General features: G+C 36.5%; 1 protein-coding gene across 3 annotated transcripts; it reads left to right on the top strand.

The window, feature by feature from the left end:
- The first annotated feature begins 15,441 nt into the window (after window positions 1-15,441).
- On the top strand, window positions 15,442-41,502 carry LOC103010374 (sterile alpha motif domain-containing protein 9). 3 transcript variants are annotated; one of them, XM_007195769.3, is made up of 3 exons: window positions 15,442-15,912; window positions 24,456-24,666; window positions 33,198-41,502. In XM_007195769.3, exons 2-3 carry the CDS (start codon window positions 24,645-24,647, stop codon window positions 37,955-37,957), a joined length of 4,782 nt encoding a protein of 1,593 aa, XP_007195831.2. In that variant the 5' UTR covers window positions 15,442-15,912; window positions 24,456-24,644; the 3' UTR covers window positions 37,958-41,502. The 3 variants fall into 3 exon arrangements, with proteins under 3 accessions (XP_007195831.2, XP_007195832.2, XP_007195833.2); XM_007195770.3 differs by having other exon boundaries at window positions 24,456-24,712; XM_007195771.3 differs by lacking the exon at window positions 24,456-24,666.
- The last annotated feature ends 30,587 nt before the right edge of the window (window positions 41,503-72,089 follow it).

The following is a 72,089-nucleotide window of genomic DNA, read 5'->3' as shown; positions in this document are numbered from 1 at the left end:
GCATTTCATATAAAGGAGTAAAAATAATTCTTTGGCATTTAACTAACGTTATTCTTTGTAATCTATGAACCACAATACACCTGAACAATTTCAGAACTTCAAAGCAGAACAAAGCATTTTCTTCCACTAGCAGATGTAGCAGTTTGTTTCTTTAAAAAAAATTAACAAAAACTGTACACACAACCCCAAAACAAAAGTTGGCATATTCCAGTGGTCCTGAATTTTGATGTTCATATCATATTAATTCAAGAACTAAAATGTAAATAAATGTAAATAAAATTCAGCTTTTACCAGGCACTGTTCACTACCTATTTGAAGTTATCTGTTTCAAGGTTTGGTAAAATTTCCCAAATATTAAATTTATATTTTTTTAATGTATGAATAGAGAAAAATACAATGGAAAATAGAGATTGCATTTGGATAATATGGTTCTCCCTGCTTCTTTCCATATTCTGTATTTCTTAAGTTTGAAAATGAATTTTAGTCATATTCATAATGAAAAGACTAATGTTTTTTTTTGTTTTGTTTTGTTTTGTTTGTTTTGTTTTGGTTTTTTTTAAACATCTTTATTGAAGTATAATTGCCTTACAATAGTGTGTTAGCTTCTGCTTTATAACAAAGTGAATCAGTTATACATATACAATATGTTCCCATTTCTCTTCCCTCTTGCATCTCCCTCCCTCCCACCCTCCCCATCCCACCCCTCTAGGTGGTCACAAAGCACCGAGCTGATCTCCCTGTGCTATGCGGCTGCTTCCCACTAGTTATCTATTTTACATTTGGTAGTGTATATATGTCCATGACACTCTCTTACCCTGTCACGTCTCACCCCACCCCCTCCCCATATCCTCAAGTCCATTCTCTAGTAGGTCTGTGTCACTAATGTTTTAATTTTCAAAAAATAATGAAATTAATGACGACCCAGCGCACAGAAGTATTAGTTTGCTGGAGCTGCCATAATAAAGTACCACAGACTAGGTGGCTGAAAAATCAGAAATTTATTTGCTCACAGAGGCTAGAAGTCCAAGATCAAGGATTTGGCAGAGTTGGTTTCTTTTGAGGCCTTCTCCTTGATTTATAGATGACTGTCTTCTCCCTGTGTCTTCACCCAGTCTTGTGTGTGTGTGTGTGTGTGAGAGAGAGAGAGAGAGAGCATGCAAGTGCCAATCTCTTCTTACAAGGAAACCAGTCATATCTGGATTAGGGTCCACCCTAGTGACCTCATTTTAACTTAATTAACTCTTTAAAGACATTATCTCCAAATACAGCCACATTCTGAGATACCGAGGGTTAGGGCTTCAACATGTGAATTTGGGGGCGGGGCGCAATTCAGTCCATAACAGGCACTTGGATCACACTGAGTTTTTAATATTTTCCCAGTGTTTTTTTTCTATAGGTGTTTTTTCACCTTGATTTCTTAACTCTTGTAACTTGAAACTCTGGTGAATAGTTTCTCAGCAATGGTTCAACTTTATTGGTAATTTTTTGTGATGTTAATCTTTTAATATTTTATAACCATTAAAATATATTTACATATATTATAAATATATTTAATATTTTATAAACCTAAATAAATACATTCTGAAGCAAAACTGAAACTGTTTGCATTTCTACTTCCTCATTCTGCATCAGCACAGGGGCAGGGCATCAGGAGACCAGTAAATTTCACAACTTAAAGGCTTATTTTTTAAAAAGAATCCTTACAATCATACATCTCCTACCCATTAGAAGAGGAATAAGAAAGCAAAGATTAAAAACCAACTGTTTCAAGTTTCTGACATAAGAAGAGGAAGTTTTCAGAAAATTCCTGGTAAGTTTCTGAATCATTACACTTTTATTTTTTATGCTTATGAGGAGACAGCTATTTTCATAAACTCCAGCTGTACTTCTTTTATAATAAAACATGTGTTTGTGCATAAGCCAATTACTCGTAAAACTAATGAAAGTAATTAGAAATTTCAATGGGTTAAATACCTATCAGTATATCTAACTGAAGCTAACTTTGTAAATGCTCTTCTGCAAAGAAATGGCTCATCAAGTATACGTTAAGGTGGCGAGAGTGTTTCTGGTCATGTAGGGCAGTGGGAAAAATGATACAGAAACAATGCAAAGAAGTTCAGGAAGTTAAGCATAAAAGACTGTAAAGGAACCTGTGGTTGTGTGCAATTATGCAAAATTCTGTCTTCCAGAACTTGAGATGTTACTAGAAGTTTTACATTTAATCAAAGATAACGTCCTCCAGAGGCTATTTTTCAATGTAAGTGCTTCCTTAACATCCATGTCATACAGCAATCTGGTTTAAAAATTAAAATAAAAACTTATCCTCAGGAAAATAAAGCCTAACTTGGCTTATGTGTGGTTTCAGCTCATCAGACCATCGTGGGAGTGTGTGTGTAGCCGTCCTGGGCAAGAGCCACGATTCTGAATTGTCTCTCCCCACTATCAGCTCTACGTTCTGTGGAGCAGAACAACTCTTCAGGGCATGGATATCTGGGGTGCTACTGAGGACACTCCTGAGACGACGGTGGGTGGACTTAGCCCTAAGAGGACTTGTCCCTAAGAGCTCTGCTGATTTGTTATTTCTTGTTTAATACCTCAAGAGAGAAAACTGGAGGAGTCACTTGAGAATGGCATCCTATAGCTCCTTTGCCAATAATTAATGTTACTACTAATAAGAAGATCTGTGTTCATGATTATTTCAAAACAGGAAGATGAGGGCCCCTAGGAAGCCAAGAGTTATATCAAGGCATTCTCAAAATTTGTCCACACCAGTCATTTTAATCTTTATGTATCTCCAACAATATATATACATATGCTCTTAAAACTAATAAAGTATAAACTAATTTAAAAGCATTCCTCATAGGACTTCCCTGGCAGTGCAGTGATTAAGAATCCTCCTGCCAATGCGGGGGACATGGGTTCGATCCCTGGTCCAGGAAGATCCCACATGCTGTGGAGCAACTAAGCCCATGCGCCACAACTACTGAGCCTGTGCTCTAGAGCCCGTGAGCCACAACTACTGAGCCCACGTGCCACACCTACTGAAGCCTGTGCACCTAGAGCCCGTTCTCCACAAGAGAAGCCACCGCAATGAGAAGCCCGCGCACAGCAACAAAGACCCAACGCAGTCAAAAATAAATAAATAAATAAATAAATTGTAAAAAGCATTACTGATAGAATAGGTTCAAATCATTATACGTTCACAACAGCTCTCATGTGGGGAGAGGGGAGTTGAGTGACTTTTGACATTATAATCAGTCCAAGGATATTGTTGAAGAGTTTAGTATATAATATTGAGACCAGGTGTTCCTGATGTTTCCATTTAACAGAAGAAAAGACTCCATACTTGAGGAATAAATGTCAGTGACCTTATTTGAGAAGAATATTTCTATTTCCCTGGTATCTATTGGCAGAATCAGAACAAAAGGAAGTAACAGAAAACTGTCACCTGTTAGATGGCACAAATTTCCCTTTGCAGCATCCCCTACGTCAGACACAGCACACAGTGAGTCACTGGTGGTATAGAGGCCAAAGAGCTGTAAGAATAAGGGGCTTACTGCAGAGGGAATTTCTTGATGCGCTGCTTCATTTCCAGAAGGTTGGGCCCTATTGGAATTTTGTAGTCACTGGTTAAACCAAAAGAAAAAATCTGGAGTCTGTCCTCTCAGTCTTTAGGATATGCAGAGAGAGGGGGGATGGTTAAATTACTGAAAGAAGACTCTGGCTAAGAGAAGGTATTGCATCGGACCTAAATAGAGTGTGTCTGTGGAAAGGGGCAGGCCCCTCACCTGGAGATCAGCTTCCCAGAGCAGAGGCAGGAGATTAAAACAGCAGAGGTGCTGAGGACCCAGAGGAAAAAGGAACCCATGCCGGGGAAAACCTGGTATGAGAAATGGCTTCATTTGGGGATTGAGAATGACACAGCAGAAAACTGATATGGGGTATTATGGAACTGGGGTACCTAGAAGGACTGGGGGAGGAAATATATTCATTTTCTTTTCCTTTTGATTAAAAACTTTTCTTTTCCTTTTTTTAATATCTTTATTGGAATATATTTGCTTTTCAATGTTGTGTTAGTTTCTGTTGTACAACAAAGTGAATCAGCTATAAGTATACATATATCCCCATATCCCCTCCCTCTTGAGCCTTCCTCCCATCCTCCCTAACCCACCCCTGTAGGTCGTCACAAAGCACGGAGCTGATCTCCCTGTGCTATGCAGCAACTTCCCACTAGCTATCTATTTTACGTTTGGTAGTGTGTATATGTCAATGCCACCCTCTCGCTTCATCCCAGCTTCCCCTTCCCCCCGTGTCCTCAAGTCCATTCTCTAAGCCTGCATCTTTATTCCTGCCCTGCCACTGGGTTCATCCATACCGTTTTTATAGATTCCATATATGTGCGTTAGCATACGGTATTTGGTTTTCTCTTTCTGACTTACTTCACTCTGTATGACAGACCCTAGGTCCAACCACCTCATGAAAAATAACTCAATTTCATTCCTTTTTATGGCTGAGTAATATTCCTTGGTATATATGTGCCACATCTTCTTTATCCATTCATCTGTTGATGGACACTTAGGTTGCTTCCACATCCTGGCTATTGTAAATAGTGCTGCAATGAACATTATGGTACATGACTCTTTTTGAATTATGGTTTTCTCAGGGTATATGCCCAGGAGTGGGATTGCTGGGTCATACAATAGTTTTATTTTTAGTTTTTTAAGGAACCTCCATACTGTTCTCCATAGTGACTGTATCAATTTACATTCCCACCAACAGTGCAGGAGGGTTCCCTTTTCTCCTCACCCTCTCCAGCATTTATTGTTTGTATGCTTGTTGATGATGGCCATTCTGACCAGTATGAGGTGATACCTCACTGTGGTTTTGATTTGTATTTCTCTAATGATTAGTGATGTTCAGCATCCTTTCATGTGTTTGTTGGCCATCTGTATGTCTTCTTCAGAGAAATGTCTATTTAGGTCTTCCACCTATTTTTGGATTGGGTTGTTTGTTTTTTTCATACTGAGCTGCATGAGCTGCTTGTATATTTTGGAGATTAATCCTTTGTCAGTTGCTTCGTTTGCAAATATTTTCTCCCATTCTGAGGGTTGTCTTTCCGTCTTTTTTATGGTTTCCTTTGCTGTGCAAAAGCTTTTAAGTTTCATTAGGTTCCATTTGTTATTTTTGATTTTTATTTCCATTACTCTAGGAGGTGGGTCAAGAAAGATCTTGCTGTGATTTATGTCACAGAGTGTTCTGCCTATGTTTTCCTCTAAAAATTTTATAGTGTCTGGACTTATATTTAAGTCTTTAATCAATTTTGAGTATTTTTGTGTATGGTATTAGGAAGTGTTCTAATTTCATTCTTTTATATGTAGCTGTCCAGTTTTCCCAGCTCCACTTATTGAAGAAGCTGTCTTTTCTCCATTGTATATTCTTGCCTCCTTTGTCAAAGGTAAGGTGACCATATGTGTGTGGGTTTATCTCTGGGCTTTCTATCCTGTTCCATTGATCTATATTTGTGTTTTTGTGCCAGTACCATACAGTCTTGATTACTGTAGCTTTGTTTCAATCTTTTGTGACTAGATGATTGAAGCTAGAGTTAGTTCTGGCCTAACAGGCAGCACAGAAAAGAAAGTTCCCCAGATTTCAGTCTGGGATTCAAGCCACGTAAAATAATTGACCTAGTGAAATGAGCAAAATCCCTTGACCCACAGACACTGCTAACTCAAGGGTTTTCAAAAATTCATTATTTTTTACTACTCTAAGAAAATATGCTATTTATTCAACAAATTTTTGTTAAGAAGCTACTATGTGTTAGGCACTGTAAAATAAGTGAACAAAACACACAAAAATGTTTGTCCTCATGAATCACACAGAATAATGGGTAGGGCAGAAAATAAACAAGGCAAATACGTAAAAATATATGGAATGGAATACTTGATTGTGGTAAGTCTTAACTAGATTTTTTTAAAAGCCGGATGAGGGATAGGAGACCTTGGGAGATGGGATAGTTTTCAGTAGGCTGGCAGAGCAGTGCCTCCGTGAGAAGGTGGCGTTTGATAAAAGTCCTGAAGGAAGTGAAGGAGTGAGCCCTGCAGGTGTCTAAGGACATTCCAGGGAGAGGAAACAAGTGTAGTACTGGAAGAAGGAGCAGGTGCCACATGTGAGGAGCAACAAGGCAGCCAGGGAGCTGTACCAGATTTAGAGAGAGGAAAAATAAAACTAAGATGTTATATCAGAGGGGTAACAGGGTGCCAGGTCATATGAGGCCTTGTAGTTCATAATAAGGAGCTCAGCTTTCACTCCAAGTCAAACGGAAAGCCACTGGAAGGAGTGAACAGAATATTGGTATGTTATTTACATTTGAAAGGATCACTCTAGCTGCTATTTTGAGAAGCTCCCAAAGGGATCAATAACAGAAAGAGGGAAACTCGTGAGACAGCCACTCCTATAATTCAGGAGAGAGACATGGGGACTTGAACCAGCTGGTGGGAAGTGGTAGCTGGTAATCAGATGCTTGTTTTGAAGCAACCTATAGGATTTTCTCCACATTGAATGTAGAATGTGGGAGAAGAGAAGGAGAAAGTATGCCTGCAACATATTTTGAATGTTTATTTTTTTTATTAAAAGTATCAGTATTTAGGAATATAAGAAGAGATGCCATCTACCTGAAGGATGTTCTTTTAAATCTTCTATGTTCGAAAATTTTTATAGTGGAAAGTTAAGGGGAAAATCTGTCCTGTAAACAATTTCTAAGCAACAGTCCAATCAACTACATTTTAATTTTGCTGTGATATCTCTTTTTTTTTAATGTAGTAGATTCTCAACAAATACACCCTCAGGTAAAACTAGGAAATGACCAGGTCTATTCTTCTCACATATCTACTTCCTCATAGATGCTTTCCGGGATGTGACTCCTGCAAATTCACAAGAAAATGCAACTCATCTAACTGCTGGAGGTCAAAGAACCTCTTGAAGAACTATTTCAAGTTGCTGATATGAAAAGTAGAAGTTTTCAGAAAAGCTCTGGTAAGTTTCTAATCCTTAAAGATATCTGTTTCATCAACTTTCTTTCAAAACTATCTTTAAAAACTAATTCTAAAAACTAAAGCAGAACTTTGGAAATGAATATACTTCAAAGTGTACATAAGCCATTTCTAGCAAAATGATTCTAAAAGGAATGAGAAATCTCACTGCTTTCATATACATATCGCCAGATGCCACTTGTGCTGACTGCAGAGTTCTTCAAAAACAGAAATCTTCCAGCAAGCAAGGTGCAGAATGTTTCTGATGGTGGAAGGCTCTGGAGATGAAGCTAGAAGACCTAAGTAAAATGTAGATCAGAAGATCAGGAATTCAAGCATATGAAACTGTGTAGAAAATTGTGACCACATGCAGCTATGCAAAATTCTGTCCTGTGTAACTCAAGATGATATCAAAAGTTTACATCTAGTTAAAGATGAAACCCTCCGAAGTTTAATCAACATTTTATTTAAGGCTTTCCTTCACAATTAGCTTGTACAGAGACTATGAGAAGAATCACATAATGTTAATGTAGTTAAACGTAGTTCCAGAAAATGAAAGTAGCTAGCTTTGTAGTTTCAGTCCCGAAGAACATCAGAGCAGGGCATAAGCCTGCTGAGCTCCAGCCAGGACTTCGAGCATCCTTCCCTGGAGGCATGACTACCTGCAGGCTGCCAAGGCCCAGCCTCCTAGAGATGGGGGTGGGCACTTGTTTTCACCCTGAAAGCTGCTAGTTTGATCCTTCCTTCTCACCCCCCAAAGAGAGAAAATAAAAGTCCTTAGGGAATGGATCCTGAAAGTAAGTACTCATAAGGAGAACTCTAGGGTTCAAAATTTTCCCAGAACAGAATAAAGAAGGTAAAGTGTAATTCTTACCCCAGTTCCAAACAGAGCAGTTCCACCTTTACCCAATTAGACACAGAAGTTTCATGTGCATTTCTTTTGAAGAAGCAAAACAAACAACAAACAACACTGGTTCTGGTCCAATTCCCCTATACGCACAATGAATGGGAAAACAGGTTGTCTAAGAGGAGACATAATTTAATTATGGCATAGTTTTCCTGATCACAACTCCTCCCCCTTTACTTACACTGTGCAGCTTCTTGCCAAACATAAAGGTCCCTCATGTTAAAAAATATGCCAACACTCCAGAACATAAATCTGATCAGATAATGTTCATGAAAGGACTTTGTAAGCCTCAGAACAGTGAACTATATTAAAGTTCTATATAAATATTAACAAATCATCACTGAAAAAAAGGTTGAAGGCACTGATGGGCCAAGGAGTTATGCCAAAGCATTATTAAAACCTTTTTGCTCAAATCATTCTCACCTTGAATTAAATACATAGCTCCAAACCAAACATGGATCAGAGACCACGTAAGTTGCTTATATAATTGACAGAGTACAAAATTCATCTGAAAGCGTTACCAAATGTATAGTAGCTTCAGATCATTATGTATCTTCTCAGCTCCCATCATAGGAGTGGCAGCTGAGAAATTTTTTAATGTTATAAAGGGTCTTCATCTTTGAATAATGGGGGAACCTTTGAGATAAGGTAGAGATAAAAAGACAGGCTTCGGGAGAACAGATGTCAGTCACCCTATTCCATCTCCCTGGATAGAATTCCTCGGAGAATTGAAACAATAAAGGAGAAGGCAAGAAGGAACCTGTTTACCTGTGAGGTGGCGCAAAGACAAGCCCTCCCACCATCTCCATGTTACACACGGGCACATGCGCGTGCCCGTGGACACTCGTGCGTACGCACGTACAATGTCTCTGGGCAAGTATAATAATAGCCGGTAAGCGGGAAGTCCTTCATATGCTGTTTATTGTAGAATGCTGGGCTCAGGGGCAATTGCTGCAATCACTGGTTCAAACAGGAGAGAAAAACTAGAGCTTCTCTTTACAGTCTTTGGGGCGCCCATTGGAGCGGGTGGGTAGCTTACTGAGAGAAGACTCTGGCTAAGAGAAAATAGTGCCTCGGACCTGGGCAGAGCAAGTCTGTGTAGAATGATAAGAGCATCTCCAGAGGAAAGTCCGTTTGCCCAGAACAACCAGAGCAGTTAAAACGGCAGAGGATAACACAGAGACCCTGTGAGTCAAGCTCACTGAGGACCTGGAGTATAAAACTCTGGAAACAGGGTGAACCAAGACAGCCAGTAGAAGAAGCTTATACTTAGAAAATAAGCTTACAATGCAAGCCCACCTGTGCCAGTCATCCATCAAGTGAGTGTACACAGGTAAGTTAGAACCCTGTTTTCTCATTTGTCAAATGATAATAAACTTTGTTTGCAAGCGTCTGATGAGGATTAAATTGGATAGCACAAGTTACATATCTGGCACTTGGTAGGTTCTTATTAGGAGGCAAATTTATTGAGATAATTCACATACCATAAAGTTATACAATTCAGTGGTTTTTGGTGTATCCACAGAGTTGTGCACAATCAATCACCAATTACCCCATCCTCCAGCCCCTGGCAACCACTAATCTACTCTCTTTCTCTATGGATTTGCTTATTTTGGACATTTCATATAAATGGAATCACACAATATGTGTTTATTTGTAAATGGCTTCTTTCACTTTGCATAATGTTTTCAAGGTTCACCCATGTTGCATTATCATGATTTCATTTCTTTTTACTGTCAAACAAATTCCATTATATGGATATACCACATTTTGTTTATTCAGTCATGAAAGGCAATTTATTTTTATGAAGCACTAAATGAATATTGCTTTATTGATCTAAGATGGGTGTGTTTTACCAAGTTTGCCAAGGCCTTCTTGAATTTAAATAATAGCTGTCTTTGTCACTCCGTTTCAGTCTTTGGTTAAAGAAAGTTATTCACTGACACTCTACTTCAAGCCCTTTCCCCTAAACATACAACCTTAGTTTTCTCAAACTGTATTGTTCACCCCTTTTCCAATACTCATCTTCACAGGTAGATATGTTGCAGTACATCAGTTTATATGATTTTAAATAAAAACAATATTTTCCCAGTAGTTGGAAAACTAATTATCACATTGGAAACAGGGAAATGAACAACTGGATGAAAAAACAAAAAACAAACCCATAGGTTTTTTTTAGTTCATTACTCATACCTAAGTTAAGTATAAAGTGAAAAAACAATTATACCCCAGAATGTTTCTTCAAACCATTTAAATGTTTTATTTTTTCATTTTTATTTGAGAAAATAAATATCATTCCTGAATATCAAATATGCATGAGTTATCTAAGAGCCAGAATATCTTTAAACGTGGTTGGCTTCTACTGAGCACTGTGAAGCCATGTTACAACACTTCCTGAGGGATGGATAAATACAGGCCCTTCGGATCAGCAAATCCTTTAGGGAACAATCATTCTATTTTCCAATATTAACAATACTTCCAATGTTTCCTCAAAACACATGACTAGATAAACAAAGAGACTGGATTAGAGAAAAACTTACAGTAAGCTTGGTATCACTCTGAAGGGATAACTGGTATATTAGTTTGGAAATACCTATAATAAGAAATGCACGCCCAATGTGGAATTTTAAATCATGTAAATAGTATTTTAAGTTACCAAAAAGACTCTTAGCAAAGAGATATGTAACAAGAGGCAAGAAAAAAAATTTTTTTTGGCTGCACCACGCGGTTTGCGGGATCTTATTTCCCTGACCAGAGATCAAACCCAGGCCCCAACAGTGAAAGCACCAAGTCCGAACCACTGGACCTCCAGGGAATTCCCAGGAAGAAATTTTTTTAAGAGACATCAAAGGTCAAAGGTCTCTGCTTAAAGCTGAGTAACCCTTCGGTAAATAAAGCATACCTATATGCTCTGAGTTTAACCAATTTTTTTTTTTAAACATTTTGTGGACTAGAGACTCTGTTGTCCAAACATGCCTAGTCCCTGTGGCAAAATTGGGCCTTCCAGGTGGACAGGTGGCAATGCGTTAGCTATTGCTCATAGGATATAAGCCAGTTCCTGAATGGAGTCAGCTCTTCAAGGAGCTTCATGTGTCCAAAAGACTGAAGATGTGTATTGGGTATAAATAGCCACAGGAAGATTCAATTTGTTCTTACATTCTTAGAAAAAGTGGAAAGTAGCATTCAAATGAGTCATGGCATACAATATATAATTCCAACCAGAAAGAAAAAATTAGTAATAGTTAGAGAGTTAATAGGAGATATCCATGTGGTCTGCGGTTATTTAAAAGATATCCATTGTGTGCAAAGGAGCAAGAACTGCCTAGTAGGATACAATATCCATATGTGACCCTTATAATGTCACTTTACTTTGTTCTTTCAACCAATTGTATTAAATTTCTATCTGCCTGCTCAATATGTATAAAGCAGATTCGCTTTGCTGGCTCATCTTGGAAGTCCTGAAATGATGTTCATTACAGCTATTGTAAAAATATAAACATTGACTAATGAGTGCCACATCTGACCACTCCTAAGATGGTGAGAACATATTAGACAGTTCTAACATCAGGCCAGATATTATGGGTACCAATTAAACTAAACCCCTTTTACTCACAGGTGTGGTGGGGTAAAATTGTGATGTCTGGCAGCCTCAGACTTTTGATACGGATGTGCCAAGTATCATTATTTCTTTATTCCTAAATTTGCCAGGTGAGATTGCACCAGTTCCTTATTTCACTTTGACTGACAGTCGCCTGATACAAAGACTCACCATGCCTTAAAGAGTATTGCTTCTGGTACCAGTTTGGACAAAGGCTTAACAGTTTTGTTATAAAGTTAAACATGCACCTATTTGATCCAGCAATTCCTTGCCAGGGTTATTTACCTAAGAGAAATGAAGATATATGTCTGCACAAGACTTGTACAGAAATAGTCATAGCAGCTTTCTGTGTGATTGCCAAAAATGGAAATAACTCAAATGTCTATTTAAGGACATTAGATAAGTGTGGTATGTTAATAAAGCAGAATACTATTCAGCAATAAAAAGAAACAAACTACGGATACATGCAACATTTAGACCAATCTCAATGACATTATGTTGAATGAAAGAAGCCAGTCACAGAAGAGTATATTCTATATGATTCCAGTATATCAACACTTGGATCAGGTAAAGCTAATCTATGGTGAAAAAAAAAATCAGCAGAGTGGTTTCCTCTGGAGGGGGTTAGGAGTAACTGAGAAGGGACATGGGATAACAGAAATGTCCTATATCTAGATTGGGGTGGTTTGTCAAAATTTTACATTTAATATATGTGCACTCCAGTTTTACCTCAAGAGTAGCAGAATGTAAAAAAGAGAGAATAGCAGAAAGCTAATAGCTTTGAAGCTGAGTGGTGACTACATGGGGATTCATTATGCTGTCCTGTTTACTTTGTTTGTATTTAAAATTCTCCAAAGAAATTATGCCATAAAAGTCTATTTCATGATGTGGGGAAACAGAAGCTATATTTTGCTAAGTAGAAGAACAAAACATTATAAGGCATATACTTCTACTATTGAGCAACTATTTATCTGAGAGATTATCTATAAAAGACCGAGAGATTGTATACCAAAAATGTTCATAACTATGAATGGGGGATGGGATTCAGGTAGAGCTTGTTTTTCTTCTTTTTTCTAGTTGTTTCTGATGTTTTTAATTGAACACATATTAGCTTTTTAACTAGAAAAATATACTATAAATATTACTTTCTTAAAAATGACCAGTAATAACAACCAAAAAAAAAAAAAAAAAAAAGACTCAGTCCTAATTACTCTGAATCAATAACAACAAGGGAAATGTGCTCCGGACACTTGCAAAAATCCTGTCTCATGGACTAAGAGGCTTCTTGGTATTATAATATGGCAATACTTCCTTCATCTGAGAGAAAGAGGAACATGATCGAATATAAAACTGTTGGTGGTTCTGTTCCTAAGAGAAATTTTATAAAAAAGGAGAATGGAATGAAAGCATGAGATATTCTACAGAGTGTTTCTAGATCATGACACATTTTTCTGTGCTTGCTACATTATAATAATTTTATTAGAGCATAAGGACCCCAAATGAGTTAAAAGAGAAACATTGATCAGATAGTATCCAGGGAGCTTAACTTCGAACACTCTTAAGAAAGGGATCCTCACTCTTTGGATTATTGAAATAATTTAAATAAAAGAGTTTAAAAGAAGGCCTGGAAAAGAGAAGGAACTTACCCTGATCTTTACCAGAGAATTCCTCTCAAATATAGAGCGTGTCCTCTAGTGAGACAGGCCACATCCCAGGATTATTCAGAGGCTTACTTGAAGGAGAGGGCTGATGGGTGAAGAACCAGACTGAGATCCTAGAGCGCAGGAGGAGAGGGATAGCTAGGCAACGTCAGAATTCACCAGCAGTATCCATCCCCTCAGGTGGAAAGGCATAACTGGTTTCCCTTTTCTATAGGACTCTTTCAGGAAACAGTTGGCCCAAGAAGTTCGTATGCAATAGCAGGACTGAACCAACATGGTGGGTGAAGTAATGAGGAATCCAGGCAAACAATATATGCAAGTCTAGATCATGCATTCTCAACTGGGGCGCTATCACCTCCAAGGGAGTAAAAATTTGTTCTTGGAAGCAAAAAACAGACAAAAAAATCCTTTCTTTAAAATAGACTTTATTTTTTTAGAGCAGTTTTAAGTTCATAGCAAAATTGAGAGGAAGGTACAGAGATTTCCCATATACCCTCTGGGGGAGAGGGTATATATTTTCAGAGTGTCCAAAGTTAATCTCCCTCACTATCAACATCCCTCACCAGAGTAGCACATTTGTTACAATTGATGAACCTACACTAACAGATCATCACCCAAACTCCATAGTTCACATTATAGTTCACCCTTGGTGTTGTATCTTCTATGGGTTTTGGCAAATACATATATAATGGCATAAATCCACCATTATAGTGTCATATAGAATAATTTCATTGTCTTAAAAATCCTCTATGCCCCACCAATTCATCCTTACCTCCTCCCTAACTCCTGGCAACCACTGATCCTTTTGCTGTCTCCAAAGTGTTGCCTTTCCCAGAATATCATATAGTTGGAATCATATAGTATATAGCCTTTTCAGATTGACTTCTTTCACTAAGCAATATGCATTTAATATTCCTCCACGTCTTTTTATGGCTTGACAGCTCAATTCTTTTCGGCACTGAATAAAAATTCCATTGTCTGGATATACCAGTTTATTTATCCATTCACCTACTGAAGGACATCTAAGTTGCTTCCAAGCTTTGGTATTTATGAATAAAGCTGCTATAAGCTTCTGTGTGCAGGTTTTTGGTGTGGACATAAATTTTCAACTCCTTTGGGTAAAATTTACACCAAGGAGTGTGATTGCCAGATCATACGGTAAGAGTAGGTTTAGTCTTGTAAGAAACCACCAAACTGTCTTGGAAAGTGGCTGTACCATTTTGCATTCCCCCCAGCAATAAATGAGAGTTTCCGTTGCTCCATATCCTCACCAGCCCTTGGTGGAGTCAGTGCTCTGGATTTTGGCCATTCTGATGGGTGTGTATTGGTATCTCATTGTTTTAAGCTGCAATTCCCTAATGGCATATGATGCTCTTTTTTAGGTATAAAACACAGATACACATAAACAGATATACAGCATATCTGTAGTATTACAATTTCAAGGGAGGGGACAACTAGGTTAAAATTCCCCACCTTAACGGGGAAATAGTCTAATAAAGAAATGGAGAAGCACTGTCTGGGTGGTCAGAGAGGCAGCGTGAGGAGGGCGACACAGGATAGAAGAGAAAGGTTGCTCATGCTGAAGATCTGGAACCTGGCCTCACAGGGAATGTGAGCAATGAGATAAGCTAGGGGAATAAGACTGCTCTGAGACAGCAGAGAAGTTAATTTTTATAACCCGTTTGTATTAGGGTTCTCCAGAGAAGCAGAACCAGTAGTACATATTGGAGAAAGAGAAGGAGGGAGGTGGGGGGAGAGAGAGAGATTATTTAACGTCTCTGCACCTCAGTTTCTTTAGCTGTAAAATGGAAATAATAATAGCATCTACCTCAGAGGATTGTTGTGAAGAGTAAATAAATTAATATAAAGCACTTGGAACAGTGCCTGGTACATAGTATGTGCCCAATAAGTGTTTAAAAAACATATGAAGCCAGTGTGAATCAACAGTGGAATGTGGAAACCAAAAGCTAACTGAGCACACACAATAAATTTTAACACTTGCTATCAATTTTTTAAATGCTAGCTATTTTCTTCACTCTCACTCAGGCTGTTCTGTGCCTGTCCCTGAGGCTGACATTAGAAAAGAAAATCCCTGCAATGTGGCCACTAGGGGTCCCACCCTGGTCTGCCCTGCAGAACTAACCCAGAGGAATTTAGCATTTATAGGGAGCTCCAAAAAGTCCCCGAAAGCCATTCCTTTACATTGTCTTTAGGAAAACAGAGATGGATGGATAGTCCACCCAGGAAGACCAGTGAAATGCCAACATACGTTCTTCCCTACCCAAGTTCTAGGCTCTCTGCAGCCCTCAAAACTCTCAAGCAAAGAACAGATTTTAAACCTTTGGCTTCTTACGAAACACACCAGAAGGTGGAAGAGTAATGGCTTACCAAAAAAAAAAAAAATCATTTCAGAGAGCAAAGTCACTTCAGTAAATTCAGATCTAAGGAAACGAAACTGAAATCAATTCTGCAGGCTTCCTCCTCCCCCACCTTCCAGTTTCGGCACACCCATTACTGAGAAACACTGCCCTTTCTGAGCCGATTAGAGTTCAGATTGAAGGGGAAGCACAGGAGAAACTTTCATAAAAACTGGAGTGAAAAAAGTATTTTTCTCTAACACAGTAGGAAGAAGAAAACACAGACGTTTGAATGTTTCCTGCACCGAAATACATGGTTTTTCCCTCGTTTATGTGGAAGAACTTTGCAAGAAAAATCTGGGTAAGTACAATATCTGTTATTAATAGTATTATTACTCTCTATAGCAGCATTTTATTGACTAGGAAGGAATCTACTTCTCAATTAGAAAATTGAAATATACTCCAAAAATAATATTTTAAGCCTAAAAATATTTTAAGCCTAGACTGTTCATTGCTGTGACAGAGTCTGCTTTATATTAGTTGAAGAAGGAGTCACAACATTCCATAAAAGATGCAGTGGAAAACTAGAGGCACTTTTATTGATGAAATCCCCCAAGGCATTAGGAGCACCTTCAGAAAGAACATATAATGAAAATTTAAAGATGTACTTTACATTAATCAAAGATCCCTTCCACCATCTACTCTAAGGAGTTGCCAGAAAATAAAACTCCCTGATAACTTCTCAGATATTAGTGTCAAATTATATGTATCAGAGACAGACAGACAGACAGACAGAGACAGAGACAGTGATAGAGATGAAGACAGACTACTACAGGAAGTACCTGAAATTATGACAGCTTTCTTATTTCTTCCTAAAAAATCCTGGGTTTACGTCTGATTTCCCCCAAAGTAAGGAACAATGTAATACAAAGAGTTGGGGGAAATACAGTTTAGATTAAAGGCCTGCCCTTCAACTTCCTTTAGAAAAGCTAACAAGCCCTACAGTTAACCCTACAGTTCATAAATATATGTGGGTTTGATCAATCATGTAACAAATTATGTTTCCATTTTTTACGGGGTTGCTAAGAAGCTCAGAACGAAAGTTTCAGGCCAATTCTAGTAAAGTATATAGAACTGAAAAGTTATTTTAGGCACTGACTTTACTCCATAGCTTCACCTTCTTTCCTCTTCTACCCATATTTAGCCTTCTCCCTGATTATGTTTCTGACTTTTTAATTTCTTTCTTCCAGTTTATTAAGATATAACTGACATATCTTATATGTCATATAAGTTTAAGGTGTGCAGCATAATGATTTGACTTACATGCGTCATGAAATGATGACCACAGTGAGTTTAGTGACATCCATCATCTCATGTAGATACAAAATAAAAGAAAAAGAAAACCATATTTTTTCCTTGTGATGAAAACTCTCAGGATTTACTCTCTAAACATCTTTCATATATAACATACAACAATGTTAATTATATTAATCCTGTTGTACATCACATCCCTAGTACTTATTTATCTTGTAACTGGAAGTTTGTACTTTTTGACCACCTTCAAGCCACTTCACCCATCTCCTCTGGTAACCAGAAATCTTATCTCTTTTTCTATGAGTTTGTTTTTGAAGTATAATTAGTTCCTGGTACACAACATAGTGATTCAATATTTCTATACATCACAAAATGATCACCACTGTAAATCTAGTCAGCAAAGATATTACTATTGATATTATTATTGACTATATTCCCCGCACTCTGCATTTCATGCCCAACACATTTATTTTGTAACTGGAAGAAGTTTGTACCTCTTAATCTTCCTAACCTATATCACTCATCCTCCCACCCCTCTCCCATATGGCGACCACCCATTTGTTCTCTGTATATATGACTCTGCTTCTGTTTTCTTTTTTCTGTTCATTTGTTTTGTTTTATAGATGCCACATGTAAGTGAAATCATATGGTATTTGTCCTTCTCTGACTTATTTCACTTAGCATAGTACCCTCTAGGTCTATCCATGTTGTCCCAAATGGCAAGATTTCATTCATTTTTGTGGCTGAGTAATAGTCCATTGTGCGTATGTGTATGTATGTACATACCATATCATCTTTATACATTTATCTATTGATGGACACTTAGGTTGCTTCCATGTCTTAGTTATTGAATATAATGCTGCAATGAACATAGGGGTGATTATCTTTTCAAATTACTGTTTTTGTTTTCTTTGGAAAAATACCCAGAAGTGGAATTGCTAGATAATATGGTAGTTCTATTTTTAATTTTTTAAGGAACCTCCATACTGTTTTTAACAGTGTGTGTACCAATTTACATTCCCACCAGTAGTGTACAAGGGTTCCCTTTTCTCCACATCCTCTTCAACACTTGTTATTTCTTTTTCATAATAGCTGCCCTAATTGGTGTGAGGTGTTATCTCATTGTGGCTTTGATTTGCATTTGCCTGATGATTAGTGATGTTGAGCATCTTTTCATGTCTGTTGGCCATCTGTATGTCTTTGGGAAAATGTCTATTAAGGTCCTCTGCTATTTTTTATTTGGGTTGCTTGTTTTTTGATATTGAGTTGTATGAGTTCTTTGTATATTTTTGATATTAACCCCTTATCATATATGTCATTTGCAAATATCTTCTCGTATTTAGTAGGCAGACTTTTTGTGTTATTGATGGTTTCCTTCACGGTACAAAAGTGTTTTAATCTGATTCTCATTTGTTTATTTTGCTTTTGTTGCACTTGCCTGAGGAGGCATATCCAAAAAAATATTACTAAGACTGAGGTGAAAGAGAGTATTGCCTATGTTTTCTTCTAGGAGTTTTATGGTTTCAGTTCTTTCATTTAAGTCTTTAATACATTTCAAATTTATTTTTATATATGGTGTGAGAAAGTAGTCCAATTTTATTCTTTTGCATGGAGCTGTCCAGTTTTCCCAACACCATTTATTGAAGAGTCTATCTTTTCCCCATTGTATATTCTTGTTTCCTTTGTTGTAGATTAATTGGCCATATAAGCATGGGTTCTTTTCTGGGTTCTCTATTCTGTTCCACTGATCTATATGTCTATTTCTTTGCCAGTACCATACTGTTTTGATTACTGTAGCTTTGTAGTACAGTTTGAAATCAGGGAGCACGATACCGTCAGGTTTGTTCTTCTTTCTCAAGATTGTTTTGGCTATTCGGGGTCTTTCATGGTTCCACACAAATTTAAAAATTATGTGTTCTAGTTTTGTGAAAAATGCCATTGGTATTTTGATAGGGATTGCATTGAATCTGTATATTGCCTTGGGCAGTATGGTCATTTTAAAAATATTAATTCTTTCAATACATGACCACAATATATCTTTCCATCTGTTTTTTTTTTTATCAGTGTCATATAGTTTCCAGTGTACAGGTCTTTTACCTCAGATTTATTCCTAGGTATTTATTATTTTTGATGCAATTGTAAATGGGATTGTTTTCTTAATTTCTCTTTCTGATAGTTCATTGTTAGTGTATAGAAACACAACAGATTTCTGTATATTAATTTTATATCCTGCAACTTTACTGAATTCATTTATTAGTTCTAATAGTTTTTTGGTGGCATTTTAGGATCTTCTATATGTAGTATTATGTTATCTGCAAACAAGGACAGTTTTACTTCTTCCTATCCAATTTGGATGGCTTTTATTTTTTTTCTTGTCTAACTGCTGTCACTAGGACTTCCAATACTATGTTAAATAAAAGTAGCAAGAGTGGGCATCTTTGTCTTGTTCCTGATCTTAGAGGAAATGCTTTCAGCTTTTCACTACTGAGTATGATGTTGACTGTAGGTTTGTCATATATGGCTTTTATTATGTTGAGGTATGTTCCCTCTATACCCACTATGTTGAGAGTTTTTATCATAAATCAATTGTCAAAAGCTTTTTCTGAATGTATTGAGTTGATTGTATCATTTTTATTCATAAATTTGTTAATGTGGTCTATCACATTGATTTACAGATATTGAACCATTCTTTCATCACTGGGATAAATCCCACTTAATCATGGTGTATGATCCTTTCAATATATTAGTGAATTTGCTTTGCTAATATTTTATTGAGGATTTTTGCATCTATGTTCCTTGGTAATATGGGCCTGTAGTTTTTCTTTTGTTGTGGTATCTCCCTGATTTGTTATCAGGGTGATGCTGGCCTCATAATTCAGAAGCATTCCTTCCTCATCAATTTTTTGGAAGAGTTTGAGAAAGATAGGCATTAACTCTTCTCTAAATGTTTGATAGAAGTCACCTGTGAAGCCGTCTGGTCCTGGGCTTTTGTTGTAAGGGTTTTTTTTTTATTACTGATTCAATTTCATTACTGGTAATCAGTCTGTCCATATTTTTTCATTTCTTCCTGATTCAGTCTTGGGAGATGGTATGTTTCTAGGAATTTATACATTTCTTCTAGGTTGTTCATTTTATTGGCATATAATTGTAGTAATCTCTTATGTGGTATGTTTCTAGGAATTTATACATTTCTTCTAGGTTGTTCATTTTATTGGCATATAATTGTAGTAATCTGTTATGATCTTTTATATTTCTGTGCTGTTGGTTGTAACTTCTCCTTTTTCATTCTGATTTTATATATTTGAGTTATCTTTTATTCTTTACAATGGTGTGTTAGTTTTACAATGGTGTGTTTTACAATCTTTTATTCTTGATGAGTCTGGCTAAAGGTTTATCTATTTTGTTTATCTTTTCAAAGAACCAGCTCCTAGCTTTATTGATCTTTTCTATTGTTTTTTTAGTCTCTATTTCATTTATTTCTGCTCTGATCTTAATGATTTTTTCCTTCTATTAACTTTGGGTTTTGTTTTTTCTTTTTCTAGTTCCTTTAGGTGTAAGGTCATGTAGTTCATTTGAGACTTTCCTTGTTTCCTGATGTAGGCTTGTATTCTATAAACTTCCCTCTTAGAACTGCATTTGCTGCATCCCATAGATTTTGGGTTGTTGAGTTTCCATTTTAATTTGTCTCCAGGTATTTTTTATTTCCTCTTTGATTTCTTCAGTGATCCATTGGATGTTTAGGAGCATAGTGTTTACCTACCACCTGTTTGTGTTTCTGCAGTTTTTGTCTTGTAGTTGATTTCTAGTCTCAGAGTGTTGTAGTCAACAAGATGATTGACATGATTTCAGTCTTCTTAAATTTATGGAGACTTGTTTTGTGGCATGGCATGTGATCTATCCTTGATAATGTTTTATGTGCACTTGAAAGGAATGTGTATTCTGCTGCTATAGGATGAAATGTTATATATATATATAAAGTCCACCTCACCTAGCGTGTTGTTTAAGACCAGTGTTTCTTTATTGATAGTCTGTCTGGATAATGCATCCATTGATATAAGTGGGATGTTAAAGTCCCATACTATTATTGTGTTAGTATCAATTTCTTTATGTTTGTTAATATTTGCTGTATGTATTTACGTGCTCCTGTGTTGGGTGCATATATATTTGCAACTGTTATATCTTCTTGTTGGATTGATCCCTTTATCTTTATATAATGTTCTTTTTTGTCTTTTCTTACAGTCTTTCTTTTAATGTCTATTTTGTCTGATATAAGTATTGCTACTCCAGCTTTTTTTTGTTTCTATTTCCATGGAATACCATTTTCCTCCCCCTCACTTTCAGTCTGCCCATCCCCCTTCCCCACTCCAGCACCTGGTAACCACTGTTCTCTGATTTCAACTTTGGGTTTGGTGGGGGGCGGCAGGGGGGAGTTGTTTTTTAGATTCCACATATAAATGAGATCATACGGTATTTGTCTTTCTCTTTCTGGCTTATTTCACTTAGCATAATATCCTTCAGTTTCATCTATGTTGTCACAAATGGAAGGATTTCCTTCTTTCTCGTGGCTGAATAATGTGTGTATGTGTGTGTGTGTGTGTATCACACTTCCTTATCCACTCATCCATTGACAGAGAGACACTTAGGTTGTTTCTTTATCTTGGCTATTGTAAATAATGCTACAATAAACATGGGAGTGTATCTCTCGTCAAGATACCTATTTCATTTCCTTCTGACATATAGTCAGAAGTGAGATTGCTGAATCATGTAGTAGTTCTGTTTTTAAGTTTTTGAGGAATCTCCATACAGTTTTCCATAATGACTGTACCAATTTACATCCCCAGTAACAGTCTACAAGGGTTCCCTTTTCTCCATATCCTCACCAACTCTTGTTATCAGTTTTATTTGGGATAATCACCTTCTAACAAGTGTGAGGTGATAATCTCATTTTGGTTTTAATTTGTATTTTCCTGATGATCAGTGATGTTAAACACTTTTTCCTATATCTGTTGGCCATTTGTATGTCTTCTTTTGAGAAATGTCTATCCAGGTCCTTTGCTTATTTTTCAAATAAGGTTATTTGTTTTCTTGCTATTGAGTAGTTTGAGATCCGTGTGTATTTTAGATGTTAACTCCTTATTAGATATGGTTTGCCAATATTTTCTCTCATTCCATAGGTTGCCTTTTCATTTTGTGGATTGTTTCTTTTGCTGTGCAGAAGCTTTTTAGTTTGATGCAGTCCCATTTATCTATGTTTTCTTTTACTGCATGTGCTTTTGGGGTCATATCCAAATTCATTGCTCAGACCAATGTCAAGAAGCTTTTTCTCTATGTTTTCATCTATAGTTTTTTGGTTTCAGGTCTTAGATTTAAGTCTTTAATCAATTTTGAGTGGATTTTTGTATATGGAGTGAAATAAGGGTCCAATTTCATTCTTTTGTTTATGGAAAATCAGTTTTCCCCAAATTATCTAAAGAGACTGTCCTTTTCCCATAGTGTTTTCTTAACACCTTTGTTGAAGATCAATTGATCATTATCCTGTGGATTTATTTCTGGACTTTCTATTCTGTTCCATTGGTCTATATGTCTGTTTTTATGCCAGTACTATGCTGTTTGAACTATAGCTTTATAGTATATTTTGAAATAAGGTAGTGTGATGCCTCCAACTTTGTTTTTTCTACTCAAGATTGCTTTGTTTATTCATGGTCTTTTGTAGTTCCATATGAATTTTATGCCTATTTTTTCTATTTCTGTGAAAAGTGTCATTGGAATTTTGATAGATATTGCATTGAATCTCTAAATTGATTTGGGTAGTATGGGCATTTTAATAATATTCTTCCAATGCATGAACACAGGATACCTTTCCACTTATTTGTATCTTCTTCAATTTCTTTCATCAATGTTTTATAGTGTTCAGTGTACAGATCTTTCTCCTACTTGTTTAAATATATTCCTGAGCAGTTTTTATGCTACTGTTAAGTGAGACCATTTTCTTAATTTTTTTTTTCAGATAGTTTACTGTTAGTGTATAGAAATGCAACTTTTTTTTTTTTTTTTTTTTTTTTTTTTTTAATGATGGGTTGTTTTTTTTTTGTTGTTTTTTGTTTTTTAATTAATTAATTATTTATTTATTTTTGGGTGTGTTGGGTCTTCGTTTCTGTGCGAGGGCTTTCTCTAGTTGTGGCAAGCGGGGGCCACTCTTCATCGCGGTGCGCGAGCCTCTCACTATCGCGGCCTCTCTTGTTGCGGAGCACAGGCTCCAGACGCGCAGGCTCAGTAATTGTGGCTCACGGGCCTAATTGCTCCACGGCACGTGGGATCTTCCCAGACCAAGGCTCAAACCCGTGTCCCTCGCATTGGCAGGCAGATTCTCAACCATTGCGCCACCAGGGAAGCCCCGAAATGCAACTTTTTAATATTGATTTTGTATCTTGTACCTTTACCTAATTTGTTGATTAGTTCTAACGGTTTTTGTTTTTTTTTTTTTTGGTGGTGGTGTCTAAGGTTTTATGTGTATAATATCATTACAAACAGACAATTTTACTTCCTTCTTTTCCTTTTTGGAGGGCTTTTATTTCTTTTTCTGCTAATTGATCTGGCTAGAACTTTTAGTTTTTTATAGAATAAAAGTTGTGGGAGTGGGAATCCTTGTCTTGTTCTTGATCTGAGAGGAAAAGCATTCAGCTTTTCACTACTGAGTATGATGCTAGCTGTGAGCTTGTCATATATGGCCTTTATTGTTTAGGTATATTACTTCTGTACCTAATTTGTTCAGGGTTTTTGTCATGTAATAGTGTTGAATTTCATCAAATACTTTTTCTGGATCTATTGAGATGATCATATGATTTTTATCCTTCATTCTTTTAATGTGGTATATCACATTTATTGATTTGTATATGTCAAACAATCCTAGCATCCCAGAGATGAATCACATTTAATTATGGTATATGATCTTTATAATCCTTATAATGTTCTGTTGAACTTGGTTTGCTAGTATTTTGTTGAAGATTCTTGCATTTATGTTCATCAGTGATATTGGTCTGTAACTTTCTTTTTGTTGTACTGTCCTTATCTGGCCTTGGTATCAAGGTTATGCTGGCCTCATAAAATGTGCTTGTAAGTGTTCCCTCCTCTTCTATTTTTTGGAAGAGTTTGAGAAGGACTCACATTAATTCTTCTTTAAATATTTGGCAGAATTCACTGGTGAAGTCATGAGGTCCAAGGCTTTTCCATCTTGGGAGGTTTCAGTTACTGATTCAGCCTCCTTACTCGTTATTGGTCTGTTCAGATTCTTTATTCATGATTCAGTCTTGGTAGTGTGTATATTTCTAGGAATTTATTTCTTCTAGACTGTCCAGTTTGGGGACATATAAATGTTCATAGCACTATCTTATGATCCTTTGCATTTCTGTGGTATCAGTTGTAACATCTCTCTTTCATTTATAATTTTATTTATTTGAGTCTCCTCTCTTTGTTTCTTAATCTAGCTAAAGGTTCATTAATTTTGTTTACTTTACAAAAAACAGCTCTTAGTGGTAAGAGAAGATGGATGCCTTGGTCATTAATTTGGCTGGTCTCCTTTTCTCTCTGCAGTATTATTTCCTTCATGCTATTTTTAAGAAACTTGGTATCAATGGGAAGGTCTTCTCTTGAAGAAGGTGGAGTAGAAGGACCCTAAGCTCATCTCGTCTCAAGAGCACACCCAAATCACAACAATCCGCAGAAAAACCATCATTGAAAAAGACCGAAACCTACCAGCAAAGATCCTCTACGACTAAAGATATGAAGAACCACAACAAGACTGGTAGGAGGGGAGAACTAGTGATATAATCAAACCCCATTCCCCCCAGGTAGGTGACCCACAAACTGGAGAATAATTATATTACAGAGGTTCTCCCACAGGAGTGAGAGTTCTGAGCCCCATGTCAGGCACCGCAGCCCGGGGGGTCTGGCACCAGGAAGAGGTGACCTTTTCTATTGTTTTTCTAGTTTCTATTTAATTTACTTCTGCTCTGATTTTATTATTTCATTCCTTCTGTGAACTTTAGGTTGAGTTTGTTCTTGAGGTGTAACATTAGGTTGCTTATATGAGATTTTTCTTTTTTCTTAAAGTAGACATTTATCACTATTAACTTCTGTCTTAGAACTGTTCTGCATTTCTTAAATTACGGTATGTTGTGTTTCCATTTTTAACTGTCTCAAGATATTTTTTGATATCCCTTTTGATTTTTTCTTTGACCTGTTGGTTGGTCAGAAGTGTGTCATTTAACTTACACATATTTATGAATTTTCCAATTTTCCTTCTATTATTGATTTCTCATTTTATATCATTGTGGTCAGAAAAGACATTTGATATGATTTCAAGCTTCTTAAATTTGTTAAGACTTCTTTTGTGGGCTAATATATGGTCTATCCTGGAAAATGTTCCATGTGCACTTTGAAAGAATGTGTACTCTGTTGCTACTAGGTGGACTGTACTGAATGTGTCTGCTAGGTCTATTTGATCTATGGTGTTGTTTAGGTCTGCTGTTTCCTTGTTGAATTTCTGTCTGAATGACCTATCCATTGTTAAAACTGGGATATTGAAGTCACCTACTCTTATTGTATATGTCTATGTCTCCCATTAGTTCTGCTAATATCTGCTATATTTTTAGGTACACTGAAGTACCTAAATTTGGGTGCATTATATATTTACAATTGTATATCATCTTGATGAATTGACCCCTTTATCATTATGTAGTAACCTTCTTTGTTACTTTTGACAATTTTTGACTTAAAGTCTATCTTGTCTAATTATAATCACTCCTGCTGTCTTTTGGTTACCATTTGCATGGAATATGTTTTTCCATCCCGTCACTTTCAGTGCATGTGTGTCCTTAAATCTAAAATGAGTCTCTTGTAGTCAGCATATTACTGTTGGAACTGATTTTTTTAATCCATTCAGCCACATTGTATCTTTTGATTGGATAATTTAATCCTTTTACATTTAAAGTAATTATTGATAGGTAAGGATTTACTATTGCCATATTGTTCATTGTTTTCTGGTTGTTTTATAATTCCTTCATTTTCCTTTCTTCCTTTCTTGCTGTCTTCCTTTGTGATATGATGACCTTTTGTAGTGGTATGCTTTGATTCCTTTCTCTTTATTGTTTGTATATCTACTACAGGTTTTTTATTTGTGGTTACCATGAAGTTTACATTATTCATCTTATAGATATAACAGTCTATTTTACGTTTATAACAACTTAAATTCAACCACATACGAAAACTCCACACTTTAACTTAACTTCTCCTTTCACATTTTATGTTATTAATGTCACAGTTTACATCTTTTATATATGTTGTATCCATTAACACATTATTTTACCTATAGTTATTTTTAATACTTTTGTCTTTTACTTTTTTTTTAAAGATTTTTTTTAATGTGGACCATTTTTAAAGTCTTTATTAAATTTGTTACAATATTGCTTCCATTTTATGTTTTGGTTTTTTGGTCACAAGGCATGTGGAATCTTAGCTCCCCAACCAGAGATTGAACCCACACCCTCTGCATTGGAAGGTGAAGTCTTTAACCACTGGACCGCCAGGGAAGTCCCTATCTTTTACTTTTATACCAGAGTTAAGAGTGATTTATCTACCACCATTACAGTATTAGAGTGTTCTGAGTTTGACTGTATTCTCACCTTCACTATGTTTCATACTTTCATATTCTTTTCATGTTGTCAGCATACTTTTGTTACAACTCAAAGACCTCCCTTTAGCATTTCTTGTAAGACAGGTCTAGTGGTGAAGAACTCTACAACTTTTTTGTTTGTTTGTTTGTTTGTTTTGGTCTTGGAAAGTCCTTATCTCTCCTTCATTTCTGAAGGACAACTTGTAAGGTTCTTAAGTATTCACGGTTGACAGTTTCAGCACTTTGAATATATCATCCCACTCTCTATTGACCTATAAGGTTTCTGCTGAGGAATCTGTTGATAGTCTTATGGAGGTTCCTTTGTATGTGGGAATTTTTTTCTCTTGCTGCATTTAAAATTCTTTGTCTTTGATTTTAGGTAGTTTTATTATTATGTGTCTTAGAGGAGATCTTTTTGTTTTGAAACTTTTGGGGCACCTATGAGCTTCAGGAACTTGGATGCCCAAATCTCTCCCCACATTTGGGAAATTCACAGCCATATCTATAAATAAGCCTTCTGCCCTTTTCTTCCTCTCTTCTCCTTGAACTCCAACAATAGTAGATTTTACTGTCAGTGGTATCCCATAGTTCACATAGGCTTTCTTCACTCTTTTTCATTCTTTTTTCTTTTTTGCTCCTCTGAATGGAGAAATTCAAATGTATTGTCATCAAGTTCACTAATTCTTTTGCTTGGATGAGTCTGCTTTCGAAGCTTTCTGTTGAATTCATCAATTCATTCACTGTGTTCTGCAATGCTGGGATTTCTGTTTGTTCATTTATATGTTTTTAATGGTTTCTATTTCTTTGCTGAACCTCTCATTTTGTTCATGCATTGTTTTACTAATTTTGTTTAACTGTATATCTGTGTTTTCTTGTAGTTCACAGACTTTCTTTATGAAGATTATTCTGAATAATTTGTCAGGTAGTTCATAGATCTTCATTTCTTTAGGGTCATTTATTGGAGCTTTATTAGTTTCCTTTGATGGTGTCATGTTTCATTGATTATTGGTAATTCTTCTGGCCTTGCATGTTTCATTGATTATTCATAATTCTTCTGGCCTTGCATTATTGTCTGTACATTTGAAGAAGTAGGAACCTCTTTCGGTCTTTACAGACTGGACTTGGGCCAGAAAAGCCCTTCACCAGTCAGCTTGTCCAGAGATTGTGGGTGAATTGTCTGGTAGATTCTGAGGATGGGCTTGAGCCTCAGGTGGGAAGGTCTGGTGCCTGGGTCAGTGGCTGGGCTGGACTAGTGCTTGGGTCTACAGAGGTAGGCTGGCATTTGGGTCCATGGGGTGGACCTGGCCCCTGAAGTGCTGGTGGTGGGCCTGGATTCTGATGCCACAGGAGTTGGCCTATAGCCTTGGGGTACAGGTGCTGTCCTGAAGGTTGGGTCCGTGAGGTGTAGCCTGACACTGGGGCTGGCCATGTGCCTGGGTCCTCGGGAGCCAACCTGGAGGCTGGGGCAAGCCAGGAACCTGAGTCTATAGGAATCAATCTGGAGTCTGTGTCCATGGAACCCAGCCCAGCACCAGGGCAGGCAAAGAGCCTGGGTCCATGGGAGCTGGCCTTGCACTGGAGTGAGGCAGGAGCCTGGATCTTCAGGAGACTGCTTTGAGCCTGGGGCCTCAGGGACTGGATTGGCAATGGGGCGAGGCAGGAGCCTTGGTCCATGGGAGCTCACCTGAAGGCTGGGTTTGCAGAGGCTTTGCTAGTAGGGTAATACCAGCTTCGTAAAATGAATTGGGAAGCATTCCCTCTTTTACTGTGTTCTAGAAGAGATTATATAAAATCAGCATTAATTCTTTAAATGTTTGGTAGAATTCTTCCAAAGACAGTGAATCTGTCTTGGCCTGGAAAAGTTTCGTTGTAGGGAGATCTTTAAAATTAAAAATCCAGTTTTCTTTAAAGTATGGGACTATTCAAATCATCTGTTTCATACTGAATGGACTGTGGAAGTTTGTTTTTTGAGGAATTGTTCTATTTCATTTGAGTTGTCAAATTTGTGTGTGTGAAGTTATTCATACTACTCCCTTGTTCCCTTTTTTTGTTTTTTAACATCTTTATTGGAGTATAATTCCTTGTTCTTCTCTTTTTTATTCTTTGTCAGTTTTGCTAGAGTTTTGTTGATTTTACTGATCTTTCAAGGAAGCAGATTTTTTTTTTTTAACTTATTTATTTATTTATTTTTGGCTGTGTTGGGTCTTCGTTTCTGCGCGAGGGCTTTCTCTAGTTGCGGCAAGCGGGGGCCACTCTTCATCGCGGTGCGCGGGCCTCTCACTATCGCGGCCTCTCTTGTTGCGGAGCATAGGCTCCAGACGCGCAGGCTCAGTAATTGTGGCTCACGGGCCTAGTTGCTCCGCGGCATGTGGGATCTTCCCAGACCAGGGCGCGAACCCGTATTCCCTGCATTGGCAGGCAGATTCTCAACCACTGCGCCACCAGGGAAGCCCCAAGGAAGCAGATTTTGTTTCATTGATTTTCTCCATTGTTTTCTGTTTTCAATTTAATTGATTTCTGCTCTTATCTTTATTATTTCTTTCCTTCTGCTTACTTTGGGTTATTTTACTTTTCTTTTTCAAGGTTTTCTAAGTTTTTGAAGTAAGATCTTAGATTATTAATTTGAGACTTTTCTTCTCTAATGTATACATTTATTGCAACAGTTTTTTCAATACTGCTTTAACCATGTACTACAAATTTTGGTATGTTGTATTTTCATTTTCATTCACTGCAATGTATTTTTTTTATTTCACTTGAGACTTTTCTTTGGCCCATGAATTATTTAGGAGTGTTGTTTTAGTGTTTAGTGAGTTTCCTCTTATCTTTCTGTTATCAGTTCCTAATAAGATTCCATTGTGGTTGGCAAACATATTCTGTATGATTTCAATTATTTTAAACTTGTTGAAGTTTGTTTTATCATTTAGGTTATGGTCTATTTTGGGCACTTAAAGAGAAAGATTTTCTGCTGTTGTTGAATAGAGTGTTCTATAAATGTGGTTTGGTACCTGTTGGTTGATGGTGTTGAGTTCTTCTGTAACCTCACTAACATTCTGTCTAATTTTTCTTTCAATTATAGAGAGAAAGGTGTCAAAATATCCAGCTATAAATGTGGATTTGTCTAAAACTGAAAAGTTCTGTCAGTATTTGTTTCAAACATTTTGAAACTTTCTTGTTTGGCACACACACTTTTAGGATTGTTATGTCATCTTATTGAATTGAACATTTTATCATTATGTAATATGCCTTTGTCTCTGGTAATTTTCTTTTCTCTGAAGTCTACTTTATCTGACACTAACATAACCATTCCTGTCTTTATTGATTAATATTTGTATTATATATATTTATCCATACTTTTCTTTTCAACCTATTTATATCATTATATTTTCAAGTGAGCATCTTATAGACAGGATATAGTTGGGTCATGTTCTTAATCCACTTTACCAATTCTGTCTTTTAACTTCTGTATTTAGGCCATTTATATTTAATGTAATTATTTATATGTTAGGACTTATATTTTTCAATTTTCTATCTTATTTTCCTGATGTCCTGAGGGTTACTTGAAAGTTTTTTTACAATTCCACTTTTATCTACAGTGTTTTTGAGTGTGTCACTTTGTATGGCTTTTTTATTGATTGCTCTAGATGTTTCATTATACATACATAACTTATGACAGTCCAATAGTGGTTTTTTCTTCTTTTTGAATTTTTTTTTTGAATTTTTTATTTATGGCTGTGTTGGGTCTTCGTTTCTGTGCGAGGGTTTTCTCTAGTTGAGGCAAGTGGGGGCCACTCTTCATCGCGGTGTGTGGGCCTCTCACTATCATGGCCTCTCTTGTTGCGCAGCACAGGCTCCAGACACGCAGGCTCAGTAATTGTGGCTCATGGGCCTAGTTACTCCGCGGCATGTGGGATCTTCCCAAACCAGGGCTCGAACCCGTGTCCCCTGCATTGGCAGGCAGATTTTCAACCACTGCGCCACGAGGGAAGCCCCCAATAGTGTTTTTTTTACCAGTTTGAGTGAAGCATAGAAATCTTACTTCCCTTCATATCCTTTTACCCTATCCACATATAATGGTCTTAAATATTTTCACTACATACATTTAGAACCACATCAGTCAGTGCTTCAAAAATCAAACGTAATTTTGAAAACCAGAGAGGAGAAGTCTATTATATTTACCAATATTTTTGCTTACTGTGTTCTTTTATCTTCCTAATGTATCAGGGTTCCTTCTCTTATTATTTTCTTTCTGTTTAGAAAACTTCCTTTAACCATTCTCTTAAGGTAGGTTGTGTAGGTTGCATCATTTTACATTCCCACCAGTAGTGCACAAGGGTTCCTCCAATTTCTCCACATCATCCTTGCTAATACTTGTTATTTTCTGGGGTTTTTTAACATAGTAGTCATCACAGTAGATGTGAAATGATATATCACTCACTATGTTTTAGGTTTGTATTTCTCTAATGATTAGTGATGTTGAACATCAATTTATATGTTTGTTGGTCATTTGTATATCATCTTTGGAGAAATGTCTAAATCCTTTGCTCACTTTTAATCAGGTTTTTTTTTTGTCGTTGAGTTGCAGGAGTTTTTTTAAATATATTTTAGATATTAACCCCTTATCAGATCTATGATTTGAAAATATTGCAAATATTTTCTCACATTCCATAAGTTGCCTTTTCATTCTGTTCATTATGTCCTTCAATGCATAGTTTCTAAGTTTGATATAGTCCCACAAAAGGGGCTTACTGGAGGGTGGGACGGAGGGAGATAAAAAAAAAAAGAGAGAGAGAAAAAAAAAGGGGGCTTACTTTAAAAATTAGTGCACTTAAAGCAATTTCCCACCTCTACTCTTTTCTCTCTCCCCAGTTTATTTTAAATTTGAGCTTCTTAATCTCTACAGGCCAAATAACTGAAAGAAATTTCACCTCGTTCACTTTTTTTAGAAGGCATTAAATCTCCATGGTTTCTGATTGTCATAGTATTGTAAGAGAGTAAAATTTCCATCAGTTGTGCATATCTTTGCCTATTTTTGTATTAATGTAGCTGTAAGGTATACCTTTTATTCACTTAATATGAATGCAGGAGTTACTAACCAAAAAATAATAGCTTTAACATTGGACCATTGCTTTGGCAGCTTTATGTCTGGACAGGAAGATAGATCCTAACCTTGATTTTGTATGTACCACTGGTAGGTAATATTCCTTTGTATTATTTCATTGAAATGTGCCTATATAGTCTATTTTCCACTATTCTCCAGGCTTACCTTCTCTGTTGATTTGATTTCTCCCATGGTGATTTTATAGGAATGGCTCACATTATTTGAGCCATTTTTGGATTGTACTTAAAGCTGACTATTATTATCTGGATTCTATTGTGTTTTTTTCTAACCATTGCTATATTTCTGCAACCCAGATTGCCAATGATTTTTCCAAATAGTAGTCTTTCAATCTGCATACCAAATAGTAATGCCATTTGTTACTGCCCAAGAATTAGCTATTACCAAATATTATGTGAAAATTTACATGGATATAATAGTAGCCCCCAAGTTCACTACCCAGCAAGCTATCCCAGAAGTCATGGAACAGAATGGCTCACAGATCAATTTAAGGTATTTGAGGCACATCTTTATTAAATCAACTAAAATACACAACAAAAAGCAGGGGGAAAGAGATGGGTAACACACTTTGGATAAGGTACAAGAGGGGTGGAAGCATCTCATTACCTGACTTATACAAGTTCATATATCCTCTCTCTCCCTCTCTGCAGTATCAGCATTCTCCACTGATTGTGTGATTTTGAGAACCAGAGTTGAGGTCTTTCCAGGGGGGATCAACAGATACAAGACACCTCTGTGTCAGTGACATACACTTGCTCCAATCAGAGAGATGCAGAGGGGCATATGTGCCTGACCACAGCTCTAACTCATCAGTTAGCCTGATAAGCTACTCTGGATTTTATTTATGTCTTTTAATTAGAGTATACAAAGGATCAGAATGGGTGTCAACAGTAGGTGGCCCAGTTAAGATGTCAAAAATATAAAGTGCTTCAAGTGTGCCTCATGAATATTTAATACCTACTTGGCCCTTCTTTCTCTTCCTAACTATGTTTAACGCTCATATGCTTTATTTACTTTATCTATGTCTATTATAACATGTTTCACAAACTACTTGCTTCTATACCTTGTTTCATATATCCTCCTCATATCATAATCCTTCTCTCTTTAGTTTCATATAGCCTCCTTTGTTTTTCTTATTTTCTATAGCAGAATTGAATATTTATAAACAATAGAGCTAACACACATTATAGAAAACAACCATTAAGAAGAATGAAACATCTCTCTCTCTATATATATATTGACTGGAAGCATCCCCAAGATACAGTTAGTGAATAAAGCAAGGCAAAGAGAATTGAGTATAGTATGTTGCCATTTGAATGGGAAAAAAGTGTTTATGCATTTGTATTTGGTAGTATTTCTCTGAAAGGATATAGAAGAAACTGATAATGGTAATTTCCTCTCAGGAGGGTAATTAAGTGGAATGTATATCCTTTTGAGCTTTTTCAGTTTTATAAGACATGTACATATTATCTATTGAAAAATTAACTGATTATTTTTAAAATTTACTTATAAAAATACTAAATAATTTTTCTTTTTCTATACATAGGTATCAGAATGGCAGCACAACTTAACTTACCAGATAATACAGATGAATGGACAAAAGAGGATGTAAATCGGTGGTTAGAAAGTCATAAAATTGACCAAAAACACAGGGAAATTTTGACTGCACAAGATGTGAATGGCGCAAACTTGAAGTACTTAACTAAAGATCACCTTGTTGCTATGGGCATAACATTTGGACCAGCTATCCAAATAGAACATCTCTTCAAAGAGTTGCTGGAAACATCCTCTGGAGATCCTTTTCAGACAAGTAAGAGGGGGAAAGGCAGTAAAAATGTTCCTAAAAAACAGGAGAAAAATGGAGAAACTTCAAAGCAAAAACAAAAGGAGAAAGAGAAATCAGACATGGTTAATGACTCTACAATGAGTACAGTTACTAAAGGTTCTAAGTCACTAAAAAATGAATTCATGAACAATGAAATAGATGACACAAAGAAAGAGCAGCCATCCATAGAACCGACATGTGTATCATACCCTTTTGATGAATTCAGTGATCCATATCGTTACAAATTAAATTTTAATCTACAGCCTGAAACAGGACCACTCAATCTCATTGATCCAATACATGAATTCAAAGGCTTCACGAATACAGAAACAGCCACAGAAGAGGATGTTAAGATGAAATTTAGCAATGAGGTTTTCCGGTTTGCTTCAGCTTGTATGAATTCACGTACCAATGGCACCATTCATTTTGGAGTCAAGGACAAACCCCATGGAAAAATTGTTGGCGTGGAAGTCACCACTGTCACCAAGGAAGCCCTCATTGACCACTTCAATCTGATGATCCACCAATATTTTGAAGACCATCAGGTCCAAAAAGCAAAGAATTGCATTCGAGAGCCAAGATTTGTAGAAGTTTTAATGCCAAATAGTACTCCATCTGACAGATTTGTTATTGAAGTGGATGTTGTTCCAAAACATTCTGAATGTGAACATGATTATTTCCAGATTAAAATGCAAAATTGCAGCAAGAAGACATGGACACAAAGTCCAAAATTCTCAGTCTTTGTGCGAGATGGGGCCAGTTCTAAGGACATCATGAAAAATAATGCATATTTCACATCATTTAAATTAGATTTAAAAAGACTGGCAGAATCTAGGAAAGAAGCAGAAGAAAAATGCAGAGTGAAAACAAATAAAAAAGAGAGTGAGGGACCAAAGCTTGTTAAACTGTTGACAGGAAATCAGGATTTGTTAGATAATTCCTACTATGAATGGTACATTCTTGTAATAAATAAGTGCCATCCGACTCAAATAAAACACTTAGATTTCCTAAAGGAAATTAAATGGTTTGCTGTGTTGGAGTTTGATCCTGAATCTGTGAGCAAGGGTGTGGTCAAAGCTTACAAAGAAACCCGAGTAGCAAACCTTCACTTCCCAAGTTTATATGTGGAAGGGAAAACCACTAACGAGAAGATTACTAGTCTGAATCTTTATCAACAACTCAGCTGGATTTTCTGCAATGGCAGGTTAGACCTTGACAGTGAAAAATATAAACCCTTAGATCCAAGTTCCTGGCAAAGAGAAAAAGCGTCTGAAGTCAGGAAACTGATTTCATTTCTTACACGTGAAGACATAATGCCAAGAGGGAAGTTTTTGGTGGTATTTCTATTACTCTCCTCTGTGGATGACCCAAGAGACCCCCTCATTGAGACCTTCTGTGCTTTCTACCAAGATCTCAAAGGAATGGAAAATATATTGTGTATTTGCACACATTCACGCATATGTCAGGGATGGAAAGATCTACTTGAAGCAAGATTAACAAAACAGCAAGATGAATTATCAAGCCAATGTGTTTCTACTTTAAGTCTTGAAGAGATAAATGGAACTATTCTTAAGCTAAAATCTGTGACTCAATCTTCAAAGAGATTTTTACCATCTATTGGTTCATCTACTGTCCTTCTGAAAAAAGAAGAAGATATCATGTCTGCTCTGGAAATTCTCTGTGAAAATGAATGTGAAGGTACACTCTTAGAGAAGGACAAAAAAAAATTACTTGAATTCAAAGCATCAAAAGAGGAAGACTTCTATCGAGGTGGCAAAGTATCATGGTGGAACTTCTACTTTTCTTCTGAAAACTATTCTTCCCCTTTTGTCAAAAGGGATAAATATGAAGGACTTGAAGAAATGATTCAAAACTGGGCAGATTCTTCTAAGCCAACATGTGTCAAAATTATTCATCTGTTTCATCATCCAGGCTGTGGTGGGACTACCTTGGCCATGCATGTTCTCTGGGAACTAAGGAAGAAATTCAGATGTGCTGTGCTGAAAAACAAGAGAGTGGATTTTTCTGAAATTGGAGAACAAGTGACTAATTTAATAACCTATGGGACAACAAATAATCAGGAATACTTACCTGTACTACTGCTTGTTGATGATTTTGAAGAACAAGATAATGTCTATCTTCTGCAGGCCTCTATTCAAACAGCTGTAGCTAATAGGTATATTCGATATGAGAGGCCTCTAGTGATCATCCTAAATTGCTGGAGATCACAGCATCCTGAAAAAAGTGCAAAGATCTCAGACAGTATTGCCCTAATACAACAACTATCTTCCAAAGAACAGAGAGCTTTTGAGCTTAAACTGAAAGAAATTGAAGAGCAACATAAAAACTTTAAAGATTTTTATTCCTTCATGATTATGAAAACCAACTTTGATAAAAAGTACATAGAAAATGTGGTCAGGAATATTTTGAAAGGACAAAATATTTCCACCAAGGAAGCAAAGCTCTTTTCTTTTCTGGCTCTTCTTAATTCATATGTGCCTGATACCACCATTTCACTATCACAGTGTGAAAAGTTCTTAGGAATCACAAACAAGAAAGCTTTCTGGGGAACAGAAAAGCTTGAAGACAAGATGGGCACCTACTCTACAATTCTAATAAAAACAGAGGTGGTAGAATGTGGGAACTACTGTGGAGTACGCATTATTCACCCTCTGATTGCCATTCGCTCACTGGAAGAATTGAAGATAAGCTATGACTTAGATAAAAGTCAAATTATGCTGGATATGCTAACAGAAAATGTGTTCTATGAAACTGGTATAGGAAAAAGCAAATTTTTAGAAGATATGCAAACACTGCTGCTCACAAGACAGCGCAATGAACATGAAGGTGAAACAGGAACTTGGTTTTCCCCATTCATTGAAGCATTACATACAGATGAAGGGAACGTGGCAGTTAAAAATGTATTACTTGAAGGTATTCATCGGTTCAACCCAAATGCATTCATTTGCCAAGCCTTGACAAGACATTTCTACATTAAAGAGAAGGACTTTAACAGTGCTCTTTATTGGGCAAATAAAGCAAAAAAGATAGAACCTGACAATTCTTATATCTCAGATACACTGGGTCAAGTGTACAAAAGTAAAATTAGATGGTGGATAGAGGATAATGGAAGAAACAGGATCATTTCAGTTGATGATCTATCTGATCTTTTGGATTCAGCAGTGCATGCCTCAAATGCATTCAAAGAATCTCAACAGCAAAGTGAGGATAGAGAGTATGAAGCAAAGGAAAGGTTTTACCAGAAGTCGAAAAGGCGGTATGATACCTACAATATAGCCGGGTATCAAGGGGAGATAGAAGTTGGGCTCTACACAATCCAGATTCTCCAGCTCCTTCCTTTTTTTGACAATAAAAGTGAACTATCTAAAAGAGATATGATCAATTTTATATCAGGAAGTAATGATATTCCTGGAGATCCAAGCCATGAATTTAAAGTAGTCCTCAAGAACTTTATTCCTTATCTAACCAATTTGAAATTTTCTTTGAAAAAGTCCTTTGATTTTTTTGATGATTACTTTGTCCTTCTAAAACCCAGGAACAATATTAAGCAAAATGCAGAGGCCAAAACTCGGAGAAAGGTGGCTGGATATTTTAAGAAGTATGCAGATATATTCGGTCCCTCAGAGGAATTACAGAACAAAGATCTTGGACCAAAGCTTAGTTTGCCACTTCAAGTAGAGCTGTATCGGAGAAGCCTAGAAGTTCTAAAAGCAGACAAGTTTTCTGGGCTCTTGGAATATCTTATCAAAACTCAAGAAGATGCTATACGCACCATGGAAGATATAATGAACAAATATACTTTTCTCTTTGAGCAATGCAGTGTCAGAATCCTGCCAAGGGAAAAGCAAAATTTCATCTTGGCCAACATCATTCTCTACTGTATTAAACCTACCTCCAAAATAGTGAAGCCAATTAAAACACTGAAAGATCAGCTTCGAGAAGTCTTGCAACAAGTAGGAATGACTTGTCGATATTCAGAACCTTATTTCCTAGCTTCCCTGTTATTCTGGCCAGGAAACCAACAACTAGATCAAGATTCTAAACAAATGGAAAAGTATGCTTGGTCGCTGGAAAATTCTTTCAGGGGGCAATATAAGCATATGTATCGTACAAAGCAACCAATTGCATATTTCTTTCTTGGGAAAGGTAACAATATGAACAGACTTGTTCACAAAGGAAAAATCGATCAATGTTTTAGAAAGACAGCTGATATTAATTCCTTGTGGCAGAGTGGAGATGTATGGAAGGAGGAAAAAGTCCGAGAACTTTTGCTTCGGTTAAAGGGAAGAGCTGAAAATAATTGTGTATACATAGAATATGGAATCAATGAAAAAATCACAATACCCATCACACCTGCTTTTTTTGGTCAACTTAGAAGTGGTAGAAGCATAGAAAAAGTATCTTTTTACCTGGGGTTTTCCTTTGGAGGCCCACTTGCTTATGACATTGAGGCTATTTAAGAGTTTGATCTTCTCCCTCCAGGAATGTGGACACAAAAGCACTTAATTTTTTTAGACCCAAGATCTATACTTTAAATTGGCAAATTTATAGATACAGCCTCTGACTTTTCAGCCCTGTACATACAATATTTATATTTCCTCTTAAGCATGTTGTGAGTCCCAAATAGACTGTGGTGGAAAAGGAAGGAATGAGAGATGTGGAAACTATCAAATATCTACCCTGGCTTGGACAACACCATCGAGGGCAAAATAAGGAGCTATGGATGGAATTAGGAGCGGTGAATGTAATCATTCAGCCACACAGAACCCCACCACTTCCCTCAATTAACCAACCAAGGCATGGATTGAGGAAGACTGTCTACTTTCTTCTTAAATGTGAAAATTTTTCAGAATTGAAAAACAATAGTTACGGTACCAAGACATTACAATTATCTGGGAAACCGTTTCACAAAAATAGGTGAAAACTCTCAACATCAACATTTATTCCTACCAGGCAGACCAGAAAGGTACCATGTACTTGGCACTGAAGGGTCTTTCAAAGGAGAGGACCAACCAGTTCTCTGAAGGTCATACCCATAGAGGTCTGCAGATCTTACCAAAGTAAGTAGGCTGGAGAATTAGGCTTCCTTTTCATGCAGTAGCAGGCAGTTGAGCAAAAATGAATTTCGTTTCTACAGCTGATAAGCTCATAGACCTCCAAACAAACAAAACTACACCAAAATTCCAAAGCTAATGAATAAAAAGGACTCTTGTGAAAAGACTAATGAGTCCCCAATCCAGGGGATCCCAGTGTTCTAGCATGTATACATATAACCTCTGCACAACCAGTGAGAGGTAATCAAAATGTAATTTTTCCTAATAAAATTATGGATATGGGAAATCATCAGTGGTTGCTAAAACTGATAAAAAGCTGATAAAGAACTATAACAGATGAATCAAACTGTCCTGAATCCTGATCAATATTAACATTGCTGAGAGAGAACCAGACATCATGGGCCTGGAAGTCCTGTAGGAGTGCACACAACACCTGTGAGACAGTCTCACCAAATAATTGAAACTGAATCTGATCAAGCCTCTGGATCTTACTTCCAATTTAAAGGAAATACAGACATTGGATATGCTTCAAAGTAATTCTGTGTATGGGGTATGGGGATGGTGAAAGGAGAGTAGATGGGCAGTATAGTTGCAACAAGATTCGACAGGAGTTAACAATTGCTGCATTATGAGGACATGGGAGTTCATCAGACTCTTCTCTCTTCTTTGGACTGTGCTTTTGAAGTTTTCTGTTATAAAATATTTATAAAACAAAACAAACAAGAAATGCTATTTGTTTTGTCTTTACAATCCCATTCAAATTTTTTCACTGGAGGAGGTTTTTCCTTTGCTCCTGCATGAAATTTCAGCTTCATAACTTACCAATTCACTCTTGGCATAAAAAAATCCTCTGCTCAAGTACAGTCTCAATTTAGAGAGGAGAATGTCCAGTTGCATTTTTTTTTTCTGGGGCCACTTCCCACTCTGCTCCAGGTTTCGTTCTACTCTAAAGAGAACGGTCTCTGTTGGAGTCCTCTTACCTTCCCAGGTGATCCTTTAGAACTCAAATTAAACCAGCTTAGGCAGATGCTCTCTCCCCCGTGATCTACCTGGGGTGCATGAGAAACACTCATGGATGTTTGTTCTACCATTGGTAGGGAGTGCAGCTAACATCCAATCTTGGGAACAACATGCCCCATAAAGTCAAGAGGACGCATCAAGCACTTCACATGGTCCTCTTGAAGCCCCCCTCTCTCTAGGCTCAGGATGAGGTTCTCGTGGTGGTTGGGAGAACTTTCACCAAAAGAACCTCTTCATAAACCGTCTCTTCCTCAGTGCCAGCAGTGGGCAAACTACAGCTCGTGGACCAAATGCAGCCTGTCTTTTACTTTTAAATACAGTTTTATTGGAACACAGCCACACTCATTTGTGTAAGTATTGGCTTTGGCTGCTTTTGCATTGCAACAGAGTTGAGTAGTTGCAACAGAGACCATACAGCCCACAAACCTAAAATATTTACCATCTGGCTCTTTACAGAAAAAGGGTGCCAACCCCTGCTCTATGCTGTCAGTGCTTTTATGTCTTTATTGTAGGTCAGTTGTCTAATTGTTTCTTGGACATTTACTTGGAAAATATACATTTTGGTGTATCACCTAACTTTGGTATCTGATTTCTATCATTTTAGGGCCAAAGTTAAAATTTAACAACATTTTGTCTCACTGAATCTGTTTTTCACAGATAAATCTGATTATTCTTCAGGCAGGGGTGCTGTCTGTATACCTTACTTGTCCACCCTCAGAAAGTCAGAGCCCCAGGCCAGCCCCATGCTACTGCCTCTCCCTGTTTTGGAATTGGGAGGTGGCCCTGCCAGTGCATCTCTCCCTTGCAAGAAACTCTAGACCATCTCTGGAGAGCAAATGGCTATGATGGGGTGGGGTGGGATGGGGGCTCGTAATGATGTGCCAACACATCTGCTTTTTAGGCTGCTATTTACTGAGGTGGCTTTGGTGGACCCTCCCTTGCAGCTGCAGTAACTCATGGGTCCTTATCGAGGTGGTGGTCTTGGGGTAGAATCCCTCTTTTATTTTACCACTTGATTTAAAACATTTATTTTTGACTAGGCCTGTGGCTTCCATTAGCAATATGTTTCCTTTCCCTAATATGCAAATACTGGCTTTATTTGCTCAGTTTTGTGAGTGCTTTGGAATTTAGATGATTGTATAACTTAAGAAGATCACGATCACTTTTTTATCTTGCTCAAAATAATAATGATGATAATCATCATCATCATCATCATTCAGGCCCACTTTACCAAGGAACAGCAGAGTAATAAATGTGTCAGTTTTTCTTCTGCAAATAAAACATAGCTTGAATTACGCTGGATAAATTTGACAAGCACATTGATTTATCATAATTCTCTTTATTTAGCTTTATATTTTCCTTAGGTCCATGGAATTTGGTCTTGAAAAATAGAAATTTGGAATGTAAGATTTAAATATTAATAATTTACTATTCATAAGCCAGCAGTTCTCAGCTGAACAGAATTCCCCGAGAGGTCTTTCCAAATTGCCTGTTCTGTCTCCCAATTCAGATAGAGCCTACCTAGAGTGAGAAGGCATCGGATATTTTTTTTAACTTGAGAATAATTGATTAGGTCATTGTGATACAAAAGTTTCCCAACTCAGTGTTCAAAAGGAAATGTTAATCAACACTCAAAACAAACGGTGACCAGAACAAATGAGCTTTGGAAACTGCATGGGATTCTGCTTCTGGCTATTTGGAATGTGGATTAGCAAAGAAAACTCTCAGAAAGTAATCCCAAAGGGAAGTTCACTTATTGAATAGACTAAGTTATTTCTCTTAAAATTTTTTATTTTCTCACTTATTTTTATATTTCTTGCTCCTCCAAAGGTCTTCCTGCTGCACAACTTAAAACATACTAGAAAAGAGTTCATATGCACTGAAATATTTATAGATTTTTCACCTTCTCTACTGTCAAGAAGCCCAGCTCTAATTAAAGTATGTGTACTATAATTCTCTGTTCTTTTCTGTATTTTTAAAACTTAAATATGTATATATACCATCATCATAACGTTGTAGACGAGTTTCCAATTCCAAGGCAGGCTTTATAGCCTGAGAGTCCTATGTCACCACTGAATACATTCCAAGTAAGTAAAATATTGCATCTTCTTTCATTAGTGGAAGGAGACAATTGTTCAGTTTGAAATCCAGAAATTTACCCTTTAGGGAAATGCTATCATCATCTCATCCTTGTTGCCAAAAATATAGTTTAAGCCCATATTTTAGTGATTTACTTAAGATGTGTGTCACTTGGCTAGGGCAAGGTACCCAGATATTTGGTCACCCACATATTATATCAAACAGCCATCTAGATGTTGCTGTGAAGGTAATTTTTTTAAATAAATAAATTTATTTATTTATTTATTTACTTACTTATTTATTTACTTACTTACTTATTTATTTATTTATTTATTTATTTTTGGCTGCGTTGGGTCTTTGTTGCTGCATGTGGGCTTTCTCTAGTTGTGGCAGGCGGGGGCCACTCCTCATTGCGATGTGTGGGCTTCTCACTGCGGTGGCTTCTCTTGTTGCGGAGCATGGGCTCTAGGCGCACGGGCCTCAGTAGCTGTGGCACATGGGCTCAGTAGTTGTGGCACATGGGCTTAGTTGCTCTGCAGCATGTGGGATCTCCCCCAGACCAGGGATCGAACCTGTGTCCCCTGCATTGGCAGGTGGATTCTTAACCACTGTGCCATCAGGGAAGTCCCAAAGGTATTTTTTTTAAAGATAATGTTAACATTTAAATCAGCAGACTTCGAGTAAAGCAGCTTGCCCTCCATAATGTAGGTGAGCCTCATCCAATCAGTTGAAGATCTTAAGAGAGAAAAGACTGAAGTCTTCCAAGGAAGAAGAAATTCTAGAGAAGTTGCCTTCAGACTCCAGCTGCGACATACACACACACACACACACAATATGTGAGTGTGGAGTGTGTGTGTATACATCTCTCTCTATATATACATCCTATTAGTTCTGTTTCTCTGGAGAACTGATTATCACAGTCCTTAAACCAAAAATCAGCCATCAGGAGTCTCAGATATCCCAGAAACCAGCCTGCCTTAGTATTCTTGCTTTGATAAATCATTGGCTGCAAGAAGCCCATGGAATTTGCCTTGGTGCAAATGCAGGAATGGATTTCAAAGCCCAGCAGCAAAGGCCCTTGGTCAGTTAAGCTCCCTATGGTTAGAGATCTGCAAAGTGCATTCCCATGGCTATCACAAACACCAAACTCAAATAAAACAAAATTAAAGCAGTTCCAAGTCCTAGATAAAAACAGATCCCATTTACTAAACTAAGACAATCTGATTTCTGAATGTCTACCCAAAGAGGTTTCCAAATATAAATATCTGTAGAGAAAGCTCCAAGTGAGCTAAGTGTTTAAAAATAATTTAGCATTAATTCAAAATCATGATACAGAAAAAAAAAAAAGCATTATAGCTAGTTTATTGGATAAGAAAGAAGTTGATCTGCACATAGTTCAGATTCACTGGCCCATGGTAATGACTAGATATAGGATGAGAGGGATCATATAAAACAAGGAAAATTAGCCATTCACAGAAATGGGCTGTTTACTTCATGCTGTTAGTGTGTTTCATTCAGCATTATATTCTGCGATCTGAAGTAGGGCTTTAGGATTTCATTGGTTCTTTGAACAAATCCAAACAGGATCAGCAATAGAAAAATGATAAACAAAAAGGTAGCAATAATGTTCTTTTAATTTATTTTAGCCTACATTAAATATGGCATCAATAGTTCAGGTATCTTTAGAGTTAGTGAGAAAATCTGTTGCAGTTCACATTCTCCTGAAAGCAGACTCAGACACGTTTTACTGATGTGACCAGTCCCGGAGTCTTCAGAGTGTTTATCTCCCATCCTCTGGGGCACTTGTTTCTTACCAAACCTTCTAATGTGCTGGCCAGCTTGTGCTCATCTGACTTGATTTGCATGATGTTGTCAACGTAAGGGATCACAGTGATGTTCAGCAAGGTGTCCAGATATGTGCAACTGATATCATGACAGAGGGACCAAGAGTTTATGTAGTCCTTGGGCAAAACTATTGACTGTATACTGCTGTCCATTTCTGATCCTTTTTTCTGATAGGGCTAGAATATAAGGCATTGGTTAAAACAATGCCCTCATACCATGTGCCTGAGATCATTCTAATCTTCTCTAGGAAAGACACCACAACTGTCAGTGAAATTGCAATTAGGGCTACTACTTGGTTGAGTTTCTGGTAATTTATTGTCTATAGAGGAGGTCTTATCAACTTCAAACAATAAGCATAAGCGATGGACATTCTTGGACTATAGTGCAAGGAAGTCTGAAGTGGATAATAAAAATAAGTAAACAGAAACACCCTTATATATTTGGAAATTTAAAATCAAACCAAAAAACTTATAAGCTAAAGAAAAAAAAAGGAAATTTTAAAGCACTTATAACTGAATAAAAATTAAAACATTACATTTCAAAACTTGTGAGATGAGGCAAAACTGTTGCATGGAGAGAAATGTATGGCCTTAATTGCTTATTCCAGACAATAAAACATAATGAAAATCAATTAGGTATAAACTTAGGAAATTAAAAAAATAGAATATCTCAAAGAAAATTTTATATTACAATAAAGATAATAGCAGAAATTAATGATATAAAAAAGAAGAAAACAGAAGAGCTCAATAAACCAAAAACTGGCTTTATGAAACAAACTAACAAAATACACAAACTTCTGGTATGATTGATCATAAAATAATTAAAGAAAAAGAAACATAATTACAGATAAAGCTAAAAATACAGATTTCAGCTTTTATGAAGATGGAGTAGGTACATTTCCCCCTATTCTTTTCACTAAGTACAAAAGATGTCAAAAGATGGCTTTTAAAGGTAGAGAATGGAAGATAAACTAACCAGGGACCTAGAGATCAAAAGAAACAACATGATGCAGGGTGTTATCAGCACCAAATGGGAAACCAGAACTCTCACCCTTGTTCATTAGTAATGCCCCACTCAGGTGTTAATGGAAACCAAGTGGGAAAGCTGGATTTTTATCCCCACCAGGGAGGAACAAGGCAAAGGGCACCGCCATTTTCCCTGACAGAGTGATGTCACAAAAGCCAATTAAAACAGAAGCTTTAAATAAGATTTAGATCCTCATAACAGAGTACCCAAAACATACAGGTTTCAATAAAAAAAAGTCACTCATCATACAAAGAACCAAAAAAAAAAAAAACTCAAAATGAATGAAAAAATACAATTGATTGATGCCAACACCAAGATGCCAGAGAGATTCGACTTCTCTAACAAAGACTTTAAAACATAGTAAAAGTGCTTCACTGAGGAACTGTGAAGGCACTTGAAACAAATGAAAAAAGAGTTTCAGCAAACAAATAGAAGATATAAAGAAGAACTATATGGAAATTTTAGAACTAAAAACACAATAATTAAAATAGGCAACACAAAGGATTGACTCAACAGAATTCAGGGGACAGAGGAAAGAATTAGTGAACTTGAAGATAGAATAATAGAAATCACCAGTCTGAAAAAATGCAGAGAGATTCAGGAACTGTGAGACCATTTAAAAAAAAAATCTATTATTCATTTAACAGTAATCATAAGAGTGGAGAAAGAGGATGGGACTGAAAAATTACTGGAAGAAATAATGGCTACAAACTTCCCAAAGCTGGCAAAATATATAAATCTACAGATTCAAAAAGCTGAGCAAAGGAAACCTCACTTGAATAAACCCAAAGAAAACCACACCAACACATACTAGAGTCAAAGATAAGAGCAGAATTCAGTGAAACTGAAATCAGAACAATAGAGAAAATCAACTTTTAAAAAGCTAGTAATTAGAAAAGATCAATGAAATTGACAAACCTCTAGCAAGACTGATAAAGAAAAAAAAGAAAAGAATTACCGGTATCAAGAATGAAACAGGGATATCATTGTAGACTCTGAAAGCATCAAAAGGATAATAAGGGAATACTATGAACATCTCTACACAGATAAATTTTACAACTTAGATAAAGTTGATCAATTCTCAGAGAAGTACAAACTACTATATCTTATCCAGTGTAAATTAGATCATTTGAATAACCTTATAACCCCTAAGGAAATTGAATATATAATTTTTAAATTCCCAAAAATGAAGTCCCCAGGCCCAGATACTTTCACTGGAGAACTCTACCAAACAAGTAAAGAAAAATTAATGCCAATTATATACAATCTCTTCCAGAAAATAGAAGAACCATTCCTAATTGATTTTATAAATCTAGAATTACGCTGATGCCAAAACCAGACAAAGAGAGTGCCTCACCCAAAGAAAAGTAAAGACCAATATCCCTCATGTACATAAACACAAAAGATCCTTAACAAAACATAAGCAAACAGAATTCATCAATATATAAAAGAATTATATACCATGGCAAGTGGAGTATATACCAAAATACAAGGGTGATTCAATATTCAAAAATTAATCAACTACCATATTAACAGGCTAAAGTAGAAAATTACATAACATGCCAACTTATAGAGAAAAATCATGTGACAATATTCAACATCCATTTGTGATAAAACTCATTGAAAACTAGGAATAGAGGAGGACATCCTCAACTTAATAAAGAGCATCTACAAAAAACCATACAGTTAACATCATACTTAATGGTAAAAGACTAATTGTTTATACCCCAAGAATGAGAACAAGGCTAAGATGTGTGCTCTTACCACTTTTATTCAACATTGTACTGGAAGTTCAAGCTAATGCAATAAAGCAAGAAAGGAAATAAAAACATACAGATCAGAAAGGAAGAAATAAAAACTGAAAATTATGTGATTTTCTACATACAAAATCCTAAGGAATCTACCAAAAAAACCCACCTAGAACTTATAAGCGAGTTCAGCAAGGTCACAGTATACAAAATTAACATACAAAAATAAATAGTCTTTCTATATATGAGCAATAAACACATGGACACTAAAATAAAAATATCAATATCTTTGATAATCACTCAAAAAAGTGAAATAGTTCAATTTAAGTCTAACAAAACATGTGCGTAACTCTTTTTTTTTCTTTTTTCTTTTTTTAACATCCTTATTGGAGTATAATTGCTTTACAATGGTGTGTTAGTTTCTGCTTTATAAAAAAGTGAAACAGCTATACATATACATATATCCCCATATCTCCTCCCTCTTGCGTCTCCCTCCCACCCTCCCTATCACTCTTATATTGAAAACTACAACATGCTGATGAAAGAAATCAAAGATTGACTAAATGGAGAGACACACTATGTTAAAGGATTAAAAGACTCAACATAATAAATGTATCCATTCTCCCCAAATTTATACATTTTTCGTGAAATTTCTATTAAAATTCCAGCAAGATTCTTTGTATAGACAAAATTGTTGTAAAATTTATATGGAAAAGCAAAAAAAGTAGAATAGCTAAAAGAAATTTTTAAAGAATTGAGAGGAGTCGACTTACCTGATTTCACATCTTATAAAATGGTCAAGGCTGTGTGACAGAGAAAGAGACACATAGGTCAATGGGACAGAATAGAAGGCTTATAAATAGACTCATAAATATGCTCAACTGATTTTTGACAAAGCTGTAAAAGTAATTCAATGGAGGAAGGATAGTCTTTTCAACAAATGGTGCTGAAGCAATTGATCATCCACAGGTTTTTAAATGAACTTAAACCTAAACCTCACACTTAATGCAAAAATTAACTCAAAAGGGATCACAGGTTTAGATTGAATTATAAGTTTTTAAAATTTTATAAAATTATAAAACTTTTAAGAAAAAACACAGGAGAAAGTATTTGTTATCTAGGGCTAGGCAAAGAATTCTTAGACTTGACACCAAAAGCACCATAAAAGAAAAGTTAATAAATTGGACTTAATCAAAATCAAAAATTTTGTTCTGTGAAGATCCTATTATGAGGATGAAAAGACAGATACAGAATGGAAGAAAATATTTGCAAACCACATATTTAACAAAGGATTATTATCCTGAATATATAAAGAACCCTAAAATATCACCTGTTAAAAACAAAACCACCCAATCCAATCAGAAATGGGCAAGGGACATGAAAAAACATTGAGACATTTAATCAAAGAGGATATATAGATGGCAAATAAGCACATGAAAAGATGCTCAACATTATTAGCCATTAGGGAAATGCAGGCTCAAGAGAGAGGGAATATGGGGATATATGTATACATATAGCTGATTCACTTTGTTGTACAGCAGAAACTAACACAACATATAAAGCAATTATTCTCCAGTAAAGATATTTCTAAAAAATCAAAATGTGTTATCACTAAATGCTTATCAGAATGGCTAACATAAAAAAGTAGTGCCAACACTATATTTTGGAAGGAAGCAGAGAAACACATGTATTGTAGATGGGTTATAAAATGATATAGCCAATCTGGAAGATGGTTTGGCAGTTTCTTTCTTTTTTTTAATTTAAAAATATTTATTTATTTAAAACTAATAAAGTAAACCCATTGCATATTAACATATTTTTATGAAAAATATTATATTTTCCAAAATAAAGTAGGGAGAAGCATAGTATTATTTTACATTTTTGCAAATCTCTTTGATGTTAGGCTTATGAGAATCCAGATGGGTTTTTGTTTTTTTTGTTGTTTTTTTAATAGATCTTTATTGGAGTATAATTGCTTCACAAGACCGTGTTAGTTTCTGTTGCACAACAAAGCGAATCAGCCATATGCATACACGTGTCCCCATATTCCCTCCCTTTTGAGCCTCCCTCCCATCCTCCCTATCCCATCCCTCTAGGTCATTGCAAAGCGTCGAGCCGATCTCCCTGTGCTATGCTGCTGCTTCCCACAAGCCAACTATTTTACATCCGGTAGTGTGTATATGTCGATGCTACTCTCACTTTGCCCTCCCATCCATGTCATCAAGTCCATTCTCTATGCCTACCTCTTTATTCCTGCCCTGCAACTAGGTTCATCAGTACCATTTTTTTAATATACATTCCATATATATGTGTTAGCATACAGTATTTATTTTTCTCTTTCTGACTTACTTCACTCTGTATGACTGACTCTAGGTCCATCCACCTCACTATAAATAATTCAATTTCATTTCCTTTTATGGCTGAGTAATATTCCATAGTATATATGTGCCACATCTTCTTTATCCATTCATCTGTGAATGGACATTTAGGTTGCTTCCATGTCCTGGCTATTGTAAATAGTGCTGCAGTGAACATTGTGGTCCATGTCTCTTTTTGAATTATGGTTTTCTCAGGGTATATGCCCAGTAGTGGAATTGCTGGGTCGTATGGTAGTTCTATTTTTAGTTTTTTAAGGAACCTCCATACTGTTCTGCATAGTGGTTGTATCAATTTACATTCCCTCCAACAGTGTAGGAGGGCTCCCTTTTCACCACACCCTTTCCAGCATTTATTGTTTCTAGCTTTATTGAAAATGGCCATTCTGACTGACGTGAGGTGATACTCATTGTAGTTTTGATTTGCATTTCTCTAATAATTAGTGATGTAGAGCATCTTTTCATGGGCCTCTTGGCCATCTGTATGTCTTCCTTGGTGAAATGTCTCTTTAGGTCTTCCACCCATTTTTTAACTGGATTGTTTGTTTTTTGATATTGAGCTCCATGAGCTGTTTGTATATTTTGGAGATTAATCCTTTCTCTGTTGTTTCAATTGCAAATATTTTCTCCCATTCTGAGAGTTGTCTTTTTGTCTTGTTTATGGTTTCCTTTGCTGCACAAAAGCTTTTAAGTTTAATTAAGTCCCATTTGTTTATTTTTGTTTTTATTTCTGTTACTCTAGGAGGTGGGTCAAAAAAGATCTTGCTATGGTTTATGTCAAAGAGTGTTTTTCCTATGTTTTCCCCTAAAAGTTTTATAGTGTCTGGTCTTACATTTAAGTCTTTAATCCATTTGGAGTTTGTTTTTGTGTATGGTGTTAGGTAGTGTTCTAATTTCATTTTTTTACATGTAGCTGTCCAGTTTTCCCAGCACCACTTATTGAAGAGGCTGTCTTTTCTCCATTGTATGTTCTTGCCTCCTTTGTCATAAATTAGGTGCCCATATGTGCATGGGTTTATCTCTGGGCATTCTATCCTGTACCATTGATCTATTTTTCTGTTTTTGTGCCATACTGTCTTGACTACTTAGCTTTGTGGGATAGTTTGAAGACAGGGAGCCTGATTCCTCCAACTCCGTTTTTCTTTCTCAAGATTGCTTTGGCTATTCGGGGTCTTTTGTGTTCCCATACGAATTGTAAGATTTTTTGTTCTAATTCTGTGAAGAATGCCACTGGTAGTTTGATAGGGATTGCATTGAATCTGTTGATTGCTTTGGGAAGTACAGTCATTTTCACAATATTGATTCTTCCAATCCAAGAACATGGTATATTTCTCCACTGTTTATGTCATCTTTGATTTCTTTCATCAGTGTTTTATAGTTTTCTGAGTACAAGTCTTTTGCCTCCTTAGGCAGGTTTATTCCTAGGTATTTTATTCTTTTTGTTGCAATGGTAAATGGGAGTGTTTCCTTAATTCCTCTTTCTGATTTTTCATTGTTGGTGTATAGGAATGCCAGAGATATCTGTGCATTAATTTTGTATCCTCCAACCTTACCAAATTCATTGATTAGTTCTAGTAGTTTTCTGATGGCATCATAGGATTTTCTATGTATAGTATCATGTCATCGGCAAACAGTGACAGTTTTACTTCTTCCTTTCCAATTTGGATTCCTTTTATTTCTTTTTCTTCTCTGATTGCTGTGGCTAGGACTTCCAAAACTATGTTGAATATGAGTGGCAAGAGTGGACATCCTTTCTTGTTCCTGATCCTAGTGGAAATGCTTTCAGTTTTTTGCCATTGAGTATGATGCTTGCTGTGGGTTTGTCATATATGGCCTTTATTATGTTGAGGTAGGTTCCCTCTATGCCCATTTTCTGGAGAGGTTTTATCATAAATGGGTGTTGAATTTTGTCAAAAGCTTTTTCTGCCTCTATTGAGATGATTATATGGTTTTTATTCCTTAATTTGTTAATGTGGTGTATCACATTGATTGATTTGTGTATATTGAAGAATCCTTGCATCCCTTGGATAAATCTCACTTGATCATGGTGTATGATCCTTTTAATGTGCTGTTGGATTCTGTTTGCTAGTATTTTGTTAACGATTTTTTCATCTATGTTCATCAGTGATATTGGTCTATAATTTTCTTTTTTTGTGATATCTTTTTCTAGTTTGGGTATAAGGGTTATGGTGGCTTTGTAGAATGAATTTGGGAGTGTTTCTCCCTCTGTAATTTTTTTGGAAGAATTTGAGAAGGAACAGTATTAGCTCTTCTCTAATTGTTTGATAGAATTCGCCTGTGAAGCCATCTGGTCCTGGACTTTTGTTTGTTGGAAGATTTTAAATTATGGTTTCAATTTCATTACTTGTGATAGGTCTGTTTATATTTTCTAATTCTTCCTGGTTCAGTCTTGGAAAATTGTACCTTTCCAAGAATGTGTCCATTTCTTCATGGCTTTCCATTTTATTGACAGATAGTTGTTTGTAGTAGTCTCTTATAATCCTTTGTATTTCTGCAGTGTCTGTTGTGATTTCTCCTTTTTCATTTCTAATTTTGTTGATTTGCATCCTCTCCCTTTCTTTCTTGATGAGTCTGGCTAATGGTTTACCAGTTTTGGTTATCTTATCAAAGAACCAACTTTTAGTTTTACTGATCTTTGCTATTGTTTTCTTCATTTCTATTTCATTTATTTCTGTTCTGATCTTTATGATTTCTTTCCTTCTACTGACTTTGGGTTTTCTTTGTTATTCTTTCTCTAGTTGTTTTAAGTGTAGGGTTAGATTTCTTATTTGAGATTTTTCTTGTTTCTTGAGGTGAGATTGAATTGCTATAAACTGCCCTCATAGAACTGCTTTTGCCGCATCCCACAGGTTTTCGGTAATCGTGTTTTCGTTTTCATTTGTTTCTGTGTATTTTTTTATTTCTTCTTTGATTTCTTCAGTGATCTCTTGGTTATTTAGTAGCACACTGTTTAGCCTCCATGTATTTGTGTTTTTTACAGTTTTTTTCCTGTTTTAGATTTCCAATCTCATAGCGTTGTGGTCAGAAAAAATGCTTGATACGATTTCAATTTTCTTAAATTTCCGAGGCTTGATTTGTGACCCAAGATGTGATCTATCCTGGAGAATGTTCCACGTGCACTTGAGAAGAAAGTGTATTCTACCACTTTTGGGTGGAATGTTCTATAAATATCAATTAGATCTATCTGGTCTATTGTGTCATTATAGCTTGTGTTTCCTGATTTATTTTCTGTTTGGATGCTCTGTCCATTGGTGTAAGTGGGGTGTTAAAGTTCCCTACTATTATCGTGTTACTGTCAATTTCTCCTTTCATGGTTGTTAGCATTTGCCTTAGGTATTGAGTTGCTCCTATGCTGGGTGCATAAACATTTATAATTGTTATATCTTCTTCTTAGATTGATCCTTTGATCATTATGTAGTGTCCCTCCTTAGCTCTTGTAACAGTCTTTATTTTAAAGTCTATTTTAGGGACTTCCCCGGTGGCACAGTGGTTAAGAATCCGCCTGCCAGTGCAGGGACACAGATTCGATCCCTTATCCCAGAATATCCAACATGCCGTGGAGCAACTAAGCCTGTGCACCACAACTAGTGAGCCTGTGCTCTAGAGCCCATGTGCCACAACTACTGAAGCCCGTGAGCCTAGAGCCCGTGCTCCTCAACAAGAGAAGCCACTGCAATGAGAAGCCCGTGCACTGCAACAAAGAGTAGCCCCTGCTCCTGCAACTAGAGAAAGCCCGCGCACAACAACGAAGACCCAACACAGCCAAAAATAAATAAAATAACAAGTAAAATAAAGTCTATTTTATCTGATATGAGTATTGCAACTCCAGCTTTCTTTTGATTTCCATTTGCATGGAATATCTTTTTCCATTCCTTCACTTTCAGTCTGTATGTGTCCCTAGGTCTGAAGTGGGTCTCTTATAGACAACATATATATGGGTCTTGTTTTTGTATCCATTCAGCCAGTCTGTGTCTTTTGGTTGGGGCATTTAATCCCTTTACATTCAAGGTTATTATCAATATGTATGTTCCTATTACCATTTTCTTAATTGTTTTGGATTTGTTTTTGTGGGTCTTTTACTTCTCTTGTGTTTCCAGCTTAGAGAAGTTTCTTTAGCATTTGTTGTAAAGCTGGTTTGGTGGTGCTGAATTCTGTTAGCTTTTGTTTGGCTAAAAAGCTTTTCACTTCTCCATGGAATCTGAATGAGATCCTTGTTGGGTAGAGTAATCTTGGTTGTAGGTTTTTCTCTTTCATCACTTTAAGTATATCCTGTCACTCCTTTCTGGTCTGCAGAGTTTCCACTGAAAAATCAGCTGATAACCTTAGGGGGATTCCTTTGTATGTTGTTTTTTGTTTTTCCCTTGCTGCTTTTAATATGTTTTCTTTGAATTTAATTTTTGTTAGTTTGATTAATATGTGTCTTGGTGTGTTTTTCCTAGGGTTTATCCTGTATGGAACTTTCTGTGCTTCCTGGACTTGGGTGACTATTTCCTTCCCCATGTTAGGGAAGTTTTCCACTATAATCTCTTCAAATATTTTCTCAGACCCTTTCTTTTTCTCTTCTTCTTCTGGGACCCCTATAATTCGAATGTTGGCGCGATTAGTGTTGTCCCAGAGGTCTCTGAGATTGTCTTCAATTCTTTTCATTCTTTTTTCTTTATTCTGCTCCTCGGCAGTTACTTCCACCATTTTGTCTTCCAGGTCACTTATTCGTTCTTCTGCCTCCATTTTCCTGTTACTGATACCTTCTAGTGTATTTTTCATTTCAGTTATTGTGTTGTTCATCTTTGTTTGTTTGTTCTTTAGTTCTTCCAGGTCTTTGTTAAACATTTCTTGTATTTTCTCAGTCCATGCTTCCATTCTATTTCCGAGATTCCAGATCATCTTTACTATCATTACTCTGAATTCTTTTTCAGGTAGATTGCCTATTGCCTCTTCATTTATTTGGTCTTGTAGGTTTTTACCTTGCTTCTTCTTCTGTGACATATTTTTTTGCTGTCTCATTTTTTTTTTTTTTTTTTTAATGAGTGGGATTGTGCTCCTGTCTTACTGGTTATTTGGCCTGAGGCTTCCAACACTGGAGTTTATAGGCTATTGGGTAGAGCTGGGTCTTGGTGCTGAGATGAGGACCTCTGTGAGACCTCACTCCGATGAATATTCCCTGGGGTCTGAGGTTCTCTGATAGTCCAGTGGTTCGAACTCAGAGCTCCCACTGCAGGAGCTTCCACCGGACCCCAGACTCTCAAACAAGATCCTGCAGCCTGAGTGGGGTGGCAAAAAAAAAAAAAAAAAGAACAATAACAAAGTAAAAAATAAAATTAGACTAGGAAATTAACAGATATGTTAGAAAGAATGTAAAAATAAAAATATAGATGAATCAATGACCAGAAGGTACATCAGTACCACAGTAGTAAAAAGAGGAGGAGGGAAAAAAAAAAAATGGGGGTGGAAGGCCTTGGCTGCGGAGAGCAGGTCCTAAGCAAGGGCAAGGCTTGGGCAGTGGGTGGGGCCAATGCTTAGGACCCACAGGGCTGGAAAAGGCCCTGGGGGCTGTAGGGGGTAGGGCTTAGGCTCAAAGAACAGAAGGGGCCCAGGTGTGCCCCCCACCCCTGGTCTCAGAGGGCAGGGGACCTCCCCTGGGAGCCCAGCAGGCTTCCTGGGCTCGAGTGGGTGGGGCAAATGCCCTCCTCTCCTCTACTGCTCCTCCTGTCTGGGGTCTGGGAGGACCCCTCCCACCTGCCACTCCTGATCTCCCCAGCCTCCCTCCTATGCCCCCAGGACCCACGCTGCCTGGATAGGGCTTTGGAGTGGGGGGAACTGGCTTGGGAGCTCAGCAGGCTCCTGGCCCAAGTGGGCTAGGCGATCGCCCTCTGCTGCTCTCCAGCTCTTCCCAGAGAGTCCCTCCCACCTGCCTCTCCTGATCTCCCCGGCCTTAGGGGGGCTGATCTTGTCTGGCCTCCACTTCTCCTCCTGCCTTGGTCCCCCTACATCCTATTGGTTCACTCTGGAGTTCCTCCCATCTCCTTGGGGATCAGAGTCCCCCACCAGCGGCCGGCAGGCACCCTAGTTGTGGGGAGATGCTAACTCCACGTCTTCCCACACTGCCATCTTGATTCCCCCTCCCCCCGCAGTTTCTTTAAAATCTAACTGTGCAGGTATTATACGATCCAGCAGTTGCACTCTTGAGCATTTATCCCAGAAAAATGAAAAGCTATGTTTACACAAAGTCTTGTACATAAATATTTAAAATAACTTTCCTCATAATATTCCAAAACTGGAAACAACCCAGGTGTCCTTATGGTAAATAGGTAAACAAACTATAAAATGCCTATGCGATAAAATATTACTTAGCAATAAAATGAATAAATTATTGATACACTCAACGTCTTGGAATTGGCTGTAAAAAAATTCAATCCCACAAGTTTACATACTGAGTGATTCCATTCATATAACATTCTTGAAATGATGAAATTATAGAAATGGAGAATAGATTATTGGTTGCCAGGAGTCTGGGGAAGTAGGGAGAAAAATGGGTATGGCTATAAAAGGGCAATAGACGTGATCCTTGTAGGGATGGAATTGTCTGTATCTTGACTGTATCAGTGTCACTATCCTGCTTGTGATTTCATACTGTAGCTCTCCAAGATGTTACCACCACTGGGGGAAAGTAGGCAAAGCATACACTGGATCTCTCTGAATTACTTCTTACAACTGCATGTGAATCTACAATCTTCCCCTCCAAAGCTTTTTAATTTAAAAAAAAATTAATGAGAAAAAAAATGTAATAAGAGACTGCTACCAAAAATTTACACCAACAAATTTGAAAACAATTAAACTACTAAATTCTTAGACATGAACTTGTGTTTATAGATTTATTCACATATATTTGTGTTTATTCACATATGTATGAATTTATTCATATATATTATTTATAGCTTCCTGAAATTGTACATAAATCTATTTGGCTTATGTTGTTTTTGTAAGAAGGTTTAAAAACAATAGTTTAATTTTCCATAATAGTAATAGGACTTTTTAAGCTTACTGTTTTTTTAGCTAATTTTGTAAACTTTCTATAATTTAAGGAAACTTGAGTAAATGAATAAATGTATATATATGCACATATATGTGTGTATAACATAAATAATATATAATGTATATGAATATATGCCTAATAATAGATGTGAGTTAAAATAACCTATTTGTAGCCCCTGGCAAGCTATAGCACTGCAGTTACTAAGACTTTCATCTGTGGTAAATTTCTGTGGGATACAGTGGAAGGAGACACACTTATCTCTGTAATACATTTGAGACTTACAGAGGAAATAGTAACTATGAAGCGTGTGGGATGAGTTGGTAGTTGCTAGGCTCACTTGATTAATGAAGACAGAGAATGGTATGCTCAAGTCATGGTAAAAAAGGTCATAGACGCTAGATTCCACTGTCCAGCACCCCAAGGCTCAGCAGTTCTCTGATCTGAATCACTGCTGAAGGTTTTAGAAAAATGAAGAACACTTTCCTCTTCTACTCTGCATCTAGCGTATTATTTTCCACTAGCCAGCATTTGAAACATGTTTATTGGTCGTTAAATTTTATTCTCCAAAGGTTTTTATTGTTCTAATAGCTTCCACTTGCCCCATAGAGTCTATTCTCCACCCGTCCCCACTCTCCTTTCTGCCAAAGGTGCTCACCTACATGGACCACATCAATAGGCCTCCTCTGGCACTCTGGTTTCCAGTTGGGGTTGGCTATTAAGGATGCCTCAGTAAGAAACTGGAGGGAAGGAGAAAAATAAGGATATTTATTACCCTGGCTGCCTCTTTGCAAAGTCACCTTTCTGGCTGTGTTCCTGAATAAAGGTAACTGCTTCTTTCTAGGGAGAGTGCTTGACAAGACTCTCTCTCTTTTTGGGTTCCGAAACCTCTCCCTGTCTTCATTTCTTCATGGGTTAAGGGGAACAGCTCTGCTGCCAGTAACTCCAGGACAGTGTTATGGTTTCCCTAATACTCATAGCTTCATATATGTTTCCTTTAATAATCTTCCTCAAATTAACCTAATTTGCATGTGTAATCTGTTTCCTACTAGGATCTGACTGACGCATGTATATTCTGTGCTTTGCTCTGAAGCATCTCCTAGTGGCTGGATGTGATTAACTTGGAATGACCTTAGCCAATTCCAGAGGGGATGGAAACTTTGAAGAAAAGTCTCATTCTTGGCCCTAGTAAGCCCAAAAGCCTCAGCCTCACCAAAATGAGAAAACGAAAAAATTTGCATCGGGCCCTTTTCCTCCTTCCCTCCCCTCAGGTCAGATACTCTATATAACCCTCCCTTAACTGATTGGATTGTTAGTTTTAATTTAATTGGATTGTTAAATTTATGGATTGTTTTCTAAACTCTGCCTTGCAGAACCCAAAATTTTGATGGAGGGTCTTTGGGAAAGAAAGTATAGCAAAAATGAAGACAGCCTCAGTAAGTAGAGCTTTCTGATACCCATTTCATCCAGAACATTTAATTTTTTAAATTTATATGCTGCGGTCCCATATGAAATTTTATTTGAAAAGTAATTTCATTCCAACAAATAAAAAGTTTTTGACAACTGGTTTAATTCACTTTAATAGATAACCACTGACAAATCAAAACTCTTTTAAGATTCCAAAAGCAACCTCTGGTAGGACTTCAGGTAACAGCAGAATTAGAACTGGTAACAGTGTACAGATTTAGAGTCAGGTTATTCCAGTCTGATGTACTTCAAATTATGCCCCATAAAGGGCTGCTTATTATGAATAGCCACTCAAAACTCTGAAGATCTGTTTCTTTGTCAACATGGATGCCTCCTTTGTTATTTACAAATCCCAATCACCAGCTGAGTCAATCTTTATCTAATTATTTTTATCTTCCTCTAGGAACCCTTCCCAGGCTAAGTAGTAATCAGCCTTCAACAGTTACCATCTGGTATTATTTAGTGGCTTCCAATTTGTGAGTCATGGAATCACAGAAACTTTGAGTTGAAAGGGGTTGTCAAAGGTCACTCAGTCCAATATTCCTTCCTTGCGAGAAGCCCTGCTCTAATTTCCCTGACAAGTCATCACTCAGCCACCTGAATGCTTTCAGGTAACAGGTAAGGCCCTATTTTATCAGGCACTCCACCTGTTAAGAGAGTTTTTCCGTATATTAAGTCAAAATGTGTGTCCCTAGGCATGGCACCAGCTAGTGCCCAGCATTCCCTGTAGAACAAAGAGCAGTTCCCCTCCCCATTTACAGGAAAGTTTTTCAAATATTAGCCAACAGTAATCATGCCTTTACTTAGTTTCTCCGCAAAAATCATCCATCACCACCAGATCTAAAACTATTCCTCTGAGACATTTGATGGTTTCCAGACTCCTCACCATGCTTGTAGCCCTTTTCTGGCTGTGCTTCAGTTTTCACTTCATTCTTAAAATTTATGCTTGGTATAGAACACAATTCAGGAGACATGTTCTGACCAGTTGAGCCCCACTGACTACTTTGCTAAAGACATTAGACTGATTAACGTCACCAAGACTATACCTGCCTTCTTTTTTGGCAGTTACTACGCACCATCATCCTGATTGATATCGAATCAACTACAACACTCCCATCTTTTTCACATGAACCCTTACAAAGCCAGGTATCTCCTGTCCTATGTTTGTATCTAAATTCGAATATCACAAGGTGGATACACTCTTCCTAGCCTAATAGGCAAGAAAAACTCTACTCAGAGAGGTTAAGTATTTTGTAAGGGTCACACAAGTAAGTGGCTTAGCAGAGATTTGATTCCATATCAAAACCTGTATGTTCTCTGCCAGATCATACTGCCTCTTCATTCATTTACTCCCGCATCAAATATAACTGAGCACTTTCTATGTGTCAGACATTAGTCTAGGCCCTCAGGATAAAGTGATGATGAAGACATGTCCCTCACGGAAATTATATTCTAGTGAGGAATGTGATTTGCAAGCTTAAAAACATGTAAATGAATGTAGGAAGGATTTGCAAAGACACAGAAGAGAAAAAGAATAATCAATGCCTTTATTTCTTTTTCTTGCCTAATTGGTCTGGCTAGGACTTCCAGTACTATGTTGAGTATGCGTAGTGAGAGTGGGCACCCTTGTCTTGTTCCTGATCTTAGAGGAACAACCTTTCACCACTGAGTATGATGTAAGTGTGGGATTGTCATTATGGCCTTTATTATACTAAGGTACATTCTTGCTATACCTAATTAGTTCAGAATATTTATCATGAAACGATGTTGAACTTTGTCAGATGCTTTTTCTTCATCTATTGAGATGATTTTTATTTCATTCTAATATTGTGATGTATTCTATTATTGATTTCTGTATGTTGAAACTTTCTTGCATCCCAGGAGTAGCCCCCTCTTAATCATGATATATAGTCATGTAAAGTTAGCTTGTTTATTTGAGATCTTTTTTATTAATGTAGATATTTATTGCTATAAACTTCCCACTTAGAACTGATTTTGCCGCATTTCATGAGTTTTGGTATGTTGTTTCCATTTTCATTTGTTTCCAGATATTTTTTGATCTCCCTTTTGATTTATTCTTTGACTTCTTGGTTGTTCGGGGGTGTTTTGTTTAATTTCTGCATATTAGTGGATTTTCCAGTTTCCTTCTGTTATTGATTTCTAGTTTCATGCCATCATGGTTGGAAAAAGATACTTGATATGATTTCAGTGATCTTAAATTTGTTAAGACTTGTTTTGTGATCTAACATATGATCTATCCTCAAGAATGTTCCATGTGCACTTTATATATATTTTTAAAATTTATTATTTATTTATTTACTTTTGCTGTGCCAGTTCTTAGTTGTGGCATGTGGAATCTTTAGTTGCAGCATGCAGACTTCTTAGTTGTGGCATGCAGACTTCTTAGTTGTGGCATGCGGACTTCTTAGTTGCAGCATGCATGCAGGATCTAGTTCCCCCACCAGGGATCGAACCCAGGCCCCCTGCATTGGGAGCGTGGAGTCTTACCCACTGGACCACCAGGGAAGTCCCTCCATGTGCACTTTAGAAGAACATGTATTCTGCTGCTATTGGGCAGAATGTTCTGTAAATGTCTGTTAGGTCCACTTAGTTTAAAGTATAGTCCAAGTCCAATGTTTCCTTATTGATTTTCTGTCTGGATGATCTATTGTTGAAAGTGATGTATTGAAATCACCTACTATCACTGTACTGTTGCCTATTTCTCCCTTCAGATCTGTAAGAAATTGGCTCAGTATGTTTAGGTCCTCTGATGTTGAGTGCATATATAAAAAAAATGAATTGCAAAATGATAAAAAGATTGAAACCAAATCTAAAGTACAATCTAAGTGGAAGCCATAAAAGTAAATATATACATACATTTGCCTGCATAAAAGAAGAAGATTTTTTATTCATTCACTCCACTAGGATTATTGAGTTCCTACTCTGCATTGGTTCTAGATGTTAAGGATATTAGAGTGAACAAAATGCAAAATTTCCTGCCCTCCTGGAGCTTAAATTTTAATAGAGGGAGTCATAGAATAAAGAAATAAGTTAATTATGTAGTATATCCCTAGCTTAAACTCATGGAGAAAAATAAAGCAGAAAAAGGGCATAGGGAATGCCAGGCCAGGGAGTGTGTGGGGAGGAGGGCAATTAAAACAGGGTGCTCAGGAAAGGCCTCACTATAATGGTGATTAAGGTGTTATGAATCTACGCCTTGAAGGAGGCAAGAGAGCAGGTCACATACAATATAACCAGAAAAGGAGACAGCAAGTGCAAACCCTAATGTGGGAACAGGCTTGGCATATATGAAGAATAGAAAGGAGTCCAGTGTAGCTGGAGCAGCATAAGCAAGTGGGAAAGAACATGAGTCAGAGGGTAGCCAGGGGCCTATGGGCTATTGTGATGATACAGGCCAAAGATGATGGTGGCTTCCAAAAGAATGATCACAACCGAGATGGCAAAGAGTACCCAGATTTGGGTACACTTTGAAAGTACAGTCGACAGAATTTGCTGGCAGATTCGATATGGATTGGGAGAGAATAAGAACAATGAATGATAATTCCAACAGTTTCAACCTAACTGGGAGGATGAATCTGCCAGTAACTGAAATGGGAAAGACTGCAGATGGAGGTGGTATGGAAGGAAGATAGGGAATTCCATTTTGGCTACTGTAAGTCTGAGATGCATATTAGACATCCAAATGAAGATGCTGAGTAAACAGAAGGATAAATTATCCCAGAGTTCAGGGGAGACGTCTAGGCTGGAGATATAAATTTGGGAGATATTAATATATTGATTCTAAATAAGGAAAAATATACCTTAAACAAAGACAATAAACAAACAAGGGATTAGAGACAAATACTTGCAACAGAGATAACAGATAAAAGTGCATAAATATATATAAAACTATTTTACACAATGACAAGAAAAAGACCAAAAAAAAAAAAACAGTAGAAAAAAGGACAAAAGAAACAATAAATGCAATTTACAGAAGAGAAAAACTGAATGGCCAATAAATGTATGAACAGATGCTGAAACTCAGTAGCAAAGAAGAAAACGTGAATTTTAATATAATAAAGAGATAAGTCACACCCATCAGATTGGCAAAAATTTTAAAGACCGTCAATAGTAGGTGTTGGCAAGGATGTAGGACAAAGGGAATACTCATTTACTGCCAATGGACATGAAAATTGGAACAAACACTCGTGCAATCATGTCTCAATATATTACAGAGTTAAAGGCATGTGTGTTCTAACCCAGCAATTCAACTTCTTATAGTTCCTTGAACTGTGGATCTTCAAACCAGAGACCTTGTATCTTTTGAGGGTGTGTGAAAGCCTTCCAATGCATACCAGGGCATGGAGAAAGAAATCAGTTTTAAACTTTCAGTTTTTATGTCTATTCTTCCTAAAAGTAATCTACCTAAAAGAATGCCTACTCCATTCACTCTCAGGTTCATCCTCCCCTTTTACAAACACCCTGCCCAATTTACAATGTTCAGAACATTGAATTACCAAAGCAAACCACTCCAGAGCTCTTTTCCCTTTGCTACAATAACTAGCAACACCCCAACGGAAGCAGCTATGTCAGCCTGGGTACCAGAGTGGGTATAATGTTCAGCAGAGCCCCAGCTAATCTAAGATGGCATGTAGGATGAGAGATAATTAAACCTTGTTTTTGGGGGGTTTTGGGGTTTTTTTAATAGATTTATTTATTTTTTGGCTGCATTGGGTCTTCATTGCTGTGTGCGGGCTTTCTCTAGCTGCGGCGAGCGGGGGCTACTCTTTGTTGCGGTGTGCGGGCTTCTCATTGCGGTGGCTTTACTTTGCTGCCGAGCACAGGCTCTAGGCATGCGGGCTGCAGTAGTTGCGGCACGTGGGCTCAGTAATTGTGGCTCGTGGGCTCTAGAGCGCAGGTTCAGTAGTTGTGGTGCATGGGGCTCAGTTGCTCCACAGCATGTGGGATCTTCACGGACCAGGGATCGAACCCGTGTCGCCTGCACTGGCAGGCAGATTCTTAACCACTGCGCCACCAGGGAAGTCCCTAAACCTTGTTTTAAGCCACTGAAATGTAGGGGTTGTTTGTCACTATAGCATAAATTGCCTATCCTGAGTGATACAGAGACATGACCCTGCTCACTCTAAACTTTATTATGGTGACTTGCTCCTGGTGTAGAAACATCCAGGGCACCAAACCAAACAGCAGTTTGAAATATTGGTTTCTTCTTTAATGATTGACCAATGCACCATAAACCAAAGTCTTTTTTCTGGCTCATACATGTTTCTTTTAAGATAGAGAAGCCAAGTGTTAGGAACAGGATATTTTGGCACATGTTGGGATGTTGTGAATTTAAATTGTGGTGTAAGAAGATGGGAGAGATAACATTCATTTAATGACTTCATCTCTTCAGTCTCTCTCCTATTGCCAAAGAATTCTTCTTGAGGAAAAGTCCCTTAAGAGTGGTGCAAGGAAAACATTAGTAGGAAATAATGCCAAAAAGGCTCTTTTCACATATTTAAATGTCATTAACTTATATAGGCTAGTCTCAAAATCCTAGGAAGTACCCTCATCTGAAAAGAAATGAGTCTTTGAACAGCTGAAGCAAGACAAGTTAATGTTGCTGCTTCATTTCAAAAAAAGTGGAAAGATATTCAGGACCACCTAATGTTTCAAAATATACTACATGAAATTTAGGGATGACAATTTTATGGCAATCCTTCAGATTGAGTGTAGGTTGTTTGTTATAAACTTACTGTGCTTGTCACTACCTGTGAGTGTTCAAGGTACTTTTCCAGGCCTTGGTTTCCTCGGCTATAAAATGGGGATAATTAGGGTAGCTGCCTGACAGGGTTGTTATGAGAGATAGAGCAGTGACCATTTGTAGAGCACTTGGACCAGAGTAAAAACTATTTTCTATTAAACAGTAAATAAATTAGTAAATAAATATTCCACGAGGTAGTTAAAGCATATTTAGCAAATTATATTATGAATTATTTATAACACTTACATAATTATATAATATAAATTATTAACATTATATAAGATGATCTGATATCACCTTATAAAATATTTGTTTCTAATTCCTGTTAAAATGTGGTCCAATGTATTTACAGCAAATATAACTTTATTTTTTATTAAATCAAGAGGAAAAAGTTTAGATATGTCTATTGAGATCATTAAAGTTATTTCTAATTTTTTTACATAATTCTTAATTATTTCCAGAAGGTAAAACCAGAGTTCAATACACACACACACACACACACTCACTTTCTTACCAAAAGAAATCCCACATCATTGTTTATCTTTGCTTCACACATGTAATTTTGGCTGCATATTATGTTGTGTTAGTTCAGATTAAGGAATGAAAGGCTTCATTATTGTCCTACTTTATATTATGACACGAAAAGAATAATTTATGTTAGAACCACATCACATTAACCCTGTCTTCTTCTATTAGTCTGTTTTACAAGATGCATTTTTATTTTTTCACTGGCTTTTGTAATATACCTTGAAATGTGTATTAACATATATTTGATTTTAAAATTTAAAGTCACACTTTCTGACACAAAGTTTAATTTGGCTGATAGATTTGCAAGTTAAATTTCCGGTTGTCATTTTCAATGAATTAGATAAATCTATAGTTCTAAGATTTTGATGAAAATCTTTAAAACATGAGATTATAGCATTTTATAAAAAATTACAATTAGCAAAGCTGTACTGAAATTAACAATATATTTATTTTCCCCAAACTTTCTGGTTATATTGAGTTAAACAAGATGCTTCTAAGTAAAAGATCAACAAATACAATTAATAGTTTTTCCATTTGACTGCTAACCTTTTTGGTATATTTCCCAGAAACAGAGAAAGTGAATGATTATAATATCCATATAACAAAATATTTTGCAGGTCAAGTTGTTTCCAAATCTTTGCATTCAATAAAATTGAATGCAGACATAATTGAGTTGCCAGATCATTAACTTTTATAATAGATTACATTATTTTTATAGTATAACTTATCATAAGTTCAAATAATTGACATAGTTTTAGAGAAACACTCCATTCACTTTTCCATGTGAACATGATTTTCAGCAGCTTCAGCTATAACAATAAAAAGCAGTAACAGAACTGATGCTAAATTCATATCTTTCTATCAATAAATGTTATTTTTGATGGTTATATAAACTGAAAAAACACTCAAGTATATCTTATCAAATACGTTTCTAATAAAATTTTAACATTTATTCTTGATAAGTATTCACCAAAATAATTATGTGCCTTGACCAATTTTGTGCTACTAATGACAGTGCTAATAACTCAATTCAGAATTAAATGTTTTAACTTTCCAAGCATTTTGTTCTCAGAGAAAAAATGTTTTAAAATTTTGATTCATATTTTGTTATAGAGAAATATGCTAGGGCGATTGAGAAAATATTTTTCAAACATCAAAAAATGCATTAGGATAAATCTCTGTGAAGTAGAATGGAAATGTGAGTTCAAGGTGAAGAAAAAACAATGTACAATTTCAGACTACTATTGATATATGATAGTGCTTTTTATGTTTCTTTCTATTGATGGCAGTGTCTATCAACCTGCTTTGACATTTGAACAGCTGTATTTTATTGTATTTTCCTTTTTTAGTACTTTGCTCTTTACACTTATAACCCAAAATATCTTATTTGAGCCTTAAAATAGCATCCACATTTTTCTGAAGAAAACACTAGGGCTCTGAGAGAGAGTTGCCTCCATGATAAGGAAGAGGCAAAAACGAATGCCCACTCAAGTCCACTGGACCCTAAATGCCACTAATCAACAGCTCTTCTGCCTCCCATGCCAAAATGTTTGTTTGATGAAATTTGTTGTAAGCAGACTCTTTGGTATGGAAAGCAAAATAAAAAATTCTTCTTCTGTCTGACATCTGCCAATTCGCTAACTTTCTCTGTCTCTTTTAAAATGATGTTCAAAAATGTTCATAAGAAGACTATTAGAACTTAAAAACTGTCTATTGCCATTGTAATAGTCATACTTATGGGCTCTGCTATGCAGATAAATCAGGCACATTTTTATAGCCAGAACTAATTTACTGCCTAGTGTTTGCTAGTAAATCTGAGTGAATGACAATCCTAAATGTGTCTTGTCAGGAAGTAAACCATTCAGCTGCAAGAAGGGCACTGTATCTACAAATAAAGGCACCCACCTTTGCATCAAGATGAATCTCCATGATAATTTCCTTTCTCTTGGCTTCTATTCCATTGTGAGTGGGAGCATTCTGGGGAGAAGGGTAGAACCCCTTTGATTTTGCTATAGTTCTCCAAGATTCCAAGCTCATTGCTATTTGGAATGAAGTTCTCACAATGAGCTTTCTACCTGTCCAGAGATACTTTTTCTTTATTTATTTTTAGATTCTGAAAGCTCTGGAGTCTGGGATCTCTGTATTTACCGTTTTGGTCTTTTGCCTGAGGCAATTTTGTTTTCGTTCTTCAGTAGTTTCAACCTACAGAAATCGACTTGAATGTTAGGCTTAATTCAAAAAGAAACATCAACATGTGGCAGCAGCTTCTTTCTGGAATTCCCCTCTTTCCTTAGACTGAACAACTAGCTGTACTCTAAAATATCAATATTTACAATAAACCAAAAATCACATCATTTGCCACTATTCAAATTTGAAATGAAAAATCTTAAATATTATCTTTAAAATGTGCAAGGAATGACATAGATTGTCTAGATTATTTTAGGGGATACAAAAATCAAAAAAGTTGCTTTAAAGAAATTCTTACACATGTGCACATGGAGAAATGTAAAAGAACATCATTCTAACATTGCTTGAAATAAGGAAAACTTAGGAAAAAACTTAATATTCATCAACAGGAAAATGATGAACCAGATGTATATGACAACATGAATGAATGTCAAAAGCATAATGCTGATAACAAAGAAATATCATTTATATAAATGTTTTAACCAGCGAAACATTTAAAACTATTGAAATACATTGTTTAGCCAGAAAATATAGAATAAAATTTTAAAACATTCATGGAATTAATAGACATCAAATTCATGATAGAAGTTAACTGTTGAGAGGGAGAGAGAGAAAAATGAGATTGAGGGGCACACAGGGGCTTCAACTGAATCTGTAATTTTCTTTCTTATTTAATAAATCTAAAGCAGTTCCAGCTGAATGTTAGAGCTGTTAAAACTTCTTAGAGCTGGGAGGTGGGCATAGAGGTCATCATATATTTATCTGTATATTTGAATGATCTCATAATAAAAGTAGCTAAAAGTAAAAGACAATATGTAAAAGAAAAACAGGAGTACAATGTATCCTAAAATGGCAGAGAAAAGAATCTTTAAAAATAGCAATCCAATAGATCATAGGGAAAAAGAAAAATAAAATTCAAAAAATAAAACAGTAAATAAAAAACACAAAATAAGGTGGTGGACCTAAGTTTAAATAATCACAATATATGGAAAGAGAATAAACTCACTATTAAAATACAAAGATCCTCAGATTTTTTTTTTTTAAGCTGGCCATGTATGGTTTACAAGAGACACACCTCAAACAAAAGAACACAGAAAGGTTAAATATTTTAAAAGAGACAAAAAATACAAGCTAATTTTTTCCTAAAGAAAGTGATTGTAGCAATATTAATGTTAGATAAACTGGAATTTAAGGCAAAAGGCAACAATGGGGATAAAGAGAGAAATACACAATTAAAAAGAATATTTCACTAAGAAGATTCAACAGCCATGAATTTGTGTGCATTTAAGGTATATACAGAAAGCAAAAACCTAACAGAAGTATAACATGATGTTGACAAACACAATCATGGAGAAAGATTTTATCTCATCTGTATGAGAATATGATAAATCGAGTGACTTTCCTACTCCCAAAACCTTAGGATACAGAAAACTTAAACAACCGAGTCAGTATTTATATTTCACAAGTATACATAGAATTCTACAAAAAACAAAAACAAAACAACAAAGAAACGAAGAGTATATGTTCTTTCAAGTGCACGTAGAACAATGACAAAAAGCACACGTTAGCTTTCAAAAGAAGTCTCAATAAATTCCAAACCATCACACAGATCACATTCCATTACTACAGTAAGATTAAATTAGAAAAAAATAAAATGATAATTTTAAGTAGTAACATATGTTTGAAAACTTTTTTTAAAATATACTCTTAAAATAAGGAGAAAGGACTCTCAGGTCCGTCCACTCCAATTTGTAAAATATTAAAGCTAGCTCTGAGTTTTAAGCTCCACCTTAAGTAGTGGCAGTAACACAAAGAATCCACTAGATGTCAGTGTTAACTTATATTATTTATTCTCATTTGCCCACATGTTAAAGTCAAATTGCGCCAAAGACCACCCAGTCCAACAAATTAGATTTCAGACCCAGTTCTAGCCCTTTTAGGTTTGATTCAAATATCTAATAATGAGGAAATAATAATATCTATAGTGAATAATTTTAACATGCTATATGCAAATGTAAATTTTTATCACAGAATAGTTTCTTAAATCTCTTTCTGTATATTTTCCATGAATTATTATTTAGCTTGCTAAAGCAGTTTTGCGTAATTTTATAAGCCTTTTAAGAGACAAAGACAAAAAGCATTTCCTATTGCTTGGGAGGAAAATCCCTCTAAGTTGTCTTCAATTCGTATTTGTACGTTCATCTTAGAAATACAGCCCTGTGACAAAATTAATACTAACATTGAAAGAGATCTTGAGAAACCATGTATTCTAACTGCCTGCATCTTAGAAACTGACAAATGGGGAACTATTCTATTTTTAAAGACTGCAGGAAAGGAAATCATCAGTCAGGAAGTTCTTCTTCCCGTCTAATCTAAATCCCTCCTGGTGAAACTTAATCCCATTTCCTCTAGTGTGAACCTTTCCAGTGAGGATGAAGGAATAAACTGCCTGCCATCCTCATGTGGAGAACAAACCTTCACATCCTGGAGTATGTGTGTATAAGGCTCTCCTGAACTACAAAGTAGATCTCAACAAGCAAAGCAGCAGCAGCATTGTAAAGTCAGGTAAAGTCATAAGAGACCCAAAGTTATTGTGTCAAAAGAGACTCTCTAACAAAAGCTTTTTGTAATGTAAAGAGACCTGACCTTGAAGTAAAGAGATAAGTGTTCTTATCTCCACTGTGCTCCACTAGCTTTCTGGGTTACCTTAGAAGGCTGGGTTAACGAAAACCTTGATTGAGCACCTACTATGAGCAAGGTTTTTAATCAATTCTTAAGGTTTAATCTATTCTTAAAATTCTTACAACAGGCCTGCAAGGTAGGATGGATTATTATCATCATTACCATTATGATTATAACCATTTCCAAAGAAAGAAACTGAGGGCCAGGAATGTTAATTACTGTGCCCAAGAGCACACAGCTGGTAGGAGACAGAGCTGGGCTTTCAGTTCTGTCCGATTCTGAGGCTGTGGTTGTACAGCATACCTCTGTTCTTCAGGTTCTTCAAGCTTTACAGTGATGGGCTCTACAAACAGAAACATAGAAATAAGAGCGTGGAAAGGGGTTCCTCATCCAAGTCACTGCTCCTCTCTTAACCTTAACATGGGTGATTGAAAGTTAACATTGTGCGAGTTAGTATAGGATGATCAGCTATTCTGTTTCTACACTAGGGACAGAGATTCTCAATCAAGTGAAGTTGAGGAATCTTCTGCTCTGTCTTTAAAAGTAAGAAATATTCACAATCATTTGGAGTGTCAAATCTGTCCCTAGCTGAAGTCAGGGAATGCACTAGAAGGGATCATTCTTCCAAGTAAGTCCTGACCAATTGTGAACGTTGATGATTAGGTGGTTCTCTGCCTCTGCAGTGCAGACCCCTCTTTTCTCCCACCTTCCTTCCCTCCTTCCCTTCCTTCTTCATTTCCTTCTTTCCTTTTTTCCTTCCCTTCCTTCTTTTCCTTTTCCTTCTTTTCTTTTTGCCTTTCTTTTCTCTCCTCTTCCTTTCTTTTTGAAACAATCAGAAGTGGGGTAGGGGCAGGGTGGGGAGGTAGAAATGGGTGAGGGGGGTCAAAAGGTACAAACTTTCAGTTATAAAATAAGTAAGTTGCTGGGGATGTGATGTACAGCATGGTGACTGTAGTTAATAATATTCTATTGTATACTTGAAAGTTGCTAAGAGAGTAATAGTAAAATTCTCATCACAAGGGAAAAAATTTCCAACTATGTATGGTGATGGATGTTAACGATACTTATTGTGGTGATCATTTTGCAATACAGACATATCAAATCATTATATTGTACACCTTAAACTAATACAATGGTATATGTCAATTTCATCTCAATAAAACTGGAAAACATTTTTAATTACAGCACAACAATACATTCATTGAGAAGAAAAATTAAACAGTATCGGTATATAGAAGGTTTAAAAAAGATGAAAGTTCTCACTTGCCATCTCTCCACCCCCTCTCTCCAGGTGGTAACCACTGGTAATAGTTTGATGTGTATCCATCAGGGCGTTCTCTATTTACAAAGAAGAAGGAAGGAGAGAAACTGAGAGAAGGAAGAGAGAAGGGAGGGAGTTATTTTTACAGAACTGGGATGATATTGTTCATATTGTTCTGTAGTCTGCTTCTTTCACACACAACTATCTCATAGACATCTAATTTTATATTTTGTTTCAACAGGTGCGCAATATTTGTTAACATAGATGTGCCTTAATTGGTTAACCATTTCCCTATCCATAAACGAGTGAAGTGTCTCCGATTTGTTCCTATTCCAAACCGTACTTCACTGAAATCGTGGCCCATGTATCTTTATGCACTTAATGTAAATATTTCTAGGGGCAGGTTTCTACAAGAGGGATTGCTGGGTCAAAGGTTCGGCTATTCAAGTTTTCATAGGCCCTGTCAAGTTGTCCTTCAAAACCTCTGGGAAGTTACGTGTGTACCAATTATTAGTTTAGCTTTTTTTTTCTTTTTCTTTATAACTCTTTACATGAATTAGGAACCATTCTTACTTTCACAGACCAAGCAAATAGGAATGATGAACAGAGAATATGCAATATGCAAAGGCTTCAGGATCACTATTTAAGGATACTTCCCACATTTTTCTAACAATATTTGTGAAATTGTTGCTTTATTTTAGGAGGGGGAGTGGTAAGCATGAGGTTGGTTTGTTTCTTGGCTTTTTTTTTTCCTAAAGACTGTTTTTTTAGAGCGGTTTTAGGTTCAAAGCAAAATTGAGGGAAAGGTACAGAGATTTCTCATATACCTCCTCCCCCCACTGCTCCCCCATTATCAACCTCCCCCACCAGAGCAGTACCGTTTGTTACAATGGATGAACCTACACTGCCGCATTATAATTACCCAGTCCATAGTTTACATTAGGGTTCTCTGCTGGTGTTATCCATGCTATGAGTTTGGATACATGTAAAATGACATGTGTCCATCATTATAGTATCATACAGAGTATTTTCACTGCCCTGAAAATCCTCTGTGTTCCACTGATTCATCCCCCTTCGCCAACCCCTGGCAACCACTGTTTTACTGTCTCCGTAGCTTTCCCTTTTCCTGAATATCATATAGTTGGGATTATACAGTATGTAGCCATTTCAGACTGACTTCTTTCACTTAGTAATATGCATTTAAGGTTCCTCTGTGTCTTTTCTTGGGTTGATAGCCCTCCCCTCCTTTTTTTTTTTTTTTTTTTAGTGCTGAATAATATTTCATTGAATGCCTATATCATAGTTTATCCATTCACCTACTGAAAAACACCTTGGTTGCTTCCAAGTTTGGGCAGTTATTAACAAAGCTGCTATAAACATCTGTGTACAGGTTTTTGTGTGGACATAAGTTTTCAACTCTTTTGGGTAAATACCAAGGAGACTGATTGCTGGATTGTATGGTAAGAGCAGGTTTAATTTTGTAAGAAGCCACCAGACTGTCTTCCAAAATGGCTGTCACTTTGCATTCCCACCAGCAATAAATTAGAGTTCCTGTTGTTCCACATCCTCATCAGCATTTGGTGTTGTCAGTGTTCCAGATTTTGGCCATTCTGATAGGTGTGTACTGGTATCTCACGGTTATTTTAATTTGAAATACCATGATGATATATGATGTGGAGCATCTTTTCATGTGCTTATTTGCCATCTATATATCTTCCTTGGTGAGGTGTCTGTTAAGGTCTTTGGCCTATTTTATAATCAGGTTGTTTTCTTATCAGAGTTTTAAGAGTTCTTTATATATTTAGGATATCAGTCCTTTATCAGATGTGTCTTTTCCAAGTATTTTCTCCCACTCTGTGGCTGGTTTTCTTATTCTCTTGACATTATTTTTCACATAACACAAGTTTTTAACGTTAATGAAGTCCAGCTTATCACTTATTTTTGTGTGTGTGGATCATGCATTTAAGGTCGTATGTAAAAAGTAATTGCCTTACCCAAGGTCATCTAAGTTTTCTCCTGTTATTTTCTAGGAGTTTTATAGTTTTGCATTTTACAGTTAGGTCTATGATCCATTTTGAGTTAATTTTTGTGACGGGTATGAGGTCTCTGTCTAGATTGATTTTTTTGCTTATTGATGTCCAGTTGTTCTAGTACCATTAGTTGAAGGGACTGTCTTTTCTCTATTGTATTGCCTTTATTCCTTTGTCAAAGATCAGTGGACTCCGTATATGTCTGGTCTACTTCTGGGCTGTCTATTCTGTTACACTGATCTATTTTGTTGCCAGTACTACACTGTCTTGATAACTGTGCTTTATGGGAAATCTTGAAGTCAGGAGGCATCCATCCTCCAATTTTCCTTCTTCAGTATTGTGTTGGCTCTTCTGGGTCTTTTGCCTCTCCATATAAACTTTAGAATCAAGTCTGTCAATATCCACAAAATAACTTTCTGGAACTTTGGGGTTGTGTTGATAAGCTGGGTAGAACTGACATCTTAACAATGTTTTT

This window comes from Balaenoptera acutorostrata, chromosome 7, assembly GCF_949987535.1.
Source record: "Balaenoptera acutorostrata chromosome 7, mBalAcu1.1, whole genome shotgun sequence".
NCBI lineage: Eukaryota > Metazoa > Chordata > Mammalia > Artiodactyla > Balaenopteridae > Balaenoptera > Balaenoptera acutorostrata.
The sequence above is the reverse complement of the archived record's forward strand: the minus strand, read 5'-3'. Positions and strand labels throughout refer to the sequence as shown.

Bases quoted from the DNA above. Each gene is read 5' to 3' on its own strand.
- LOC103010374 (XM_007195769.3), top strand. From the start codon at position 24,645: ATGAAGAACCACAACAAGACTG. The intron at 24,667-33,197 runs GTAGGAGGGGAG...TTCTATACATAG, and splicing joins GAAGAACCACAACAAGACTG to GTATCAGAATGGCAGCACAA.